At 36.8% G+C, this 65,859-nt stretch overlaps 1 protein-coding gene across 1 annotated transcript; it reads right to left on the bottom strand.

The window, feature by feature from the left end:
* Positions 1-42,458: 42,458 nt before the first annotated feature.
* Positions 42,459-52,218, bottom strand: LOC126751190 (actinia tenebrosa protease inhibitors). Its single transcript, XM_050461241.1, has 2 exons — positions 51,641-52,218; positions 42,459-42,944 (listed from the first exon to the last, which is right to left on the bottom strand). The coding sequence occupies exons 1-2, from the start codon at positions 51,732-51,734 to the stop codon at positions 42,760-42,762; spliced, it is 279 nt and encodes a 92-aa protein (XP_050317198.1). The 5' UTR covers positions 51,735-52,218; the 3' UTR covers positions 42,459-42,759.
* Positions 52,219-65,859: the final 13,641 nt, after the last annotated feature.

The following is a 65,859-nucleotide window of genomic DNA, read 5'->3' on the forward strand; positions in this document are numbered from 1 at the left end:
GTTAAAAATAGGTAAAAACCGGACTTTATAGCGCATATATAGGTCCATAAATAAGATGTTTAAGCCAAATAAAGCTCTTTTTTGAAATCTTATTTTTTTGCCTTAGTAAAATCGGAAAAAAGTTGTGGATATTGGGATCCCTGTCTAAGCTAGTGTTAGATTTGCTCATCATATCTAACATTTTTGTTCGTAAATTAATATACATATATATTTTTAATATGGCAACGCTATTCCACCTACCTATGGGCTCGATCATCAAAAAGCTTTTAAAAATTTCTCAATACCTTACTCGAATTCATATCTGCTTATGGTTTCTCTTTTAGCGCATATTTGCTCATCATATCATCGTTTTGCCCTTTTTTACAAAGTTGGCAATTCCCCTGGATCTCTTTGGCTGTAGATGATTAGCTGGTTGGGAATCCAGATTAGAACCCATTGGACTACAGTTTATGGTCAAAGTTGGAGAACACAACCTGAAAATCCACAAAACAGTCCTTGGTACGAGCAAGGTCTTCAGTTTTGTTGATCAATGGTCGAATCGTTTGAAACTTTTTGTGAATTCCGTTTTGAATCAAGGTAATTAATTTAATAGAAAATGTAATATTTTTAATTTTTATATCGTCCTCAAATTGTAACTGAACTTATGGCAGGACCAAGTATACTCTTCAAACAACAAATTTCCAAGAAATTTTCTAATTTTGTTTTCCAGGCTGATTAGGTGTCTTGTATTGCTCTGTTTGTAGTTGCTTGATCTGCCAAAAAAGTTATGTAAACCGCTTTCCGGTACATTCCTATACAGAGTTTATAATTATGATAATTCGAGTTGTGATTAAACTTAAGTTTATTAAAACTGAGCTTTTTGGGCTCGTTTACTTGGATTTGATTTTTTCTAAATTTTTAATGGAATGTGAAAAAGCAGGGTTACCTATTTTAAAAGAGTTTGGCTTTTTCAAATGTTTTCAGTCAAATATCCAAAAATGTTTTCAGTATTATAAAATTTATTAAATTCAAAATATGTTAGGATGGCAACGCTCCCAAAAAATATAGTCAGCTTTGTTTATTTACATTTCTGCAATTTTTAGTATTTTAAAAATATTTATTTAGTAGTAGAAAGTTTCCAAACAGTTGGCAACTCTGCTAAAAAAAATTTCTGCCTAAGTTTTCTTAAATTTGTGGAATTTTTTATATTTTTCAAATATCTTCAGTTAAATATCCATTTATTAAATGTGTTTTAGTGTTATAAAATTTATTAAATTTAAAAGATGTGAAGATGGCAACGCTCCAAAAAAATATTAGCAAATATGTTTATTTACATTTTTAGTATTTTAGTATTATACTACTATTTTATTTAGTACAAATTTTCAATCATGTGGCAACTCTTCTAAAAAATATTTTTAGCTATGTTTACATAAATTTCTGTAATTCTTGGTATTTTTAACAAATCCAGTTTAGTAGGTTAAAAGTTTGAAACATGTGGCAACTCTGTTAAAAAATATTTCAAGCTAGATTTCTTTAAATTTCTTCAATGTTAGATATTTTGTTCATATCAGCTTTATTAGGTTAAAAGTTTCAAATAGCTGGCAACTCTCCTTAAAAATATTTCTAGCTAAACGTTTTTTACATTTCAGCAATTTTAACTATTTCTGACATATCTAGTTTAGAAAATTAAAATGTTCAAACAGGTGGCAACTCTGCAAAAAATATTTTTGACTATGTTCTCATATATTTCTGTAATTCTTGGTATTTTTAACAAATCCATTTTAGTAGGTTAACATTTTCACAAGGGTGACAACTCTGTTAAAAAATATTTCTAGCTAGACTTTTTTTAAATTTTAGCAATTTTCACTATTTTTGACATATCTATTTTATTAAGTTAAAATTTTTAAACAACTAGCAACTCTGTTATATTATTTGTGATTTCTTCTTCTTCTTTAATTTGTCGTTTTTTTTTACATTTTTTACGACATTAAAAATGTTCCACACGTGGCAATCTTATTATAGACTCAGTCTTCAAATTCTATGCTGTTTTCTGAAACACTGATATTTCAAACTGGTATTTTCTTTTGAATCTAGTCTGAAGCATATTTTTAATGTGTAGTTCTTCCTCTCACAGTCAATATAATATATGCAATCTAAATAACAACAGCAACGATACACATTATTTTCCTGAGCAATTATTAATTTTACCGTAAGAACAAAAATTTTCGTACGCAAGAACATGGAATGCACTGTAAATCAAGTTCATTTCGTTCATTTCTTGTGCTCAGGCTCTTATTTCACCTTCGCTGACATTTAAATGCATTCCGCCTGCAATCCAACCGTCCGCTTTGAGACCCTTCTTCTACTTGTACTTCACGCAATGTTGCACTTTCTTCAGCCATTAAACTTGCTACTCCTTCGCCTGTCATGGTTTTTATTTATTTTGCTTTGATTTTGGTGATACTTGAATGTTTGTTATGAACAATATTTCATCATTTTCGATTGCTTTGTATTGGAAATTCCATAGATGTGTGCATTCGTGCTGAAATTGTTTAACAAATCGTGAAAAAGTAAAAGTGGCAATGCGAACAATGCGAAGAGTGCAACAAGAAAGCCATGAAGAACGAAAAATAATGGCAGGTGTACTAATATTCAAGAGTAAGATAGCAGTAGATAATGGGTATCGTATATCGATGAAAAAGTGAATTTAGAAAAGATGCGTCGGAGAGGATTTTGTTTTTCTAAAAAATAATTATTTAAAAGATAAATTTCGAAAAAGTTAAAAACTGTTAATTCTAGTAAATGTTTGAATGAAGGAACAGAAATTTATATAAATAACGGTTATTCATCTTATATACCATATACGTTTTTTCTCCGGTTGGCACTTAAGTTCGTCTAATCATACCAGCTTTCCCAAAAAAGCTTCGAAACTTCAAGATTATGGATAAAAAAACAAGCAACTGTGCTCTTTGTGAGTAAAAGTGACGTGGTAAAATAAAATATTTTCAAAAGCTTACTTCGTGCTGAAATTGTTTAATATCCAAGTATATATATACGCACATACCTAAATAATGTAGTCGAACCAAAGCCAAGCAAGGCTCATCCGAGGCTCATCTGAACAAAAGCTTAAACCAATACAACTGTGTATTTTGGTGAGTATTCAAAAAATGCATTTATGTATATGAACATATGCATTAGAGTGATTCAAAAAAAAAATTTTGTTTTTTTTTCGTTTCGTACTCGAAAAAATAGGTTCCTAGACACCTCTAAGAAAGCCTCTCCAAACATGAGTTTTTAATTGTAACGGGAAGGTTCTCCTACATACTGTTTTCTATTTTTTCTTATTATCAGATAGAAAAATTTATATCTCGCTTCCAACTACTTGAAGAAATATTTTGTTAATTAGGTTTTGTAGGAAATTGAATGCTCTACCAAAAAGGTCTATTATGATTTTTTTTGCAAACCCAAACGTTTAAAAGATATTAACAGTTAAAGTTTCATTATTTTTGGGAAATTTTTTTATTTCTTATGAATTTTATAACTCAATGAAAAAAACTATTAAGAATGATGAAACTCATAGTTTTGTAGGAAATTTACTGCTCTACAAAAATGGTCGTATATGATTTTTCGATAAAGTTAAGCGTTTACGAGATATTCATCGTCAAACATCAATGCATATTAAGGTGGATCAAAAAAAAAATATTTTTTTTCGTTTGATACTCTGAAAAATAGGTTCCTAGACATCTCTAAGAAAGCCTCCAAAAAAACCTTATTCATAATGATTTTTTTAATTGAGTTATAAAATTCATAACAAATAAAATTTTTTCCCAAAAATAATCAAACTTCAACCGTTAATATCTTTTAAACGGTTGGGTTTACGAAAAAATCATAGTTGACCTTTTTGTAGAGCATTCAAATTCCTACCAAATCTAAGGAACAAGATATTTCTTCAAGTAGTTGGAAGCGAGATATAAATTTTTCTATCTGATAATAAGAAAAAATAGAAAACAGTATGATTTTTTTTTTTTGAATCACTCTAATATGCATACATATGTATATACGTAAAATATATGCAAAGCACTTATCACAAATTATTTCAATTCGCAACCTAAAATGTGCTTTCCGCTGGTAAACAGATTTAAAGTGCTTCCCACAAACCCAGCGGTACTTTTTTTTATAACAACGGACAGGAATTTAGCCTAGTGCAAGAGCTAACGGTCGAGCGATATTTATGCCATGAAAACGACACATTACGTTTTCCACGAAGCTGGTAATATTTAGAGAAGTCGTCGGTGATCCTATAAAGTCTATATGTATATATAAAAGATCACTGTTACGGACTGAGACAGTCGGTCTGTCTGTACATATATTTGTCCATACGCGACATGGTCCCTTAGTTTTTTAGTTTGAAGGGCACAAGCCCTTTTCTCATCACTATGGCATGCACGTGCTACTTAAACTGATCGTTTTATATCAAGAAAAAGATAATTTTATCGAAACCGATAGTTAATAGATATATACGGCAATGGAATAAAAAAGAAACGCTAAAGTCCTGTAATTAGGTAAATAAAGGTCCTGTAATTAGGTTAACGCCTGAATGCAATTAATTCATTTTTCAAACTTAATCCGGATTGTTCGGATAGACTTTAGACCAGGCCTGTCCAACATACGGCCCCCGGGCCACCATCCGGCCCGCATAGGCCCTTCATCCGGCCCGCCATCTCTTATAGTCTTTGGGCATCCCAGTTGTATAGGCCTGAAACACGTGATGGATAAAGTAGTGCCGACAGTTAATTTTATACGCGCAAGAGGGCTTAACCACAGACAGTTCCAGGCTTTTCTGGCTGATGTCGGTTCAGATCACGAAGACATTTTATACATCGGTCGCGTTCGCTGGCTCAGCAGAGCAGCCACACTAAAACGATTATATTCTCTGCTGGACGACTTAATGATTTTTCTTGGCAACAAAGACCAAGAAATTACTTTCCTTACTGATGAGCAGTGGTTGGCTGATCTGGCTTTCCTCGTTGATATAACTAAATATCTTTCTGATCTTAACTTGAAACTGCAAGGGAAAGACCAACTATGCACACAGTTACACGAACACGTTCTAGCTTTCACAAAAAAGCTTTTGTTGTTGAAAAAGCAGCTGGAACAAAAGCAGTTGATTCATTGACCTTATCTACAAGAAAGCAAGATACCTTGGATTTTGACAAGTACGTGTTGATGTTACAAAGATTAAGGAACGAGTTTGACGACAGATTCGCAGACTTCAAATCACAAACTCCCTCCATGAAAGTGTTTCAAAATACATTTGATGTTGAAATTGAAGGCGCTGCGCTGAGTTTACAGCTGGAGTTAATAGAATTGCAAAGCAGCTCTCATCTAAAACAGCATATAATAATTGTCTTCCAAACTTAATTGAATTTTACAAAAAGTATATTACACCCAGTCAATACCCAAACCTTACTAAGCTGGCTATTCAACATATTTCTTTATTTGGTAGTACATATGTTTGCGAGCAGCTGTTTTCTCGCATGAAATTTAACAAATCAAAAACCAGATCATCTTTATTAGATAGCCATCTTAAAGGCATTTTATTATAAATAATAGCCTAAATATACTAAAACTGAAGGTCATTTTATTTTTTTTTTTTGGCCCGCTACGGTTATGGAAATGCTAAGCCTGGCCCTTCACAAAATTATGTTGGACGGGCCTGCTTTAGACTTTACACATTACATATCCCTTACATACTTTTATTAATCACTTAGCGGTTGTTATATATTTAATATATACATAGCTTAGCGACGGTAATTTATTTAATATTTACATACCTGTAAATAGTTAATTAGCATTCTGGACTTTATTTCATTTTCTTGAAGACGGTGTAGTGCATGTTCAGCAAATCGCTGCGTGCTTAATCGTTTAATCATTTATTGTTAAATTCTGTACAATATTTATATACCCAATGACACAGATAATCAAAATAGTTTACATTATGAAGAAAAACTTCGTTTTACACATTTTACTGCATTAATCTATCAAACCTATCAACGACATATGACATCCATAAGCCACGGCGTATGAGTAACCTAATATAGTTGGCATTCAGTCGCCGTTTGAGAGCACCGCAAAAGTGCAGTCATGACATTTTATTGTTATTGTAAAATGAAATTAAATATTTAGCAAATTTCTTTCTTATAATAGTTAACTGATAGAATCATTAAATATTATTAAAACTAATATTCTATATATATTTGCTTATTTGCCAAATTTCGTCCCACTAAGATCCTTTGCTTCTTTGAAAATCGCTTAAATTTTTTGTAGAATTCAGTTTCATATTCTTTATTATAACAAATGCTCATTTATCCCCTGTTGTTGTGCCTGCTGTCATCAGCGCAGCGCTTTGATATGTTTGTTGTGTTGGACCATGAAAATGGAAATTGCATTTGCTCATTAACGAAAATTGCATGCAGCGTAATGTATTCCATTTGGCCACATTAGCCATGGCGCGCATACAAAAGAATCTATTTACATATGGCGACATACATACACATACATAGATGCATGTTAGTAAACATGTATGTGAGTGTGAGCAAGATTGCAAGTCCGCCGAATTTCACGCGTCGAGCTGCCAATGGAATTTTTGATAACACCCGATATTCGGTGGGAGTACTCCGCTGCATATGCCAGTAAGCAAAAATGTTGGGATTCTGAGAGGAAAATTTCGGTTTCAATTTTTAGGTATGTGTTTCTGTTTTATGTGTTGATATTATTTCAGACACTAATTACTTTTGCACCTGCATTCTTGAGAAGTGGGTTCATTTGTAAAATATTAGTGTCTTAAGTTATTAAACACATTTGCTGCACATTTAACTTTTTTTCGGCTATTTAATCGGCTACTGAAAACAAAATTTGTCTATATTAAGGATTGAATGCACTGAGTTTTCGACATCTTTTCGATTATTTTCACTGCTGTTTCCTTCCTAACGCCATATTAATTATTTTAATAATTTTAATAGTTTTTATTGGGTCTTTTATAACCTTTACAGGGTATATTAAGTCGGAAGGAAGTTTGTAACATCTAGAAGTTAGCGATATATACAGAACTGACTGTCTGTTTTTCGCCTCAAGAAGCTGTTACTCAAGTTAACGTGTTTTATCCGCTCTGTTTTTTTGTCATTTATAGGAATACATATTGAGAAGTATTAGACAAAGTATAGCTCATCTAAAACTACAATATTTTGATTTTTTTAAAAGAAAAGTGCCGACTTCACGACCAAGAAAGAATTTTGATACCCTATTTTGATAAGAACCGCGACTCCTTTACATCGTCTGGAAAAATGGTGGAAGGTTGAAATCCCCAATAAAGTTATTCCACCAAAATATGAAAATAGGTGAAATCGGATGAGGACCTCGACCGGTCTCCATGTAACGGCTTTGTTAAAAGCTACTAAAAGTGTGATAAATCAATAACTAAATGCATCAGAGACATTACATTTTACATGCAGGATGGCACAGGACGTCCTTTTTAGGAGCCGGTGTCAAAACTGGACAATGTGCGTGGCAACGTCCACATTTAGGTGAGAGCCCATATTACTGGACCTGCTCTACGAATATCAACGAAATTCGTTATATAACATTTTCCTGACAATTCTATGTTCTTCTTCTTCTTTACTTGCGAAGACCCCGTTTACGCGGTTAAAGCCGTGTTTATAACAGTGCGCCAGTCATTTCTTCTTATAGACATTTGCTCCAATTCGAGATACCAAGTGCAGCCAGGTCCTTCGAGCTTACACACGTCAAGAACACTGGAGCCTTGTCGGCCATTTATCACAACATGATACTTCAGACAACTATATTTCGGCAACTGCGAAGTCGATCAGTCTTGGAGAGATTTCGCCATGGAGACTGAATTTTCCAACTGTTGTACTAAAGATGCCTGCTTTATCCACCCTGGCGTTAATATTTCTAAGTACACTTTTGACTTCGAGGCGGCGGCAGTTGTCATAAGCGCGCTCCAACTGCCCATCTTTGATCACATCGTCTTCTCTTCCGTCTGGTTATGTTGAAAAATTTTGCTCTGACGCGGATTGTGGCTAAACGCTCATTCAACGGAGTGAGTTCCAGGAATTCAGCAACTTCCCCATTTAGGGACCGGACATTTGCTGGGGTCGTCATCAAATTTGGGATCATTTATCCGACGCCTAAAATGGGTTGAATCGGTTATATACTTCTCTTAGCCCCCGTATACCTATTATAAAGATTATCGAACTTCCAGTTGGCTTTATATTGCATATATCTGCCAATAAGTGACCTATTCCAATGGATTGACACTTGGAACCCAATTTTTTGCTTTTAAATGTATCCAGCTGATTTTGAACGTTTCCAAATGGTTGCTGTGCGACTCTCAAATATTTTGCGAGCTGGTTTTGGGTTTGGCGGTTGAAAAACTCCACAAATATTATATCCATATATTCGACGAAATAAACTCTCAAATAAAATTTTTGCTACCTTGCGAAAAGAGCGCCATCTATTGTATAAAAATATATTAACTCGAATTTTTTCCAAGTGGTTGCTCAAAAAAATATTGGAAGTGATCCCGTGGCAATTCCAGTTATGCTAACAAATTATCTTGAATAAAAATGGTGGCAACGCCACTATAAAATAAATTTAGCTTTAATTCTATTAAACTTCCTCAACTTTTGGTACTTGTTAAGCCAGTACCCCACTTAAATGTTTACTATGCAGCCGTAGAGCCGAAGAATACATCGCGTATACATACACATGTGCATTTGCATATGAAGAAATTGTTTGTGCGCCTTTACACTAAGTCCGCCACGCTCAAAATGTAACACCAAGCGCGCCGTCGCTAATAAGCGTAAAGTGCTCGGGATTTAAATGCGTCGATTTTTGCTGCTGATGCCAGCAAGCACATGCACATCCACACACACAGCAAAGCAACCCGAACTGCGCGCAATAACGGTACGCGGCGAATTCGGTTGGTTTCACTGACGCTAAGTAGCAATGACGGTGGCTACTTTTGCGCTCAGCAGGCGTTTGAGCTTCGCACTTGCATACGTGTGGCCAGATATCAGCTATAATTATGGCACACGACAGTAGAAAGCACTTAAAATTGGTGGAAAACACACGCAAAAAAATCCGAAGAGCATCGAAATCAATGAACACGTTGCAGTAACAACATTTTATTGGTTTTGCAGGCGATTTACGTGCGCGCACTGATTTCGCGGAAGCGGAAACGTAATTATTGCGAAAAGTACCAAATTAAATACAAGTGCGAGCAGCTGGTCGAATATTTACGATATTTGGTGATTACTTACTTTCTCGGAAATTTTTTTGGTACCAATAAAAGACTCACTGAACAACGTTTACAAAACGTTCAACTTTACTACGAAAATCACGTTCTGTAGCTGTAGCTGAGAGTGTACACGAAGACCGTGGAGAGTCGCAGCAACTCGCTCTGACGTATGGCAGTTTGTGCAAAAACTGATGCCACGTTTTCGAACCAAATTTTGCTCAACGATGAAGCGCATTTTTGGCTTAATGGGTATTTAAACAAGCAAAATTGGCGCATAGAGCAACCTGAAGGGATTCAAGACCTGCCATTTTATTGAGAAAAAACAACGGTTTAGTGTAGTTTGTGGGCTGGTGGAATCATCGATCCATATTTCTTCAAAGTTAAGGACGGTGATAATGTAACCGTCAATCGTGACCGTTATCACGTCATCATAACTGTCTATTTGATGCCTTAGATTGAAGCTCGTGATTTCGGCCCCATTTGGATTCAACAAGACGGCGCTTCTTCCTTCATATCGCTTCAATCAATGGATTTATTGAGGAACACTTCGGTGAGCGCATAATTTCACGTTTTGGGCCGGTCAATTGGCCACCAAGATCATGTGATATCACATCGTTAGACTGTGTGGATATGTAAAGTCTAAGGTCTATGCAGATAATCCCACTTCGATTCAAGTCTTGGACCAAGACCTGGGTGTCATTCGCCAGTTACCATCCCAAATAGTTGGACGAGTCATCGAAAATTGGACTCAACTGATGGACCATCTGAGACGTAACCATGGCCAACACGTGAAAAAGATAGTTTTCAAAAAATAAATGCCAAAAAAAATATTCGAGTGCTAGAAAACATTCCACTTTGAATTGGAAGTTTCTGTATTTTTTCATTAAAAAAGTTGGGAACCTCGAAATGGATCAACCTTTAGAAATCAAAACCAAAGATTTGGATGCCTAGCATGTAACTACCATGATTGTATAATTATGGCCTGACCATGATTTTGAAGCAAATCGAGATGCAATAAGTCACATTATGGTAATGCGATGGCACTCGACGCTTCTTGAATGGTTTTAGTTCGTTGTCTTTTGGGTACAATATGTAATATACTATAATTGAAAAACACAACCGAAGGGTAAGAACATCAGTGCACTAAAATAAAACTATTCTTTGTTAGAAGTTTTTCATTCAAAGCATTTCTATCCAAATCAGTCCATAGTAAATGTGAGTCATACAGACCTAATAGTTGGAGAACACTGCAAAATTACTAAGCAGAGTAAATTATCTTTAGACTTTATTTTCGTAGTTTATAGATAGTTTTCTATGTTCTGGTTTTCAGCGCAGCAGGAATTATTTTTATATGTTTTAACTTTCAACATTTCTCTAACATTTCTGTAACAAGCAACTTGTTGAATTGGTCTACATATTGTTGCAGCGGTTGAAAGAATTACTAAACCACTGTCAGGAATGAACCAAGTTGAATCTAAGAACTGGTTTGAGAGAGAATGTGATTTCAGTTAAACGTTTAAAAATAGAAAAACCCTAATGATGACTTTTTTTTTTTATTATATATTTTATTTACAATCTATCTGAAAACAACCAGTAAATATAAGTGTCAAACAGGATTGATTGTTCTCCATTGAGACAAATCAATATATTTCTCAATAACATAATTAGCCAAAAATGTTCTTAAAACTATTTTCTTAAAAAATCTATTTGAAAGGTCCAAAATGTGAGCTCTTTTTCATGATAACTTTGGATGGATCTTTGTAGCTGTCAGTCTCACTCATTTATGAATATTTGAGTTTGTGAAAACTCTGTGTAAAGTGTAAGAGAGCTTAAAATTCAGATAATGTACCGTGTCACAAACCCGAAGTTCGGATAGCAATTACACCTCTGAGAGGTAGGCGCCAATGCATTGCCGACCGTGCTATTAAAATACGGCGGTGAGGAACTGATAAGGAGCATACATCAGTTAGTTTGTAGAATATCGTGCCAACTACCGTGGGACAGGCCTCCTTAATATCGCATAGAAGGTTCTATCGAGCGTACTGTGAAAGATCAAAGCCCACCGTCAACCAGTTGCTTTTATCGGTGTGGCTTTAGGTCTGGAAAATCAACAGCTGACCAGATATTACACCACCTCTTCGTCGATTATAAAGTTGCTATTACAGCTTTGTAAACTGACGTTGAGCAATACCAAGAGCTGAGGATCAGGTGGAACTCTCCGAGACATTTGATACGAAGCGAGGTCATAAGTTCGAAGTCGTGGATAATTTTGTCAGTATTAACACCAAGACCAACGTCAGCTTGGAAATCTAACACAGAAAAACAGATGCTACTTCAGACTGGGTAAGCTATTGAGAAGTAAAGTCCTCTCTCGATGAACCAAAGCCAAACTTTACAAGTCAGTCATTATCCTCGTCCTTTTATATGGTGCAGGGGCATGGACGATGACAACATCTGATGAGTAGGTGTTATGAGTTTCGAGAAAAAGGCTCTGCAAAAGATTTATGCTCCTTTGGTCGTTGGTCATGGCGAATATCGATTGTATGAGATATATGACGGCATTGACTTAATTCAGTGAATTAAAAGACAGAGCTAACACAAAAGTAAGTGCGATATGAGACAAAAAACAGTTTCGCAAAATATATGAGACACCCTAATACACAAAAATGTACCTGTTTATGCAACTTTATGAGCTTCTTGTTTTCGAATTTGATTTAGTTTGTTTGAATGTTCAGCTCCGCGTCTCAGCAGCATTTCATAATTGGCATTACAATTCCATTAAAACATTCAAGCAAATGTGAATTTACATTTCTATTTTGTTATCGTTGTTGTTTTTATGTGCATTACGTGTTTGTGAACCCTCGCCAGACCGCACACCGTAGTGTCACAGCCCACCGTCTACTTTATGTCGCTTTATGGCGCCGCTTATGCGCCTGCTTGGTCAAATTATACGCACTTGAGTTGCTACTTTTATGCCCCGTCTGAGTTGGGTCCCACCCGTCACATTCCCAGCGCTTCTTTTCGCCGCTGCAATGCACCTTCATTGTGCTGACGGACATGCGCCACCGCTGCACGGCTTGAAAAGTAATCACAAACGTGTCCATAAAACTCAATTTAAGCATTAAAATTAACTGCAAAGTCATAATAGAATTACTCACATCATTCAGGTCGCCGCCGAGTGGATACGACAAACATAAAGCTATTGTGTATATATTTGTAAACATCTTCACTTTGTATTTATGTTGCTCCGACAGCATCTTGAGTCTCATTTCCGCTCTTTTGTTTGCTCGTACATGTCCGGCGCTGGACGCTTTGTGTATTAAACAAGCGACGACAAGCGCGCGCGCTCACATTTTATTAGTCATATTGCCAACAAAGTCCTTGTGCAGCTTCCTTTTTAGGCTCACTCATACCTCAGCTCCATGGCAGGTCCCTCGATAGCGCCAGCCTATGTGCTTTGGCCGTCACTTGAGTGTCGCTTTTCAGTTTAGTTTTACTTCTTCTTCTTCTTGTTTTGCTTCCTCCATTCGGACTTTAATTTGTGCCTTCATCCCCCACCTGCCGGCCTTTTATAGTTCACCTACACTCACTTTTCACACGCCAGCAGCACATCTGGCTGGTCTCGTGTCTCGTTGAGTTCTTCAGCCCCTGGCTCCTGCAGTGCTTCAGTCTTTCAGTCGGTTGGTTGTTCATCGCCCGGTGGACAAGTGTAAACTGACAAATGACTACAAGTGTTCATTGTTGCGGCCGACGCTTGAGTTGCGGAGTGAAGTGTGTCACTTGTGCGAGTATAATGTACATATTTCCCTCTTGGGCGTCACTGATAGCAGCTCATTCGCTCATTCGCCTGCAGAAGCATAAATATACTTGTATTTCATCCGCTTAATACGGCGCGCGTAATGTGCTGTAAAATTTAATATGCAATAACTAAGTCAGTATTTACATAGATTCCATAACCGATTTTATGCATATTTATATATATTTTCTGTTATACTTGTTGTTGTGTTGTAAATTTTAACAACACTTGATTTAATTTCTAATAAATTAGTCACACAATGTAAAAAATCTGCTGCAGTTATAATTTAATACAAGGCTATGAAAAATGCCTCGAAGGATAAAAATTTATCGCTTAAAAAATGAGATACTTATGGGGATTACGAGGGCTCGGTAACGCTTAAAAGTTATTTTGCTGCATACACAGGAAATGTTTACTTTCAAACAAGCTATGCTTAGAGTAAAAATTTTAGACATTCGGACATAGGCTTTATAGATTAATGTACGTCCTTATCCCTCAACCAGAAAATATTCAAATATTGTAAAAATAACCTCAGTACATTCTTAGCTTAGTTTAAATTTTAATCAAAATATTCTTATTCTTTTCAAATACCATTCTGATTGTGAAGATAATTTTAGCTTAATTTAGAATTACGGAGACTACAAAGAAAATATCTCCGTTCATCGTTACCATCGATTCCCATCTGACGTGAAGTTCATGCAGATCTCTCATTTCATTCTCTCTCTCGCTAAAATTCACATCCAAATATTCGTTGTATGTTTCTTTCTATTTTAAGAATGATTGTTTTAACAGCTCACCTCGTGACTTTGTCCTGTATACCATGGGAGCCCATCTTCCTTGTTACCTTACAATTTCGTTCGATTTATAAGTTATATTCTTAAAGATTTTACAAACATGTAACTTTGAGAGATACTAAGATAGTAAATGTCCATATAATATATAGTGACATATTCCACTCTTTCACAGTTGTATAGGGGTGGTCTCTTAGAAATATACATACAATATGTAGTAGTGAAAACAGCTCTTCCTTAGTACTCTGTATAGATTTAAGGAACATACTTGTAATTACTAATCATAAATTGACAGAGAGGGTTCCAAGATGAAATATCGCCGTAGAAAATGGTTGGCTCTTGTCACTCTAAAAACAAGAATCGCGTTAAGATACTTGTAAGTTAAGTGAATAACAATTGAAATGAAGAATTACTATGCCAAATATGAGTTTGTTTACAGTAGCTACTTAAGTCGATACACCTCAGTAGTGTATTGCGATTTTGACAACTGATAAGAATATCGACAAATTTGTCTCAGATTTCGTATTTCTAACCAAATTTCGTGCGCGGAATCATTATGAATGTTGAGAAAGCCTTAAGGTGATTCAGTTTTATCAAAAATACATAACTATGAGTCAAATCATTGAAGAGATCGATTGATATCTTTAGCAGATGAAAATATTAAAAATGTTAAGGATATGATCCTGGAAAATCGTCAGGCAAGCGCTAGGGCGATGCAAAAGAGCTCGAGTCCATTCGAATGATTTAGGTGTATATTTTGGATATGAAACGCATTCGTGCTCGACTCGTCACGAAAAGTTCAATTTTTTAAAAAAGATTACGGTACTCTTTGTCTCTTTGGACATGCTGGATCATGCGTACTCTGATCCCACATTCATGGAGAGCATTATAACTGTAGATGAGACATGGGAAGGAGCTGAAGGCCATACCAAAAAGAGAAAAGTGTTTCGAAGACTGGAATAAGCGTTGCACAAGTGTAGTACATCTGAGGGGGATTACTTTGAAGACGACAAAATAAATATTGATGAATAATTAAATATTTTGCGTTTTATTTACAATTTCTGGGTTCTTTCACGTCACAATGTTTATTAGAAATGTGAGGTTTATAAAACAGAAACCTTCTTTGACTCTCCTAAAATTAAACTCTGCAAAGAGTAACAAGAAAAAGTACATTGAAAATCTCTTCAGCTTACCGGAAGGAAAGAATTTTCCATAAACCCGAGTTTATTGAAATTTTAGTATTTGTTGCAAACAAAACCAAAAACTTGCTTTACAAGACCTAAAAAATGATTTTCAACTAACTAAAGAATGAACTTAAAATTCCAATGAGAACTAGATTATTAATTTTTTCAGTATTGGGTTATAATACAGAGTTTATTTGTTATAGTCGGTATAACGAGTTAATCACCACTCACAAACTGGAATTCACTATGCCAAAACCATTTTTCAACTGTAGGTAAAATCTTTAAACTAAACTCAAAAACCCGCTTACCAAAAATTTGCTTTTCTTCATAAACTCAAAAGCTTAAACACGAGTTATTGGTACTTATCTCTTTGATTTACGATTTTTCGGCGAAATTGATAATAAAATCACGTTTGGAATTTGTCATTATATTAAAAAAGATACAAAAGAGGAATATTACAACATTATCTTCATTACTTTCGCATGGACATACTTCCATTCGCTTTCACAATACAGAGACTTATAAGAAATTAGTTTGGAAGCGTTCTCCCACAAAATTGGAGAACTCACTACACACTTATGTTTGCAAACAGTAACACTTGTCAAAACTTCTTTGCCTCTTTGCTCCCCCTGTGTCTCTTCACATGCATAAAAACCGACAAAGTGTACAGAATTTCCGACTAACTGTAGTGACAGGCACGCATGCAAGCAAATTTGAAGTCAAATATTTGAATGAAACTGAAGTTTTGCTGGAAGGAGCCTCGGGTGCAAACATGTGTATGTACGTTCGTGTGGGGGAGTGCACAACGCTGCCGGCTGTTGCTTTGCTGTACGCCATGTACAGTTATTTCGGTTGCATGCTGTTTTTAGCCAGAGGTCAGCACAGGACTAAGATCCTTGCGCTCTTTGCATTTCCTTAGCCGCACATTGGACTTTACATTTATAAACATTTGTGTGTTGGGTATGTGTGTGTGTTGTATGTTTATGTTTGTATGGTGTTGGCAGAAAGTGTTAAGTGTGGACATATGTTGCCACCTTTTACATGTTTTCTGTTGCACATATTTCGAAACTCAAGGGAGCTCTAATATAAATTGTTGATGCCGTAAGAATTTTAATATTGCTTTCTTCACTTGTTGCTTTTGGTTAGTTTGGAGTATTGAGGATTTATTGGCTTCACCGTATTACTTTGCTGGTGGAAAAAGATCAAGTGGATGTGATCTGAATATTTATTTTAAAGATATACAAGCTCACTGTAATCAGTTTGGAACTGATCAGAAAGTTGGAAATAAGTACACAGTTACAAAGATAGCGACATAATTTTTATCTTTTTGATACTTGTTCATGTACTTTAGCCGCGCCGGAGTACTTTATTTAATTCAAACTTCTCACTTACCGTACTCATCGATACAGGAGAAGCTGTAAGGTCGAGCAGAAGACCTTAAGTTGGAACTTTTGTTGTTAGTGTAGTAATGTTCTCATGGGAACGGTTTTAGTTTATAAAGGGTGATTAATTTGAGGTTCCATACTTTTTAAATGAAAAAAAAAAAAAAACACAGTAACTTCAAATTTAATGGGATATTCTTTTTATAATTCGAAAGAACATTCTTTGGCAATTAAGTTTTTGAAGATTATCTCTTTCAAATGTTGGCATCGGCTACATCTGAGATGTTCCATCCGTTGAGTGTAATTTTCGATGACTCGTTCGAGCATTTTTGCCCCGAGGCCTGAATCGAAGTGGGATTGTCCGCATAGACTCTAGACTTTACATATACCCACAGGAAAAAACGGTTTGATATCACACGATCTTGGTAGCCAATCGACCGGCTCAAAACGTGAAATTATCTGCTCACCGAAGCGTTTCTCAATAAATCAATTTATTAATGCGATGTGCGATGTGAAATCAAATGTCGCCTAGATCACGAGCTTCAATTAGACTTTAACTAGGCGGTTATCGAATCACAATAACGGTCGCCATTGACTGTTACGTTCTCACCGACATTATTTGAAGATTTATAACCGATTCCACCGGCACACAAACTACACCAAACCGTTTTTTTCTGGATGAAATGACACCTCTTGAATTTCTTCAGGTTTTTGTCAGAAATGTGGTCTATTTGGTCGTATTTATCCAATATAAACAATTCTGAAAAAAAATAACATGAACGTTTGACATGATTCACGTGTGATCTGTCAAAATAAGGCTGTTGGAAAAAGAAAAGAAAAAAAATTTCATTTGTCATTTTTGTGAGACACATCATAGTTTCTTTTTATTGGAAAGTAATACTTTTATGTTCCATTTTTCGAAATGTGACACAAATTTGAGTAACGTTGTTGAATACTTTAAACAGAGCTTTAATTTAAACTCACAACTTCTGTCAGCTTTTTAAAGTTCCCTAAGATCAGTAGCCATACACGATACAAAATATTGATTTAGTAGCCAAAGTACTATACAGCAATTATAGACAAGTCACTGCGGTTATACAGTTGTTTTTTTGCGAGACTGTCCTCCTAAACATCAATCCTTCTACGAAATTTCGAAAAGTTAGAAAGTCAGCAGGGCAAGTTAGCCTTTTTAGAAAGTTATTGCAAAGCTATAGAGAACAATACGAAGCAATCGATATACCGACTACTACTGCGATCAAATGGAGAGGTGAATTTATTTATTTAATTTCAATTTATACTTCGCGTACTTTTCGAATCGGGTTTTTCTGTAACTTGTTAGTACTGTTAGTGACATTTATGCTAAATTCCACGTCAAAATATTTATTAGTATTTGAAATACGCGTCGTTTTGTGAGGCTCTAAAAGTGAATTCTTCGATTTTTACTATTTCTGAATTTACCGAACAAATAATACACCATCTCATACTGCATTGGTTATTCGTGATCATTTCGCCACATTTTCAACTAATATCGTGCCGCATGCCGATTTACCTTCGTGTAACTTTTGGCTATTCAGCAAATTCACATGACCACTTCGAGGACACCATTTTGACTCAATTGAGGATATAATACCTGAATCGAAGAAGGCTCTGATGGCCATTACCACGGAGGATTTTTCCATGTGCTTTGATGACTGGAAAATTCGTTGGCATAAGTGTATTGCAGCGAGAGGGAATTACTTTGAAGTAGATGAAATGGACAAAATTCACCTTTCAATTTGATCATATTAGTATACCGACTCTCCATCTCTTTGATACAATTCTAGTAGTACGATTTGACCTTCACTTCAAAATAGACCTCAGCTTTTGACATCTACTGCTTCAATCAATGAGATTTTCTTCCTAGCGAGCATTCTTTTGAGATCAGAGAACAGGAAGTAGTGGTCAGATCTGGAGAATGCGGTGGATGCAAGGTAATTCAGGGCTCAATTAATGGATTTTTGCCATCGTTTCACTGACTTGTGATTTGCACGGTGAAGCAGCACTTTCATTTTCTACAAATGTGTTTTTTTTTGTAGATTTTGTCCTCCATATGATTCAATATCCGCTGTTGATGGTCCTTCATTTTTTAAGGTAGTCAATAAAAATTATTCCTTGGGCATACTAAAATATGGTACAGACGCTATAACCTTGCCAGTCGCCTGTTGCGTTAATTCTTACCCAAAACTTTGTGAATGATATGGTGCACACATTCAATTAATATCTTTAGAGTTCCTGCTATCTAAAACAATACGGCTATTCAAAAGTATTTTGTGGGCATTAATTTCGATGGTAACCATCTCTTTTGGTCACAGTTTTCGGCGCTCATTTCACCACATCTAAACTTAGCATAGCAATTACTGATGGTTAATTTAGCCAAGTTTTTGCTTCAACTGCATTTTTCTGTTCGAAAAGCAATAATTTATCAACACGCAAAATTCGTTTTGAATCCATTTTTCACAATAATATATATATACATATGCTGCACTCAAAATGATACAATTCACAAGCTAATGATGCGACAGTTGTCAATCTATACACGCGCCTTCTGAAGGTCAGGACTAACTAAAACTTATATGGATTTAATTGTAGTAGCGCTATCTGTCTGTCATGCTGGGGACTTTCCAATCGACTTGTTATTTAGCTTTAGTTAGCCCTGAAAAGGTTGTAAATTTGTTGCGAAGTTTGTAATACGCTGAAAGAACGACGTAGACCCTATAAAGCATATAAATCTTAAAGTTGAGGCCACTGACTCCGAATTACGGTAGTAAAGTTTAATAATTTTGACTCGTTGTTGGATCATATATCTTTCCATGATGAAACAGCAAACGAAAAGAGAAATGTCAAAAGAGCAGGAAAAATATGGCGTCGTCTTCCGTCCCCATCGGTCTACTTTTGTAGTATTCTTATTGAAAAATCCTTTATATAAGTGATCCATCTGTTCGCCTATCTGTGTATACGCGAACTAGTCCATAAAATTTTGAATTATCGATATGAATTGCGCACTTGCCCCTAGCTCTTCACACAGCTGCACATTTCTCAGAATCGCCGATATCGAACCACTATGGCATATAGCAACCATACAAGCGGATCAATCAAAATCAAGTCCTTGTTTGGAATATTTCTTCAATTGACAAGTTATCTTTACGAATTTTGGCACAAATTATCACATAAGGTAACTTAACAATCTCTGAAGATCTCGAGAAATTCTTCAGATCGACCCACTAAGGGATATATGTATGTAGCTGCCGTAGAGACCGAACATACTCATGTCCTTCTGAGGAAAACTTTTTTATTCGACAAGATATCGTCACGAAGTTTGTCCTTGTTTGGAATATTTCTTCAATTGACAAGTTAACTTTACGAATTTTGGCATAAATTATCATATCGGGTGATTTTTTCCTGATAACTTTAAAAAAAAACGAGAAAACTTTCTTTATTGAAAATTGGTTCATGACATTTACTTTTTTGAAGATAATTTCATTTAAATCGTCACTTAAGTCGGAAATCTCATTTCCTTTGGAAAAACTTTTTGTTTGGAATATTTCTTGTTTGAAATGTTTCTTCAATTGACAAGTTATCTTTTACGATTTCTTTGGCACATAGAATCACGAGCTGTGTGGCAATCTCTGTTGAAACCACATCTCAAAAAGTTTTCAGCATCGAACATAGCGATCGCCAACCGTAACGTTGCGTCCATACAGCATCTTTGAAAAATACGGTCCAATATTCCAAGAGTGCATCGGGATGCATGGGCAAGATCTTGAGAATATTTCTTCAATTGACAAGTTATCTTTCGAAACACAAATTATCACATAAGGTAACTTAACAATCTCTGAAGATCTCGAGAAATTCTTCAGATCGACACACTAAGGGATATAGCTGCCGTAGAGACCGAACATACTCATGTCCTTATGAGAAAAACTTTTTTATTCGACAAGATATCGTCACGAAGTTTGTCCTTGTTTGGAATATTTCTTCAATTGACAAGTTATCTTTACGAATTTTGGCACAAATTATCACATAAGGTAACTTAACAATCTCTGAAGATCTCGAGAAATTCTTCAGATCGACACACTAAGGGATATAGCTGCCGTAGAGACCGAACATACTCATGTCCTTATGAGAAAAACTTTTTTATTCGACAAGATATCGTTACGAAATTTCGCACTGATCATAACCTCAGATATAGCTACAAGCCCCAAAAATATTGTTGAAATCTGACCACTATAGAACTTAGCTGCCATACAAACTTCTCGATTTATGCCTTGAAAAATTCACCTGTGCAGGATATTATAGTTTCGCTGCAGTCGAAGTAAACGTATTTTCCTGTTTTAAGTTATTTATTTAGGGCCTTAAATTATTTATTTTCATTTTTAATGTGACATCGTTGTTTGGCTTCTTATTATTGTACCAAAAAAGTTAAAAGAGCTTGTCGCTTATTAAGCTGTAGGGATATGCATCAACATTCTTATCTTTCTTGCTTGTCCTTTTATTTATTCAAACTATGCAATGTAATTGCTGTCTATTGGATTTGTGGTTAACATACTCACTTCAATGCTTCCGCATCCAAATCGCTTTCTTCAAGTGCAAAAGCATGCAGTTAAAATATTTACTTTCCATACGCAATTGTTAAAATCCACACACAACTACATTAACCAGTTTAGAAAGCGCTGACACGCACACAAATGCATAAAAATAAAATATATAATTGCCAAACTCACACAAACACACACGCATACATTGAAGATTGCGCTGGCGAAAATTCACTTGTTGTGTTCATTAAAAAGCTTTTAGTGACTTAAAGTGAACATTTCACGTGCAACATAAATAAAATATATGCGCATACTCACTTAATATTGCATTACGCCAATCGAACGCTCTGATAAGAGCACTTTGTTGCGGCTGAAGGATAAGAAATGCACACACACTTATGCACGCATACTCATATATACATATGTATATAGCACTTTGCCAGCGATTGCCAAGGGCATGTGGGCGCAGAGATATTCGTACAGCATTGGTGGCACGCCACACCCGCTGTTAGCGGCCACAGCAAAAGCAATCGCATCACCAACAACAACAACTGCAGCGCCACCTTTAACACTATCTTCATACATTTCGGTGCGCATTCCTGTCATATCGCTGCCTGCCTCGACACCTTGACAACACACGTTGCGCATGCTGCTTGCCACATATTCACGCTGTCGAGCGTGCCCATCATTACATCGTTATCCTTATCAACGACTCATAAAAGTGCAAGACAAGCGCCAATACCAATTGATGCTGAGCGATGTGGGCGCTTGGTGAACACAAACAACAACAACAGCAGCAGCAAAAATTCAGTGCTGAATATGAGGCAAATGGTTGGGAAATATTGACAGAGAAATTCCTTGAACTACACAAGCGCACACAAACAGACGCACAGGTGCCACATATAAAGTGAAAGTGAGTGCTTTGCATGGGTGTGTGTGTGTGCGCTGCAAATACCATCAGCAGCCAACAACAAGTCGGAGGCGCTTCACGGCCGGCGCAAATGTGTTATTGGAATTTCACTGCGAGCGCTTATGTCTTGCCGAGTTCCTTTTTGGAAGTGAAAATTTATTGAAAAATTGACTTTTCCACAAGCAAAAAAAGCAACAAAAACGCAATAAAAATAATGAAAACAGGTAAGCAAGAGCAAAGTTCGGGTATAACCGAACATTATTTTACTCTTATAACTTGCAAGGATTAAGGCCGGGGAAGTACCTTCAGGTATATAAGGGTCTGAGCGAGTTTTCAACCAATTTTATTCATTCTCATCACAAACATTCACTTTATAAGAAAAGCACGTTCTCTCGATTTTATTAAGATCACTCATATATTGGCCGATATATGCGGTATAAAGTCAGCCAGAAGTTCGAAAATCTTTATTTTAGGTATATGAGGGCTCAAGGAGGATGATATTGATACAAGACTATCAGGAAAGGAAACTGTCTTAATTGAAATTATATATCTCACACATTTATCGATATTTTCGGCTAAAAGACGACTATAAGGACTAAGACCACATATTGAGTATCTATGGGCCTGAACAGGTATGGTTCGATTTACGAACAATTTTTATTCATAAAGTGGCACACCTCAAATGCAATATTCGTGCAAAGCTTTATGTTGATATATTCAGTAATTCTTGATTTGTGTGCTGAGATGTGAATGAACCAAAAGGAATTTAAAATTGTATTATGTTGAGGTCCAATTTCGCCTATTTTCACAATGTAAGATAAGAATGTCAGAGGAATGTTACGTACCAAATTTTGTTGAAATCGCTCAGACAGATCTCGAGTTATGTGATTTCACATAAAAGTGGTCATTGCCACGCCCGTCATCCAATTTTGAACCCGGTTCTACGAAAAGCCTCTGATTCACTCTCGGTGGTAAAATTCAATGCCTGTGGCATGTTTAGTTATTGACTTAACGCGCTTTTAGTAGTTTTTAACCATACCGTTATATGGGGAGTGAGCGGAATTATAATCCGATTTGATCCATTTTCACATTGTCGATAGGAGTTCTTATGATATTTGCGCTGAGCGAACTTGGTTGTTGTAGCTTAAGTCGTTTAGGAGATATGTGCATTAAACTTATAGAAGGCGGGGCCATGCCCACTTTTTCAAAAATGTTTGATCCCTGTGCCAAATCAGATTTTATGTTTTAATTTAGTGCTTAACTGTGATAGTTATTCGTTTTCCGTTAATGACATTTGTAAGCGTGACAGTGGTCTGATTACGTCCATCCACGAACTCGTACTTTCTTTTTGCCTGGGAACGTGCCTACCAAGTTTCATCAAGATATTTTAATTTTTACTCAAGTTATAGCTTGCACGGAAAGATGGATGGACCGAGGGACAGACAGTCACTCGAATTTCAACTCGCCTCGTCACCTTGATCATTTATATATACATAACCCTATATCTATCTCGCTTAGTTTTAGCTGTTACGTGCAACCGTTAGGTGAACAAAACTATTATACACTGTAGCAATATGTTGCAAGAGTATAAAAATTGCGTAAACACTGCGTAGACAGCTCGTCGATGATGAGCTTAAAAGCAATGCTGAATTTTTAAAAGACAAGCCACCAGTGTTTTGAGCTCCACGCTGAGTGACGTGCAAGAATGTGGAAAGCATTTCAGGCGCGCATTTACCTCTTTGCCAGCACATATTTACACAAACACATAAATATACTACATATATGTACATATATACTTATGTGTTGTAGATTTAAGTTCAGTACTGTATGTCTTCAGATGTGAATCACTTTCGCGGCACTGACAATAAGCGCAGTTCGCGGCGTGGAGTTTAACATGAACCAACAGGACATTATGTCATACGAGAACGGAAAGGTAAGCGGAAATGTGAAATACATAAATATATATACACATATAAACACCTGCATCAACACCACGCCTCCTGACTCGGACAAGCGAAATTGAATAAAAACATTTTGCTGTACTTTTATAAGATTTAAAAATAGAGAAAACTAGAAGTTCTAAAGCGATCTGGAACATTACTATATGCTGAGGCCTTCAGGTTTGAGAAAAATATATATCACACTTCGACTTAATCATGTTAATCATAGTTCCGAATGTTAATTTCGGTTGATTCGAAGCTATACGTTGAAAAAGTCTTCCGTGGAAGCCCTTGATTGCGATCGTCCAGTTTGTATGGCAGATATAGTTATATTATAGTGAACCGATCTCAACAGCTTCTTGAAACAGTGCGTCATTACCTTAGACAATAATCCTTGCCGATTTTTTCGAAGATGTCTCGTCAAATGAAAAAGTTTTCCGTACAAAAATTTGATTCCAATCGACTTACTACTGTGCCCAAAAAATAAGGTGACATTGTATTTATTTTGAAAATTCTTTATTTATTCTTCCAAATCAATTTCATCCTCTTCAAAGTAATCCCCTCCCGATGCAATGCACTTATTCCAACGGATTTTCCAATCTTCGAAACACTGGTTGTAGTCACTTTCCGGGATGGCCGTCAGTTCCGTCTTCGCTGCGGCTTGAATCTGCTCTATCGTATAAAAACGGTGTCCCCAGTGCGGTCTTTTGAGCTTGGTGAACAGCCAGAAGTCGCACGGCGCCAGATCAGGTGAATACGGTGCTTCCGGAACGATATGGGTTGAGTTTTTGGCGAAATGATCACGAATTACGGGGGCAGTATGGGATGGTGCATTATCGTGGTGTAAAAACCAAGAATTGTCTTTCCACAATTCCGGCCTTTTTAGGTGGATAGCGTTACGCAAACGACGCATAACGTTCAAATAATATTCTTTGTTGACTGTTTGACCGGTTGGAAGGAATTCATAATGCACAACACCACGATAATCGAAGAAAACAGTCAACATGACCTTGATTTTTGAGCGACTTTGGCGCTATCTTTTTGGTATCGGCTCTCTTTTGGCACGATATTCGCTCGATTGATCGGTTATTTCGGGGTCGTAAGCATAGATCCAAGTCTCATCGCCAGTTATAATGCGTTTCATGACACCCTGGTAGCCGGAAAGCATCATTTCACACACTTCAACGCGACGTCTTTTTTCCAAAAAATTCAATGTTTTCGGTACCAGTCGAGATTTGACGCGCTTGAGGCCCAAAACATCCTTCAAAATGGTATTGGCTGAGCCTTTCGATATGCCAACTTCATCAGCAAAGTCTCTAATTGTTAATCGACGGTTTTTCAACACCAAATCTTTGATTTGTTGAACGTGAGCTTCGTCGGTAGAGGTTGATGGTCGCTCTGGACGCTCTTCGTCTTCGACACGTTCACGGCCGGCTTGGAACTCACTATACCACTTGTAAACATTTTTTTTAGACATAGCCTCATCACCAAAGGCTTTCTGCATCATCCTCAATGTATCCGCAGCAGAAAATTGATTCCGTAAAAAAATTTAATGCCAATTCTTTTCTCAACAAATTTCGACATCGCAAAAAACGAAAAACTCACTTTTAGCAGCTCACAAAACGACACGTATCTCAAACACTAATGAATATTTTGACATGAAATTTGACATAAATGTGACTGACAGTACTAGCAACCTAAAAAAAAATAATTCTCCAAATCCTTTCGACACGCGCAGTTTAAATTCAAATGTCACCTTTTTCTTATTTTTTGGGCACAGTAGTATGTAGCAGCCATATGCGGTAGTGGTCCAATTAGGGCGGTTCCTACAAAGAACAGCTTCTTGTGGAGAAAAGATAGTGTGCAAAATTTCAGATCAATATCTCAAAGACGTAAGGACCAGTTCGCATATATACAAACGAGAAGACAGCAGAACATGGCCAAATTGACGCAGCTCGTCAGGCTGATCAGTTTAATATACATTGTGACAAAAAAGTATCCGTCATTTAAATTCCCCGGGTAAATGATATTCCCAAAAAATGTATTTTACTAAGTTGGTAGGACTGTCCTTAATTACTATGCCAAATATAAGCGCGATCTGTTAACCAGTTTGTTTACAACAGCTGCTTACGTCGCTACAACTCGGTGGTGCGTTGCGATTTTTACAATTGATTAAAATATCCTACAAAGAATTTGTCTCAAACTTTGTGTTTCTAAGCAAATTTCATATGCAGATTCGTTGCGAATATTGGAAAAGGCTTATGGTGATTCAGCTTAATCAAAAACATAAGCCTACGAGATATACAAAGCCTTCAAAGACGGTCGAGAGATCGTTGAAGACATACCTCGTATTGGACGACCTTCGACCTCTTTAACTGCAAAAAAGTTAAGGATATGTTGCTTGAAAATTGTCAGGAGAGCGTTAGAGAACCCAACATCTCTTGCATATTCATTCGAACGATTTCGGTAGATATTTTGGGTATGAAACGCGGTCTTGCTGAACTCGTCCCGATAAAGTAAAGCAAAATTCGTTGAAGGAGGTGAAAACCATCCCGAAAAGTGCTTATGAAAAGTGTTTCAATGACTGGAAAAATCGTTGGCATGAGTGTACAACATCTGGTGGGGATTGCTTTGAAGGCGACAAAATAAATATTGATGAATAATTAAACTGCTACTACAACTATGTGGCAAATTTAACAGATTCTACTCATTTTTTGAGCGTATTCATACAAGATGCGCTAGATGAATGTATTTTCGTTATTGCAAAATATTTACGTCGTTTGATACGCGAGTTGATCCATAAAAGATGTTGAGATCCTCTGTTATCTCTCTGATGCCAACACAATGGTTAGAAAAAAATTATGTCGATTTAATGTTTAGGCTAATAAGACTACTTCCAAAGACTGTTCGGGGGTTCTTTTGTATTCTTTCCAGTACTTTTACTATTGTCAGTAATCTACTACGTAAATCATGTACACTTAGAAACAAAAAAGAAATACCTCGTGATTTCACAGTTGTGCGGTGTTCCTCTAGTATACATAGCTTCAAACAACTCTTGAAGGATCTGGATGGTCTGGAGCAGCTTAAGGGAATTGTGCTCCCATCTGTCTCCGGTAGGACCAACTCGAACGAATTTTGGCTTATGAATAGATGATATTAAACGAGGAATTGCCTGATGAGTGTCTAGTTATTCCCTACTGCCATAACCTAGGTTAGGTTATGTTAGATCACACGTGGACTGCTAAATGTAGTTCTTTGTGATGTCATAGAAAAGAAGAACTCCTGTGTTCGAACTTTTAAATTAGCAAAACGCTTGGTAGTCAATAAAAATTCGCACAGGCGTTTAATTTCTATTCGGGATAGGCTAGACTTACTGAGGGCAAAGAGATCACTTGATCTCTTGCGATCGATCTTGTGTCAAAGGGCTTTTGCATGTATCGATGCTGGACCAGCCCTGGCAAAGGTCTCGCGAAACCCAGTCATCTAGTAATAAAACTCAAGAGGATGCGGGAGCAGGATGATTGCGTTCTAGGATGCCTTCCGTGCTACCCATCAGCTTTACAATTTCCTGTGATTACGCTTTAGCCTGGCACCCATACCAGTCTTATCACGGAGACACTCGATACTATTATAGCGAGGTTGGGCACTTCTATAATAAGTTCGCCGCATAACCTAACGTAGGAATAATTAATATTAGCTCTAGAGATGGCCCTAATTGCCGCTTGTTTGTACACTAGAAGGCTTATAGAGTTGCTGGTTAGAGCAGAAGACCTCTTATCGTTTTTTTTTATGTCAACAATTTGAACCTGAAATACAGATTTGAGTAATCTAGTTTGAAGATAGATTTTACAGTTGGAACTGTCGTTCACGGAACCCCTGGTTAATTTTTCTTTACTGAAATCATTATTTTGAATTCCTCATGTACTTCCTTTTCTCGGCCGCATTGCGGATTTAGTCCGAGTTCATTGATATGGTCGAGTATGTAACTTTCTTTACTTCAAAATAATTTCTAAAGAGAGCTTACCAACATATTTCAAAAATTATAAGTAAGAACTGAAATTTAATGATTTATATTTAACAATTAAAATTACAAGAAATTACGAAACTTAACCCATGCTCACCATCCATCACGTAAGTCAAAAGAAGGAAGTAATAATTCATTGATTACATTTTTTTCGTAAGTTCATGGAAATTGCAGCGCATATTTGCGGAATTTCACACTTAAATTTTTTCATATGGTCGCATGTGTGGCATGCATGGGCATTCGTGAACACACGTGTGCACGCGCATTCCCACGCAGGTAATATGCCACCTGCGGCGCAGATTTTCCCACAAAAAGAGGAGAAATTACTGAAAGCAATTCATTCAGGCGAGGCTTCATAAAAAGCGTAAAAAAGCACTTGTACTACGCTTAAAATCCGCCACACTTAGCACACAGCATACACATACACATATGAATACCTTTACATACACATATACATACGGTGAATATACCTAAGGCGCATTGTGCGGTTGAATTCTATGAAGATAAACTGGGCATTCAAACGCTGTGGCTTTGTGTTTACCTTAACCTTAACGTCAACAATAACAACAACTATAACGGTATATGCAACAAATCACGTCGTGAAGATACTCCTGAGCAACAGCGGCAACACCAACAACAATAACAGCGCTATGTAAACAAGCAGCGCAACTGAAATTACGAAGATTAGCAGCGCGTCGCCGTCAAAGCCTGTCAATGGCACTCGAAGCCTGCGACGCGCAAAGGAAATATAGATATAATAAAAATAAATTGATGAAAATGTATATGAATGCGACGGCGGCGGCGGCGGCGGCAGCCATCGGCTGAAAGGATGAACGGAAATAATGGGAAAATGTGCGAGCGTCGGAAAGAAAAATGTTGATGACACGCAAAAATACCGTTGAGAATGCGTGCAGCGAACACATACACATACATATAAATATAATATAATATATAAATATATATATATATATATATGCACATACTAACTTACTCATACATTCACATATGCATAGAAATTCACACGCATCAAACACTTCGCCAACTCGTTTTCAACTTATCCATTGTACAGGCATAAGCATGTGTGTGTGCTGTTCTTGTATATGGTTGCGTGTGTGCGAGTATTCCTCAGCATGCCTCCAGTGGCAAATTTGCTCCATGAATTGCCGGCTTCTAGCGGCAGGTGTTTCGGTGACTCAGGTTGACTGTTGCACGCCTTCACCGCTTACTCTTTTACCTTCGCCTCCACAGGCTTTGTGTATGTTTGGTATTATATGTGTGTATATATAAGCACCTGCTATGTGTGTGTATATTTGCGTTGAGCTAGTTGCCGCTGCTTGACAGCCAGATTATGATATGTTGCCATACTAATCATATTTCAAATGGATTTATGCCGTTTGCGGATTTACTAACACATTCTCATTTGTAATGAAATTTCATTCGTTTTGTTTGCGACTCAACTGTAGCTTCACTTTCGTTGCAATACTGTCGTATTTTTGGTTTTGTTTGTACTATTCAAGTCTTTAAGAAGTTTGGTGTTAATTCAGGAAAATTGTTATTGTGAAGGTGGAATTAAGTAGTGGCACGAATGTGAATTTGGTCATATGACGATCTTGCAATATCAGTTTGCTCACGGCATCAATAGTTTCCGGAAGAACATTTGATTTTAAACGATCTTCACGAAATTCGTCTTGAAGTGATCTACGATTTCGATTGAATGCACCACACCATCGACAAACGTTGGTACTTGATGGAGCTTCATCGCCGAAAATTGGATTAAGGCATCGATTCACTGTTGCTGAGTTAATCAACATAGAAAGTTGTAAGAGGGCGAAAATGTTCGTGGTTTAATTCCATTCTTTGGAAGAGATGAATATTTTAAACTACTGTAATGAGCATAAAAGGCACTCTTATGTCAAAAACTTCTGAGTATGCATACCAACAAAAATGTCCAAGTTGTGAGTTTCCAGATTGCAACGCTAGGGTTGTCAAAACCCTAAATATAAAGGCAACCTACGTAGAGTATACACAAGAAAACTTTAAAGACTGTTTTGGACAGCCAACTTTTCAAATAAGACAAATTTCAGAACAGAAAACATGCTGAGAAAAAGGCCAATGGACAGTATGTTCGGCAAGATCTTACATACTTAACAATCCATCTTCTTTAGAAAAATCCAAAAGCAAACATTTAACTTCGTTTATGTCGAAAGAGTTATTCATAATGCTTATACTCGATCCGTACGATTTATATTATTAAAGACCAAACAAAATTTCCTCAAAATTCTTCCCGATTAATGAAGGAAAATTGTCATATACAAATTGGTCGAAAATGTCTTTCCGTTTTTCTAATCAAACTTCAACTTATTTTTTTAATATTTATAATGAATTTTAATCAACCGAATATGTATCATTTTGTTCGAACATTTTTGCTATTCTTCCGCTAGAAACATTATTCCATGAGTGTAAAACTTTTCTGGTTTCTCGGCGAAAAACTGCGACAAGTAATTTTCACAGGCTTCTCTTGAAGCTAACTTTACTCCATTAAGGAAGTTCTGCATTTACCGAAGCAAATGTTAGTCCGATGGTGCAAGGTCACGGCTATATTGTGGATGCATCAAAACTTCCCAGCCAAGCTCTCCCAGCTTTTACTGAGTCATCAAAGATGTGTATGGTCTAGCGTTGTCCTGATAGAAGACTCTCTCTCTGTTGATCAGTTGTGGTCGTTTTTTTCGATTGCTTGCTTCAATCTCATCTGTTGTTGGCAGCAAAATATAGAATCAATCGTTCTACCCGGCTGGAGCAGCTCATACTGGATGATTCCTTTCCAATCCCACCAAACACTCAGCATAACCATTCGAGGCGTCAATCCTGGCTTTGCAACCATTTGTTGAGCTTCACTACGCTTGGACCATGATCTTTTTCGCACATTATTTTAGTATTTGATCCGCTTTTCGTCTCCTGTTACCATTCGCTTCAGAAATGGTTCGATTTCATTTCGTTTCAGCAAAGAATCGCAGATGTTAATTCGGTTCATTGAATATTTCACAGACAATTCATGTGGTACCCAAACATCGAGTTTCTTATTATAGCCAGCCTTTTTTAAGGGGTTCAAAACCGTCTGATGATGAATGTTAAGTTCCTTAGCGATGTCGTGGCTGCTTATGTGACGGTCCTGGTCAATATTTTCCATAATTTCATCGACTTTTTCAATGATAGGTCGGCCAGAGCGAGGTGTATCTTTCACATTGAAATTTCCAGAACGGAAGCGAGCGAACCATTGTTGTGCTACACGAACTGATACAGCATCGTCTCCGTAAACTTTTCAAATTTCAGTGGCTTGCGTGGAATTTTTCTCGTTTTTATACAAACATTTCAAATATAGCAAAAATAACAAGTTGTAACTTTTTTTCAACATGGTTATTTGAACTTTAAAATCTCACCTTTCCAACACCATATGGTATGACACAATGTGATTGATAGCACTGGAGATATATGTACGTCTTCAACTACATCTATTGACAAAATACGAAAGGATTTTTTCGACTACCTAATACACAAGTATGTTAGCTGCTAAAGCCTACACGCACTAATCCCTTTCTCAGAAAAACGAAACATATAATCGCAATACCTTCTATGTGCTACATGTTTTATTAGTTTCGACATTTAAAATTCAATATTTCATGCCAATTTTCGCATTTTTTCGCAAACATTTTCATTTTTACGAACTCAATATTGGCCAGTGCTATTGTTGTGCCTACATGTATGCATTTCGTGTAGCTGTGTTGTGTTGTGTTGACAGTTATGCGTGGGCGCCCGCGTGAATGACGTGAACTCGCCGCTCTTCATTTTTCATCGATTTGACAGTTGGCGAATTTCTCATTTAAATTTGGCAATCTCGCCTATTAGTCGATGACAAAATGCATTTGTTCCGATTGTTGGTGTTGTTGTTCATATATTTTCTATTTTATTAGCAGAGCAAAAAATAAAATAAAATATATACAGTTACTTCATTTAGGTGTGTTGTGTGCGAATTTCCGAACACAGCAGGATTTCCAAATTTTGTCATATTGCTTGTTGTGGTTATTAGAAAAAAAGAAACTGAAAATTTAATAAACACACGTCAGAGGAAACGTGCTCCAATGCTGATGAGTTTATAAACAAATTTTAAAGTTTGTATGTATTTATATACTTGTATAAATATATAAGAGTAAATGTATCACAAGCTTTGTAAAAGTTTCGAAATTAATTGAGAATTAAATTGGTTTGGAAAATTTCACAAAACATCGATCGCTCTGTGTAATCACGTATTTATGGCCAGTGGTGGCTATTACTGCCAGAGAGCTTAAATTTTGTGTGGTTAAATTTTTGTGTGGTTTTTTTTCCAGTTCTAGAGGGAAATTAAAAAAATTGGAATTGTGGTGAGTGAATACCACAAAAATTAAATGATTTCCATGAAATTCAAATGTCTTTTCGTGTAGTAAAATTTCGGTTTTAAAAACGAATTTGAGTTTTCGTATATTTACACGAGAAAATAACTGTGAAATTTTTGTCTAAAGTCAAAGCATATGATGGAATAAAATAGGTATTCCATGACTTAAACTTTTGTTATATACATATTAGTATTTTCCAGTGAAAGGCATTCATTTTAACTTAAATGAAAATCTGTCATAAAAATGAGAAAATAATTGCGGCAGTTTCAATCCCTTCCTCATTCAAATCGAAATTCTTACTTCTAAGCGAATTATATTGATTTTGAATTGGTAGAGAATCTCAAGAGTTTTATGTTAAAAAACTAACTGAAGTGTTCTTCTTCTTCTTTTTTCGACTACAACTGTGAGTCGATCTTGGCCGACAACACAAAACATCGTCAGGTACCACTAACCATTGTGAAGTCACGCCAGATGTACATCGCAAGTGCAGATAGGTCACTATGCACTTGGTCCTTCCGTGGGCTTTCTTTGTCCACTTACATGCGAACGACATGCCCTCACCAGCGCAATCGTTGAACTTTTATGCGCTTAACTATATCTATGTCGCTTTCTAGCTCATACAGTTCGTAGTACCATCTTTTTCGATATTCAAAGCTCACGCGGACGGCTCCAAAGATCTTGCGGAAAGCAGTTCTCTCGAATGCTGTAAGAACTCTCTCAATTCATCGTCATTGTTTCTGAGGCGAATAAAAGGACGGGAATAATGAAAGACTTATAGAGATTATTAGTAGAATTCATGCTGGTAATGAGATATACAAATTCAAATTTATAGCTGCCAACAGTGACGTAGTCACAAGGAATCTTTGTGTGTGGCAACCATCTACTTTGTCTTGCCTTCATTCACCAAACAACCAACCTCTTTTGTTAAGGCCTACGATGTCAATATCATCTTCGTACACCCGAAGCGTTGTACTTTTAGAGTAGACGGAGGTATGTACCATTATTTCCAGCATTATATTGAATCATCAGCGACCTTAAATCGACAAAAAGGTGATGGGTGTCGATCTGTTTGTCAAGGGTCTCACTGAAGTGTTACTTAATCTAATATTTTCTGGACGTTTACTCAAAGAATCTGCATAGTTTTACGAGTTTACCTATCAATTGATGAGTATAGACAGGAATTTTTTTCCGAAATACGACTTCTTTTAGTAGTGGCGTAGCTACAACTTCGGGCGCCCGGGGCCAAGGATGTTCTGCCGCCCCCCTTTATCTACCTACTTAAATATCTTCGATATTAAGTATATAAAATTTAGGAAGGCGCAAGGAATTTCCGGCCCCCCTTTACGGTTTTTAAATATCTTCAAGACATCTTATTAAAAAACCCATTTTCGCCCTATATATAAAATTTACAAAACAGCGAAGATCGTTTTGCCGCCCCCAAGACGTTGCGCCCGGGGCGACGGCCCCCTTCGCCTCCCCTAGCTACGCCACTGTCTTTTAGGGAGCTATGCATACTTTCCTTTAGCAGAGCTGCTATACAAAACTGCAGTGTGCTGGCGGTAATCTTAAAGCTAGTAGTCAGTGAGCGTATAACCTCACTATCAGCAACATTAAGCTAATATTAAACTTTTCTGGGTACATGGCCACAGCGACAGTTTACATGTCATGGCAATGATAAGTGTCGTAACTGGATACTGTCTCACTGGCACCCACGCGGCGAGACTAAAGATTTTGAAGGACGCAAATTATCAATGTTGGGGAGTAAGATAAGGTAGAAATATCTAGAAACTTTCTCTTCCACTGTTCAGTTTTCGCCAAACTAAGGTTAAACCATCTCGGTTGCCATACTTTTTACTGACCCGACGAATTATCTAGAATAGATATTAGGTGCTTCAAGGTACTTTGTCGATAAGCGACGATCTTTTTGATTCATAAATGGGTGTTCTGGGCATCGCAATGGATAGGCGCCTCTAGTTGTCCAGTGAGATTATTTGTGGCCTCGTGAAAAATTAGTAAACTGACCTTATTTAACTTATCTGTCACTCTGAAAATCTATCTTAGATTGTACATTAAAGAAGAGCGCTCACTTAGTGGTCAAAAACTTTCCAAAAATGGTTGCTTGAAGTGAACAACTTTTATGTATTATTGAGATTGGCTGAATAGCAGACTATACATGGGCCATGACTGAGTTTTCAGCTATCTTGACATTCGGCAGAATTATTAAACAGGTGATTATATACATATATGAACGAATTAAAAATGTTTTTTTTGTTTGTCTTCAGAAACAGAATATTCACTTTATCTAGATAAATCTACGATTGAGTTACGAGAAAATTAAAAAAAAAAGTTTTGAGTTTTTTAGGGTCATACAAAAATTCTGAAAAAGGTACTAGACCGATCCATCTTATTGTTGTTGTGGTGAAACAGTAATTTTCTTAAATTATTTGGTACAACATTTAAAATCTTTTCTTGGATATAACTAGCTTTTACGTTTACATTGACTCGATTTTGGAATACTTTCTGACCCAGCAGTGGAAGATCTTCTCAGCTCTTGGTACGAGTTATGAAGTGTTTTTCCTAAACATTTCACTTAACTGTTAATACAGAGTGTATATATATAATGAAACCACTAGATATATATAAGTTTCGCACATTTCGTCAATTTGTGACGTCTAAAGCAGAAAAGTCAAATTGTTTTCTCTTCAATTACTCCTTTGCTGGGCTCGCTGCTTTTGCCATTTGCATAACCACTCACCTGTCGATGAGCAAACACAGCAAGAATTTGAAAAATGCCAAAGAGGTTTTTGCCAAAACAATAAACAACAGCAACAACAACAACACAAAACTGAAGGATAAAAAATGGCAGAAAAATTGAGTTTCCAACTGAGCAGTTCATCAGAATTGACGGCCAACAGGCAGGCAGGCGCTGTGCAGCCGGTTGGCTTGGTGAATGCCAAATTTTGACGGGCCCATCGACGTAGACGAAAGCCTGTCAATGCACGCAAACACTCACATTCACAAACACACACTCAAAGGTAAATTTGCAAGAAGCTTTTGAGTGCGAGTTAGTCAATATTTGTGTGTGTGTGTTGTTGTTGTTGCCTGTTAGTTGCGTTTGTGCAGTCAAAAATCGTTTGTCGATCTGTGTTTAAACAAAACAAAGCAAACTTGACACGCAATTGACAGGACAGACATTAATTGCGCGCGGAAGAACCCAAACCCATAACAGCTAAAAATATCAGCAACAACAATCACAACAACAACAAGGCGATGAGCAAACAAAGTGCAAAGCATTCATCAGCGTTTTGTATGGCTTAGAGGCTGCGTCAGGCGGTCGATACTTTCATTGCTTTCAGAAGCGAACTCCGTCAGTTCATCAATTGTCAGCCGGTGAAGTGAGCGATTAGGCGGCTTCAGAGGCGCGTGTGTTGTATTCAATTAGCGAATTTTCAAATTAGACACATATGCCAAACATACATATACCAACATTAATATACAAAACTCATTGCTTTTGAAAATAATGACAAAAAAGTTATTAAAGCATATTTATTGGTTTGCTTTGTCTTCTAATTTCTCAACATTTAGATGGCTATTAAATAAACATTTCGGTAAAAGGTCTCAACTAATACAAAACTATATAAAAGAAGAAAAGACGTTAACTTCGGTTCTACGGAAGCTTGAATACCCTAAACTAATTAAAAAGTTTCCGCACAAGGACTTGATTTTGACCGTTCAGTTTATATGGCAGCCATATACTATAGGAAGCCAATCTAAGAACTTTATTCGAAGATCATAGCGTCGCCCTTTATAATGATCTATGCAAAATTTCGTGAAGATATTCTGTAAAATAAAAAAAATTTCCATACAAAAACTGGATTTTTCACGTTGAGTTTGTATGGCAGCTCTATGCAATAGACGTCTGATATCGGCGGTTCTGACAAATTCGTAGCTTCTTACGAAGAAAATGAGCGTGTGCAAAGTTTCTCATCGATATCTCTAAATCTGAGGGACTAGTTGGTGTATATACACACAGACTCATGGCGGTGATCATTTATAAGGTCTCCGATGTTTCCTACAGGTTTTTTAAAACTTTGTGGCAAACTTAGTATACCCTATTAAGGCTATAAGTATATAATTGACAATTCCAAAAAAAGGCAATGAATTTTTAAAATATTATTTTTATTTCTAAAATAACAAGCGTTGATTAGACAGGTTTAGTGTGTCGTGTCACATATATCCTCACCTTTTTCTATTTCCCTCTCGCTCACATTTCGGCACACGACTATCCAACTTCTTTGATTGGCACACTTATCTTTTATCTTGAGTGGTTTGTAGCTCGATTTACAAAGAGACTGTCGAAATCTTAGGCAATGTACGGGCTAGTAGTCATCAAACTACTAGCTTCTGTACTCGGTTTCACTTTTCAATAGTTAGCTTCTAAATATATCCAACAAATATTGAAGATTTATTTGTTAGTCAAAAAATTATATTCTGCTCTAGCTTGCAGCCAGTGAGCCACAATTTATTATGACTACCACCACAGCGTGCCCTGAACTTATCAAATTTACTTTTGCTGAATTTGAATTAATACCCTTAGAGATAATTTAATCGGAACTGACATTTGTTCATGCTAGAGTACTTAATCTCTCCAAAGCACTTCTACACGAGTATAAAACAAAGGTTAGCTTGTTTTGTTTTTTATTTTTATCAATTCTGTTTGCGAGCGTAACTTATAGGGATCAGTTCGGGTCAAACTTGATCAGAAAGAAGAAGTTGGAAGACTTTTGGTAAATTTTTGGATAATACAGTCATGTAATAGCCTTGACAGACGGCAGCGTTAATCCGGATTAACTGCGCACTTAATCAGATCCAAATTTGTAGGTGACAGACGGCAGCTATGCGAGTTTGAAACTCTCATAAACAGCTCATTGTCCTTTTTATAATATTTTCAATGAAAATTGATAGAAGATAAACATTACGGTTGTTAGCCGACCAATTTTTACCAAACCATTTTTTATTACAAAAACATATCAACACATTATTTTTAAAACTGCATCATAACATAGAGGTTTTATTGATATTATATTGAGAATTTGATAAACAGCTGTCAGGGTTGCTTGTATTTCATTCACAATAGATGAAAATTGGCCATTTTTAACAATGTTGCCAACGAAAATCTCACAAACTCCCTAAAATTTTGAGAGTTATTTTTGGATCCAGCAACGGAGTTAGCTGTGGTAACTCCTGAATTAATCCCGAAAAATGCAATTAATCTGGTTTAACGCTGCCGTCTGTCAATGCTATAACAGGTCAATTTTAAAGCCCCATAGTAAAACAAATTTTTAGAGTAAAAATTGTTTTGTTTTATTTAACATAGTTCCGTTCAACTTCGATACCACTTTTTTTCCATGCGGATTCCAAAATACAGTCGCCATAAACTTGCCAGCGGACTGTTACGTTTTTCCACTGTGTTCATTGTCCACTCGAATGACTGTCGATTGGACTTCGGAATGAAATGCTGGAGCCGTGTTCCATCCGTTGTCACATATCGATGCAAAAACTCGGGTTTATTACACTTGAACGTCTCGAAGCACTGTTCCGGATCATCAAATCGACGTTGTTTTTGGTCAAAAGTGAGCTCGCGCGGTACCCATTTTTCACAAAGCTTGCTCATATCCAAATAAAGGTGAAGTGTGTGAGTCTATAGAGTGCCTGCTAACTCAAACGACTTCACTCTATGGTCATTCTCAATTATTTTGTGGACGTTTTTTGATGTTTTCAAAGGTAACAAGCTCTTTTCGTCGTCTACTTTGTTCGCCGTCTTCGGTGCTCATTTCAACACGTTTAAACTTAGCATACCATTTCTGGATGGCTGGACAGGAAACTCATCATCAAGCCAAGATGTCGCTTCAACTGTATTTTTTCCCTTCAAAAAGCAATAGCTTTTATCAACACGCGAGACTCCTTTTTATCTATATCTATCACAATAACAAAAGTGGCTTCACTCAAAAATCATATGGACTCTATCTATGTTTTAGACCTCGGAAATAATTTTTTCCTAGGAAATAATTGCGGTATCTGCAACCATTTTCGGTACTCATTCAGCAACCATAGTGATTCGGGGAAGGGCGATTTCAAATTATCCAGAATTTCTCAATTATCTCACTGATTCTAGGAATACCAGCCTAGTGTGCTGCCAAAATTAAGTAAAATTTTACTGGCACGTGTTCTCATATACTATTTGCGCGTGTATGTTTATATGAGCATAACATTTTAAAATATTTCAGGCTAATCCATTACTTTGTAATCAAATACGGGGTATTACAGGGCAACCGCAGAGGCACGTGTGTCACGCACTTAGCTCGCATATACAATTTCAAATTTTTGATACATGCAAGTACTCGCCCATGTACGTATGTATGTATGTATGATCGGTATGTTTTGCTTAGTGGTACTTTTCCGTTACATAGTATGTGCACTCGAAAGTGTTTGTAGTTGGCCGCTTGTTTTTGAGTCAATTCGTTGGCGCGTGAATAAATAGAATGTGCGTGGGAGTCTCGGTGTTTGACTTTACTAAATGACTTTCACACATAAAATATTATTTGTCGATGTACTGAGGGTTAAATGATTTTCTCATTTGGGTGATGACTTGCAGCTTTTGATTTCGATCGGTCGGTAAATCGGCTATTTTCTAAGGCTTAAAGTTCATTACTTACTAGTTGTATAGTTGGCTAAAAGCTGTCGACAATATTGAAATAGAGCATTCTAATTAGTCTCAGTATGACCAGAACAATAGCTCAAGGAACTTAAAATCGTTGTTAGTAGAAAACCTTCTGTATTTTTCTTCTTCTTCTCGCGATTATAGTCAAGTTTACAACAGCGCGCAAGTCGTTCTTCCTTTTCGCTACTTAGCGCCAATTGGAGATCGCAAGTGTAGGCAAGTCTTATTTCACCAACGAAGTGGAGGTTTTCCCCTTCTTCTGCTTCGTCCGGCGGTTATCAAATCGAGAAGTTGGGGTGTCTTCATCGATACGGACATGACATGACCTAGACAGCTTAGCCGTTGTCTTTTTATTCGCTGAATTATGTCAATGTCGTCATAAATTTCGCACAGTTCATCGTTCATTCTACTGCTATATTCACCGTTGCGCAAAGGACCATAAATCGTTCGCAGAACTTTTCCCTCGGAAACTCGTAACGCCTACCCATCAGATGTTGTCGTCCATGCCTCTGCACCATATAGAAGGGCGGGAATGATGAGGGACTTGTAGAGTTTCGCCTTTGTTCGTCGAGTGAGGACTTTACGTCTCAATTACCTACTCAGTTCGAAGCAGCATCTGTTGGCAAGAGTTATTCTGCGTTGGATTTCCACCTTCTCGTTCACTACCAGACCCATTTGCTTCGGTTCTTTGTCCAATCTGGAGAAAGCAGAACTAATTGAGCGGTTGTTAATGCGAATGATAACGGGGTATGTGAAAGGTTGTCAATGTTGTGCGAGGACGCCTTGCAGGCAGAACGGGATAAGTTGGCAGTTCCAACTTTTCTTTTGAATTGATTGACAGTTTGACTTTAAGGACGGATGGAGGGAGTCGACAAAGGTTCCTATGGTCACACTGTAAATGCCATTGAGAGATTTACGAATTTCCGTCAAAGGTCTGAACGGCTAAGTATTTGATTTGGTCAATGTAAAGCAGAAAACAAATTTTATGATGTTCCTAAGAGTTGGTTGGGTTAAAATCTGCTAACAACTCGAACGGTTATTGTGCGGAATATGATTGGAGAAGTGTTCCTGGAAACACGCAGGTATCACTCTGTACATATTTTTTCAGAAAAGCACAGAAGGTTAGAATGTCACAGAAAACTAATCACTAGTCTTTCTGAAGTACATAAAGTGAAATTATTCAACAAAGAAGTTCTATTAAATTTTGTGTGCTTAATTAAATTTCTGGTGTTGAAACGTTCAAAATGTTGGACGGTGACAAGTTTTTTTGACTGATACAAGTTATTCAAAGAGGGTCAAGAACGCGTTGACAACGAACCACGTCCAGGACGGCCATCAACATCAACTAATGATCAACACTTCAATGAAATGAAGGAATAAGTACTTGAGAATCGACGCTAAACAGCCAGAGATCTTACTGACATCGTTGGAATATCAGATGGATTAGTGAAAAACCATGTTGAAAGATCATTTGGGCCTAAGAAAAGTGAAAGCACAATTGCTTCTAAAATCACTAATTTTTTTTCGAAACGACTGTAAGACAATGTTTTCCGACTACTAGGATTTCATGAAACGTATTATTACTGGCGATGAGTCTTGGATCTATGCTTTCGATCAGAAAAAAGACGATCAATCGGCCCAATATCATACTAAAGTTGAGCCGAAAAAACCATGTTGTAACAGGTAAAAAATTAAGGTTATGTTGAAAGTTTTCTTCGATTAACGACGTGCTTTGCACTCCGAATTCCTTCCGACCAGCCAAACTGTCAACAAGGAATACTAATTGAGTGTTATGCGTTGTTTACGCGATGCTATTCGTAAAAAAGGCCGGAATAATGGACCCACAACTCTTGGTTTTTGCACCACGATAACGCACCAATATCGTGCCACAACCAGCATGTTCGCTTGATTTAGCTCCTTGTGACTTCTATAAACTCAAACGACCGCTCCGGAAAACCGTTTTGAGACAATTGAAGACATTGAACGTGAATCGCTAGGAGCAACGAATTCTATTCCGGAAATTGACTTTAACAACTGTTTCGAAGATTGGAAGAGGGATGACTTTGAGAGGAACGACATAGAGTTTGAAGAATTAATTAGGAATTTTGAAATTATGAACAAAGTCTTACTAATTTTTGCTCATAGTGGTAAAACTCGCTTAATCGTTTTTGAGATGGCAGAAAAACAAGAATTTGTTCGAAAGCTTTTCATGTTTCCTACACTCGACCCCTTCTAGCAACTGGCCAGATTTTTTTCAGTTATCATCACCATAGATTTCTTTCGACTGTTTCGTGTTGCTTGAACATAGTTTTGATTTTACAGGACGTTTTTCGATGGTTTTTTGAAGGACCGACTTTTATTCACTTTTTGATCAAGCCTATAGGTTTGATGTACCGCATACTAAGTGTAAACAATAACATAGAAAAGCCAAAATTTATTTTTACTTGATTGTGAATTATTTCAACCTGATTTCGTCAATTTTGTTCATGATTTTGACAACAAATGATGTAAATGAAACCCATTCGAACCAGAAATATGTCAAATTTTCCAAGTAATAAGTGATAAATAAGTATGCTAAAACTGTATGAATCAGACAAAAGTATCAATTAGTAATTAATATTATCATCTTGACGCGTTGACGTCAAAGGTATGTCGCCAAAACACCTGGAGCTCATGCCAGCATTTTTTCGCCCTTTCTCCCATCACCTTTTCAAATAGCACAAAAGACACCTTCACATTTTCTATACCCTCACACAAACCCGTTCATCCCGCTATGTTCCTTGTGCTTAACACAAATCATTACCGTTATTTGATACCGCACACTGATAGCGTGTGACAATATTCTTCCCCAAAGTGACAGTAAAGAGCCAAAAATGTCAACCGCATCGAGATTTCGCACATTAAAGCTGCGTCATCCGCAACAAGAAAGGAGACGGAGATGGAGACGCGGGTGAAGACAGCAGAAAGCGCTTGCATATAAATAGCGAGAAAGTGACAGATCACTGTGACAATTTTAAAATGTTTGCCACACACACGCACTCACATACATTGTATACATAGTTTTGTGTGGCACTGTGGAGCCGTTTTGGGTAATCGGTAGGAAAAGTGTCGCCGATCGATTTGCGGGTGAAAAATGATAGACAACAAAGTATAAAAATGTAGTTGGCATTCAGCGACAGGTGCTTGGAGGGCGCTAAGGTGGGTCAAGGCGAAGCGATTGTTGATTTTAGATGGATGTCACTAATGAGCGGTCACATGTGGTTGGTGTACACGATTTTGAATTTTTATTTTATATTTTGTGTTTAATTTTTTACTTAAATTGTGTGTTCAAAACTTTCAACATTGTAGCTTAGCAACAACAAAACAAAAGCAGCCATCAATATTTTGCCAACAACAAAAAGTAGAAGCAGTCCATTAAATGCTCACACTACATTTATTTCGAAAATATAGATATTTTTTACGAATACATACGCACACTAAATATTCAATACAATACAATTACATAACTACATATTTATAAAATCTTAAATGGTAGTACTATATATTATATATCGTTTAACCGCTATGTTACTAGTAAAATGTTAAATAAGTTCCGAGGCTCTTCGGCACTGCGGTCTTCTTTCAGTATCTAAATTTTCTGCTCTTCACACACTGCAAAAAGCAGCAAATGCTGCCTTAACGTTTTCAACGCCTTCGTTTTCAGGCACAGCCTTGCTTATCCCAGGCAGCGCCGTTCGCAGGCCTCCTTCGTGCAGAAGCGGTTCCGATTGCCGTAGCAGCCCTTGTAATTGAATTTTTTGCAAGCGCCTTTGTCGAAGAACCAGCGCGTCTGTGTGGAGGTGTGTTGATTCTTATTGCAGAAGTAGCCCTCATTCTGACCCATATAACAGTTCACTTGATCTGCGAAGAAGAGTGGAGAATAAAGTTAATTAATAATTACCAATTAAAATGTTTATTTGGCAAACGCAATGAATTCCTTATTTGGCATTATTTTGCGAGGTGTGTGTGTGTAAGTGTGCGCACTTTAGCTTTTGTTAATTGGACGCAGTTGGCGCCTTTTTTGCTATCATCGTGTAATTGTTTGATTTATGTTCGACGGAAATGCTGAGTCTGTTAACTTGTGATTTTGAGTGGACTTCGAAGAAATGAAGTGCTTTGTGTTTACATATTTACATACTGTTGTAATTTTAATTTGGGCGAGGGAAGAAAGGAGAGAGAATGGCAAATAAGGCGTTTGTTAAAAGAAGATAAATTGATTTCTTAGCAGTTAAACATTGTTTGGGGGGAATTGTGTTGAGTTCAAAAAGTTTGGAGTAATAAAACAAGTTTTAGAAAATTTTGGATTAAGTTACACTACGAAGTCAGAAAAATGCAGAATTACAGAAAACTTAAAAATTTTGGTTCTAATGATTAATTTATATTTCTTCTTGCTTATCTTTAATTCCACTCGCTTTCCCATCATGTTATACATCTGTAGATAATAGTTCAATTGAAAAGCCCCCGGCCTGACACTAAAATGGTGCTAATAGAATAGTTAACAGCAACCTTTAATGGACGCGCGTAAAACCGGCTGCCAGATTATTATACCATTTTCAGTGAAGCAATATTTGTTATAATGAAAAAAAAAACATAAAATGGAATTTCCCGAGCTGAAAAAATATTGCTTTTTGAAGAAAAAAAATACAGTTGACACAAACTTGGCGTGGCGATGAGTTTACGAACACTACCCCAGAAAAATCAACAATCAGCCTTGGTGTGCTTAGTTTAGACAAGGTGGTATGAGCACCGAAGACGGCGAACGCTTTGGACGCCCAAAAGTAATTTTTACAGAAGAAAATATCCAAAAAGTCCACAAACTTATTTCGGATGACCGAAAAGTGAAGTTGTTCTAGATAGCTGGCATTATAAAGTTATCAACTGAATGTGTACAAGTACATCATATCATTTGGGTATGAGTAAGCTCTGTGTAAAGTGGGTGGCGCGCGAGCTCACTTTTCACCAAAAACAATGACGATTTGATGATTTGATTGGGAGCAGTGTATGCAGATGTTCAGGCGAAATAAGCACGAGTTCTTATGACGATGAATGAACGTGACTACAGCATTTCACTCCAATGATCAATCGATAATCAACCGAGTGGACTGCACAGGATGAAGCCGCTCCAAAGCGTGGAAAACGCAACTGGCGGCTGGCAAGGTTATAGCGTATATATTTTGGGAAGCGCATGGAGTAATTTTTATTGATTACTTTGGAAAAGGAAGAACCATCAACGCCGATTATTACATAGCGTTATTGGTTCACTTGGATAACGAAATCTCCGAAAAATGGCCGTATTTGAAGAAATTGAAATTTTCACCAAGACACTGCACCTTGAAATAATCCCGTCAAAATAATGGCAGAAAACCATGAATTGGGCTACGAGTCGTTTCCGTATCCACCATATTTTTTAGATTTGGCCCTCACCGACTATTTCCTGTTTTCAGATACCAATGAAATAACTTTTTAAACCGGAAACTTTTCACTTGATTTAATATAAAGATTTTCGAACTTCTGGTTGACTTTATGTGTACCGGAATTTTATTCAACATACAAGATATATTAAAGGAATTTAGTGAGCGTGTCTTTTTAATAAGATTGTGTCGTTGTGCATAAAATATAAAAAATCGGATCAGCACTAGCGCCATACGTATACTACTATGTGAAATTAATCCACAAATCACTCCAAATTTCATTTATACTACTATGATCAAATTGAAATGTGAGTTTTATCCATTTCATCTCCTTCAAAGTAATCCTCTCCCGCTTCAATACACTTATGCCAACGAATTTTCAAGTCATCAAAGCACTTGGAAAAATCCTCCGTTATTTATATCCTCGATTGATCATGTGAATTTGCTGAATAGCACGATATTAGTTGAAAATGTGGCGAAATGATCACAAATAACCAATGGGCTTGGCCCCGCTCTCTAATATGTTTAATATGTATATCTCCTAAGCCACCCAAGCTACAAAAACTAAGTTTACCTACTGCAAATATTATACGAACTCCTACCGACAGTGTGAAAACGGTTAAAATCGGATAATAAACCCCGTGTAACGGTACTGGCAATAAATCAATAACTAAATACCCCAGAGAAATTAAAATTTACCGCCAAGATGGTATGACAGGCCATGGACTATGGACGTGGCACCGCTCACTTTTCGGTGAAAACCGATATCTCCTGATCTGAATGAACGGTTTCGACAAAATTTGATACGTATCATTTTTATGTAACAATATGCAAATGGGCGAAATCGGACTACAACCACGCCTACTTCCCATATACAGCATTATTAAATTTCATTTGATTCTTTATCTTTCCAGTACACAAATCAAGAAACGTTTAATATAACGGAAGAAACTTTGCATTTAGTGTATGCCACCATATGAAAAAAAAATTGTTCAAATCCAATCATTATCTAGGTACCGTATATTAGGACCCCAAACCTATATTTGACTTTTGAACGAAAATATTGGTCAATGTGTGAGATACGTAACTCATATTCATAGATAATCCTTCTCTATCAATAATTTGTCTGTATGTTAAAAATGGCTTTAATCGGGCCAATACTCTTAGCCCCTATATACCTAATATAAAGATTTTCGAACTTTCGATGACTTTGTACCGCATATAGCGGCCAATATGTGAGTTATTTCAATAAAAATGAGACAGCGTATTTTACTCTAGACAGTGTATCATTGTGCCTAAAATAGATCAAATTGGGCGAAAACTTGACCTAGCCCCCATATAACTAATATCAGGATTTTCGAACATTCGGCTTTCGAACATATGATTGGTTTTTTAGAATGTGGCATATTAAGGTAGTAGTCTGGTAACTTGGGTTCAAAAAATCGAAATTTTTTTTACTTAATTTGAAAGCACAATGTCTTGAGAATATACTGTGAAAATTTCAGACAGAAATTCGAAATATTTCCGAAGTTATAACTAGTTTCCTAGAGCGCCTCGGAGTCCTCTCTCTCGGAGTTGTTAAACTTTAAACGCGTTTTTCTCAAAGCATTGTTTTTCTGGTCAGTCCGGGTTCTAACTTTTTTTCTACTGGACCGTTTGCTTTCAAATTTTAACAGGCTGTTCTAGTTATTTATAGTTCTCGTCGGTACTAACGATAATTCTTTTCACCCCTAACCTTTTATTTTACAACCCTTTATTTGCTAAAATAAAAGGACTTTTTTTTCAAAGTACGCCATTTTGTTATTTACCGTTGAAACTTAACTTCAGTAGTTGCGACCAGAATTACATTTCTATAGATTAAGAATAATCAAGAATATTTGATTTCAGATAACATCAAGAGCCAAAATCACCTGGGCCACCCACGTGCATTTTTTTGGAGGTTCTAACTTCGAGTGACAATAATAATAGTAATAAAGTATTAAATTTTTTCAAATAAGATTTTTTTTATATTTTCAATATGTAAGAAAAAACACTCTAAATATTCAAGATAATGCATTCTTATTTTCCTATAAAAAACAACCCTGCAAAGAAGTCACAAAAATAGGCATAAGTTACCAGACTACTACCTTAATAGTATTTGGTATTGAGAAAAATACATAAAATCGGGTCAATACGATCCCAACTTTCATAAACTGCATATATACTTGCAATGGTTTTCCTTTTTCTAACAAACATAATGCCGAATATGTCGATCAGTGTATGAGAATATATAGAGATATATATGTAACTCTCTTAGATTCTGATCCTCTGTTAGACGTTTTACACCTTTCGCTATTTCCCTGGCTTTGATTCTACCAAGTTGCAAGAGTATGAAATGTTCGCTTATAGCTGAGAACATTTTCATGCCTCTGAGATTTTTAAATTGCGAGTGTATAAATTGTTTGGTTATACCCTACTTGTTTAGGTTATGACAGTTATACAAGAAAATTAGTATATTAGATAATTTTTTTTATTTATTTAGGTGGCTTTAGGTTATAATTTTTACTTTATTCATAGACTTGCGCCAATGTAAAATAAATATTGTGGCCTATGGAAAACATATAAAAATATGTATTTACGGAGCTGTGAAAATATATTCAGGCCCATAAAAATTTCTTTTGCCGAACTTGCCAAAAACTCTTTACAGTTCAAATATTTATGGCACAGTCAATAAAAATATGTGTAAGTGGTCACAAACTAACCACAAAGCAGAAAATTATAGTTTATTTAAATGTCTATTATTTAATTATTTACAAAATATTTCGAAAAAAAATTATTATACAAATTTACAGTGCTTTGATATGTACACACATGGGAGCCATTAAATTAAATACTAAAATAAATAAGTTAATAAAATATAAAAGTTATAAGTATAACAATTAAATAAAAATTTTCGAAAATAATTTCAAAATATTTCAAATTACACAACAAATTTTACACGCTTGTAACAAAACCATTTTGGAACCACAAATAAAGCTGTTAAAATTTGTAAGCTATTTTCGCTTTTGTTATTTTCTGCTTTTCAACTGAATGCACAATTTCGCTCATTTGAGGCAAATAAAAAAATTTCATCACTTTCTAATTATGTACTTGACACAGTTTCTGACAGTTTTCAATATATGCGCAAATTTTCGAATTTTTCCATCTAATAGGAGCTGAGTAAATGCAAGCGGGGGAAAAAACAAACAAACAAAACTAAAAACAAAAAAACAAAGCAGATAATGAATATATAAATAAATATAAAAAAGATATTTCTAAAATTATGAAAAACTGCCAAAGATGCATTTAAGCAGAAAGACAAAACCGCACAGATATTAGTGTATATTCTAAAATACCCTATAGAGACACATATGTGTGAGTGTTTAGCTGACAGCATTTTGCTGGTGAGAGATCAATGCGCTTAGTCAGGATCGAAATTAACATGAAATCGCACTAGTTACGGAAGTGGAATTTCCTGATTAGATTAGCGACAGTTGACGAATGCCTGCATTATATAATTAAGTATTTCTTCTGTAGAAAATAATTACTTTTTAGGAATAGATAATTATAGTAAGAATATTTTTGAACTCTTGAAGCAAATGAATTATAAGGTGTACATACATATGTATTTTTGTAATGTAGCTAATTCATTTTTGAACAATATACCGCTCCACTGCGAGATCACCATAGGAAATCATTCAATCAAGAGTACTTAAAAAGCTTATTGCACAGATCACATGCACGACATACATATGTCAAGTTTAACTTATGAAATCAATTAAATACTCAAAATAGACATCTTTTGACTGGTGTGTCAGACAGTAATTGCAAACAGAACAACTCCTCAACAAATTCCATTTAAATAAACAGTTCGTCGCAGACCGATTGTAACTATAAAGAGGAACGCTGTACCAGAGTACTTAAAAAGTTTATCGAAGAAATAACAAGTTTGATAAATATTCAAGCTATCTTACGAAATCATTTAAATAATCACAATAGACGCCTTTTAACTGATGTTTCGGACAGTTAATGACAGCAGTGCAACTCATCAGTGAATTCTTTTTTAACACAAAGCACAAGAGGTTTCTTACAAGAGCTGATATTGATATATATATATATATACTTTTTATTAGTCCTATTTGTTTTATGAATGGTTTATTTTGAATGGTTCAGAATTTATAAATTGTAACTTTTGTTTTTATTGTTTTACAAGGTCAAATCAGCTTTGCTCATGATGCTGATTATTTACATATGTACATACATCTTTATATATAAAAATTACGTGTCACGTTGTTTGTCCGATTTTAATAAAATTTAGAACACTGTGTCCAGTTCGACCCTACTTAGAAGATAGGATAACAAAAAAATTAATTAAAATATCATTGACCGAGCTTTATTAAAATATTCACGAAATTTGGCATGGCTCATTATATATATATATAATATATTTCTCGGTAAATGAAAGAATTTTCCATACAAGGAATTGATTCCGATCGTTCAGTTTGTATGACAGCTTTACGCTTTAGTGGACTGTTGTCAGCCGTTCCGACTAATGAGCAGCTTCTCTATATATCTTATAAACTGAGTGACTCTACAGAGAGACAGACAAACGGCCAGACGTACAAGGCCAAATCAGCTTTGCTATGATGCTGATTATTTACATATGTACATACATCTTTATATATAAAAATTACGTGTCACGTTGTTTGTCCGATTTTAATAAAATTTAGAACACTGTGTCCAGTTCGACCCAACTTAGAAGATAGGATAACAAAAACAATCCATAATTAAAAGATACAGTGAAAGCTCTATTAAATCGACGCTCTATTAAGCGGACATCTCTATTAACTGAACAGAAAGGCTGTCTTAAATTTGTAATTTTTTCCAATGATTTATTTTTATTTATTTATAAAATTATTAACTTATTTGTAAGAACTTATGCAAAATTAAACCTCAAGTACAAACCCTGTATTGAATAGTTTATTATATAAATAATAGTATAGAATATATACCACAGCAACGCGTAACCGAATCCAATAGTATACAATATATAATTTTATAGCGTTTCCAATATTTCCGTCTGGACTTTGTGACAAACTTAAAATATCCTCTATAAGGTATAAAAATGTTGATACCGGTTACTTTTATGCTATAGAACCCTTCACAAATCAAACAGTTTCCTTAAGAGAACTTCATTTTGATCGGCCAGTTTGTATATCAGCTATGTGCTTAAGAAATCTGAAACATTTTGTTTCCAGAATGCCGAATTTCGGAATGATATTTTGTCAAGTAAAAGACAGGAAAACCCTTCAGCAGTAATAGATTTAAAAAGCTTGGACGATTTGGAATTGAAACGGTTACAGCTACATTCCTTTTGTGAGATTTGATAGCCGTGATAAAACAAAAATGTTAGAATATTAGTAACGAAAAGAGACATTTACTTTTACAACCACAGTACTTAAGAAAGCAAAGTGAGTAACTACGCTAAGTTTGAGCATTTTTAGTGGGAAGAATCATGAGAAATTCAAAATTTGTTTTTAAGGTCTATAAAATACAGCTATTGAGTACCAAAATTGCTGTTCAAACTTCAAACAAGTCATTGTTTGATCTGGTTATTAGGAATTCGATAGATTAACATAACATAAAAGGAGATATGGATTTAAGATATTAGTTAGAAAGTCCAGAGTCAGTTACTCTGTAATCAAGACACAGAGGTATTAACAAACTCGTATAAAATTAATTAAACATAAATATTTGCTTGGTTTTGAATAACTAGCATTGGTTGGTTGAAATGGGGCGCATCAGTTTGCGGTCTGGCCGCACATAGGCCATCATTAGACGTGGTGTACTCAATAACTAACCTTTAACTAATATTGTATGTGTTCAAAATACAATTGCTGCTGCCTACTAAAGGACTGGGCTCCTATAAATGGAATAATTATAGTAATTATATGTTGTTTAAAATTCCATCTCTTCTTTCCTGCAGTTCTAAGTCTAATGCCGACTTGTCCAAAAAAGTCGGGCCTAGGAAGTCTAAAGAGACTGATACTTATGCTCGAAAATTCCGCAAAAAAATTAGATTTACTGTACATAATAAAAACTATCTATTCAAACGCTTGCGGTTTTCCAAACCATCATTAAGTTCCAGATTTTCATTTCGAGATTAGTTTCTCCTTTTCTCCTACTGGTGTGATGCGCTATTGCAATCGGTATTGTTTTTATACAATCAATAAAATCTCAGACATTGGATTAGTAGCATTTCACAAAAGTTTCTTTTTTTATTCTAGAAAAATTAATAAAACAATCAAATCGCCGTTTCACAACAGGAGTTGATTGATCAATTAACCGGCTTTTCCTGAGTTCTCGCGCTAATTTAGATGGATTTACTGTACAAAATAATAATCTTATTTTATTACATTAATTTTTAATCGATTTTAAATCAAGTTGAAACTGGGTTGGAACTCTGCTGGTTGTTGTCCAGGCTGTAAATTTGGTTGCGTGCATTGATAAACTAGCAATCAGCTGATTAGTTTTAATTGTAAAAAAAACAAAATGAAGAATATCAGCAAGCAGCCGGCGGTGCGTAAGACAAAAGCTTTTTTTTCAAATTTAAGCTTAAACTACTAAATTAATTTTGCTGTGCGAAAAGGCTATAATTTCTGTTTAAAGCACTAGTTGTATTTATACAAAAGGAACTCTGAAGCTTAGGCTTTGCAGAGTTTGTCGATTTCACAGATATCCATGCTACAAAGTGTAAAAATTTCACGTCAGTTAACTTAAAACACGGAACGTCAATTCCTAGCTTTCCTATTTTAGCTTGCTACGAGCTGTTCGAAAATGCTGATAAATCCAATAGTGCTTTCTCAATTGTCTCTGTAACTGATTTCTAAGACTAGATATAGTCTGAAGATCCCATTCTTGATAACAAAGTTTTCTAAGAAGCTTACATTCCTCTACTGCACTTCCTGCCTTTATATCAACAGGCTCCCACTATCAGTAACTACACTATCTGACAGACACACACACCCGATTAAGCTGAATGCCATTCGATTTTTGAGTGACACAGAAATAAGGAAAGCATGTCGCCGTCGACATTTTGTCAATTTAATTTCGCGATCATTTGCTTACTCAATTCCTTGCAATGCGCATTGTGTTCCGCCTGCGTCATGATGACCAATGCCAACGCCACGCATATGACAAATGCTAATGCCGGTGAACGCATGTTTCGGTGTCGTCGCTACTCTTGTTCTCGCTCTAGCTTTTACTGACGTTTTGTTTGTTTTTGTTGGATGTTCCAAAATGCCAGCTGTCAGCAATGAGTAATGATGTGGCCGCACGCTGTGAACGCCGTTCGGTGGCGACGGCGTAGGGTGTGCAAACAACAACAATAGCGCGCAATTAAATAAACAATTGCGACCGACAAGGCTCCGCGCCGAGAATGCGACTAACGAGTGTGCGAGCTGATGACCGGTTGACAACAACGACAACTACAACAGAATTTTGGCAAAAACACGCGCGAATCACTGAACGGCGGATTTTAAGTTTTCTACTTTTCGAATTGGTGAATTGTTCCGTTAGCTTGCTTTAAAATTCGAAATATCTGTAGGTGACCTTATTATAATATCTTGGCATTAAGCGATTAGCTGCTTCTGGTTAGTTAAAACGCTATGAACCGCAAATTCCGCCCGACAACTGAGGCGTCCAAGCGGCTGTGTCCCGCTTTTATACGAACGCTCCGCGGCTGGCGAATTTTTGTTGTTGTGTTGTTGTTCTTTTGGCATTTGCTTTTGTTGTACACATATGGTGCAAAGTGGACGTGTGTGGCACACATGCTGACACACACGCTTTTCAGTACTCGCGCAAGTAATAGGGAAAAGTGGCATTTTTCGTCAAGTGAATTTTCGAAAATTTCAAAATTATGAAATTCACCGTATGTTTTTGAAGCGTGTTGTGCTGAGAGTGCCAATGGAAATTTGTTGTCGTATTGGAAATATGAGTGAGTGTTGTGAAGGGCCGAAAAATAGTTTGCAGTGTTGCATTCGGAACTATTTGTGAGCTTTAAGGAATATTTTAAAGATTTTACTTATTTTAATATTTTTGCAGTTCGTTTCCATGCATAAGGTGCTCACCGCCAATACTAGAAGAAGAAGTTTGGCTTAATATGTATTTCGAAAATTCGTAGAATCTTATTTTTATTGGAAAACACAATCTCTTTTGGTAGCAAGAAGCAAGAAACTTTTAACTCGAAGAGCGTCTTAACAATATATGTAGGTAGGCAGCTTAGAGTGCTGTCACTATGGACTCAATTAGCACCGGATGCGCCATTTTGATGCGCTATCGTAGGACCTTATAATCTTGCTTTTCGGTTTCGTCGTTACGATCAAAACATTTCTTGCTCTCAATAAAACTACTTATATCCGTTATGCTTTTTGTTGATAACCATTCAAGTTTTGGTGCCAGATGGGTTCCGAGTATTATGTGTTGAGTTTGTGATAGAGCTGAACATTCACAGTGAAAGTGGAAAACCATTTCCGTGTTCCCATCTAGTTAGCAGTTCCGGCAAATATTGTTATAAGAGAAGCCCATTTTTACCTCATGCTTTCCAATAGTTTAGTGCCGCATAATTGCAAGTTTTATTAGTATTTCTGGATCTAATTAAAAGGCAATTGGCACTATTTCTGTAAAATTTGGGCCATATCTGCTTTGTTATCTTGCACCTTGTAACTAAGCTCCATCGGCTCTGAGCTATTAGTATAAAATACACACAAATCTTTCTTTTTATCATTCCCAGCGGTTGTGATACTGACATCTCTTCGGATTCCTTTAAAAACTTTGCTAACTCGTCTGCCTTTCGTTGCCAAAACTATTGACCGGGAACCCAAATTATGGAGAATAGGTGATAACTTGTCTGTGAGCTTATAACCTTCTTGCAATTGTTGACTATGCTCTTATTAATCTGGACCGACAACGCCGTCCGGTTATCCGCGAATATGGTTGTTTTCTGTATCCTCCCGAAGTTATTCAATAGAACTCCAAAAGCCTTCTTTTTACCTATTACTTCCGCTTGGAAGATGCTGTCTGATTGGAGCGTGGATAGAAAGAGAGATTATTGGCGCCCCATTTTTTACGGATACTTTCTAATGTTTCATATTATAGAACCATGTCTGAAGCTAACTTGATTAGTTGATAGTTGAAGACTCACTAGAATGTCTGGCCAACTAAACATCATTCAAGAACTCGGCGGATTTGGTTCTTGAAAATTTTCATCGCAGCTAGGGAGGATTGGAAGTTGTCCCGTAAACCGGCTGATTCGCAGAGATTGACTTTACCAGGACCAGCCAGAACAGGCATTATCCTGCAATTAGAATCCGGAAAAGAGGAATTCAGAAACCATATAATGACTATTGTAGAAGCTGTCAGGAGGTAGAAGAAGAAGATACTACAAGACATCATTATGCAAATAACTTCTTTTTTATAACAACAAAGCTTTATATAGTAACAGAAACGCAACTATCGGGGGAGTGTCTCTTAATATTGCAACGATAAAAAATTTTGGACTGCTGCACCTCAACAGAAGCAGGCAGAAGGTTCACTGAGGTTATATTAGGGAGAGAGGATTTTATTCTTGATGGTTATTTTTAGGTTATATCGGGTGATTTTTTAAGAGCTTGATAACTTTTTAAAAAAAAAAAACGCATAAAATTTGCAAAATCTCATCGGTTCTTTATTTGAAACGTTAGATTGGTTCATGACATTTACTTTTTGAAGATAATTTCATTTAAATGTTGACCGCGGCTGCGTCTTAGGTGGTCCATTCGGAAAGTCCAATTTTGGGCAACTTTTTCGAGCATTTCGGCCGGAATAGCCCGAATTTCTTCGGAAATGTTGTCTTCCAAAGCTGGAATAGTTGCTGGCTTATTTCTGTAGACTTTAGACTTGACGTAGCCCCACAAAAAATAGTCTAAAGGCGTTAAATCGCATGATCTTGGTGGCCAACTTACGGGTCCATTTCTTGAGATGAATTGTTCTCCGAAGTTTTCGGTCAAAATGGCCATAGAATCGCGAGCTGTGTGGCATGTAGCGCCATCTTGTTGAAACCACATGTCAACCAAGTTCAGTTCTTCCATTTTTGGCAACAAAAAGTTTGTTAGCATCAAACGATAGCGATCGCCATTCACCGTAACGTTGCGTCCAACAGCATCTTTGCAAAAATACGTTCCAATGATTCCACCAGCGTACAAACCACACCAAACAGTGCATTTTTCGGGATGCATGGGCAGTTGGCCACCAAGATCATGCGATTTAACGCCTTTAGACTATTTTTTGTGGGGCTACGTCAAGTCTAAAGTCTACAGAAATAAGCCAGCAACTATTCCAGCTTTGGAAGACAACATTTCCGAAGAAATTCGGGCTATTCCGGCCGAAATGCTCGAAAAAGTTGCCCAAAATTGGACTTTCCGAATGGACCACCTAAGACGCAGCCGCGGTCAACATTTAAATGAAATTATCTTCAAAAAGTAAATGTCATGAACCAATCTAACGTTTCAAATAAAGAACCGATGAGATTTTGCAAATTTTATGCGTTTTTTTTTAAAAAAAAGTTATCAAGCTCTTAAAAAATCACCCGATATTAGGCCTGGGTCCGTCGCCAGACACCCTTTTTATCCAACTACCTTCACCATCCCCAGCATGATTTGTATTTTGTCAATTCCGTTTCACGAATGTCAGTAAAGTGTAGGTAGGATCAAATCGGTAGGAGCTCGCACCAAAAACAGAATTCCTTTGGTCTGTACGCTACCCAAACGACTTTGAAGTGATTACGTGGTATGCCCAGTGGTGGTTTTGTTCCAAAATTTGCCATGTTCCGCTAACATAACGTACATCAAGCAACCTTTGACAGAGCTGAATGGCTCTATGCAAATGAAGTTCCATGACTGCAAAATTAAGACAAACTCTGGAGTGAATCTGTTGATGCAATCAATCTTCTTTACTGGCGCTTTGGTATAAATAGGAAAAGGTTGTTAACAACATGATCTCAAGTATTATTTTAGTTTCAATGTATCTTCTGTGTGGTGAGTGCCAGAACAGAATTATACTTCTGCGTCAGTTTCACACCTTAACTCATAAGTAAACGCTTAGATTTCTTCGCTGGTAACACCGATAATAGTATGAGCAGCCTCTGGAAGAGCAACAGGCGGGTGGAAAATTTCAAATCGATATTTCAAAAGCTGAGGGACTAGTTCGCGTATTTGAAGTCAGACAGACGGAGACACGTAATTGTAAATCAACTCAGCTCGTCACGCTTATTATTTATATATATGTATACTTTATAGCGCCTCCCAAGTTTCCTTTTGGTCGTTGCAAATTTTGTGGCAAACGACCTGTCTGTTCAAGCTAAAAAATTTGATATGGCTGCCGCAAAAAAGTTCATCTCAAAAACCTCACTCTTTTCGCTAAATCTGATATTGATTTATTTTATCGTTCCGTTGCAAATTTGAGCTTAATATCCACATAATCTATCTTATTCCCTAAAACACAACCACAAGGTCATTTATAAAGATAAAACTTGCAGTCGCCATGGACTGCTTAACCAATGCCACCATTCCAGCAACATGCCCCAAGAGCTGAGAGTTTAAATACCGAAAGTCAGAAAGAAATTAAAATAGCACCCAAACATTGTAATAAATTGATTTTAAATGAAGATTGATATTGTGGCACATAGTAGGAAAAAGTATAATTAAATTAACAAAGTTGAAAACAAGCACCTAGAGAACGGAACAGACAAGTAGGCCGTGCCGGCGCCGGAGGGCAGCAATAACAGACAATGAGCGGACTGTGAATGGACGAGCTTGAGTGGCGGCCAGTGAAGCCTAAAGTCGATAAGAAATACACACAAATACACAAGGCAACAACAACAAGCACCCATTGGCAGCACAACCACATCTGAAGACACAATATGTCTGCGCCTCGTGCAATGGGATGGAAGATCGAAAGGCAAATTGTTGAAAAAATTGTTGACCAACTTTATTTCCAATTTAATCAAACTCAAATAAAACCAATTAAATTGTCTGGATGAACTTGAATGGAGATCTTCATTCTTTTGTGTTTCTTGTTATTGGTATTTTTCATGTGCTTTCTCATGCACGGACTTAAGTTGTTGTGTGTGGCACATAAAAGCTTTGTGCATGTGCAAGCGGAAACGCCTAGATGTCGCCACAAATTTCACAAATTTTCTGAACTAATTTCCTGGAATTTTAATTTCTACTAAAAATAATGCTTGGGATTATCTGTCGTAGGCATGGCATCAGCGTATTTTCTATGAAATACTTTGTACCACCAAATATAAGGACGTATGTAGACTCAGTACTAAAGATGCTGATGTAGAATAGACCGGGGTAGGCGTGGGTACCAGCGTAGTGGAAATGAGTTTCTGGAGAATGTCATTCAAAATTAGTGGGGGTGTAAATTTAAAAAATGTATGAGGCTTATACAAAGTTTAAATAATTTAGTCAAAGTGCTGCAACAGATGAAAAAGTTGGGGGAAAAACCGAAAGCCTGAATAATTCTGCCGCTGAGTGTTCAGTCAGTATGACGTGTTCAGTTCTCTTTACAGATATTTGAAGAGGGTTTCTGACCCCAAATTGTGGTCTTTTAACGAGATATCCGAGCGAATGCTGTGTAACAATCCAACTCTGACAAAGTAAATGATTACAGTTTCATTCTTAGGAATCTGCCAACGTACAGTAGGGTGAGCCAAAAAAAAAAAAAAAACAATTCCGAATCAAAATTAACCTCTTAATGGGGAAAAAGGAAATACTGTCATTATTATACCCTGAACAGGGTATATTAAGTTTGTCACGAAGTTTGTAACACCCAGAAGGAAGCGTCGGAGACCCTATAAAGTATATATTTAAATGATCAGTATGTTGCGCTGAGTCGATTTAGCCATGTCGGTCTGTCTATCTGTCTGTCCGTCTGTCTGTCTGTCTGTCTGTCTGTCTGTCTGTATATATACGAACTAGTCCCTCAGTTTTTAAGATATCGTTTTGAAATTTTGCAAACGTTATTTTCTCTTCAAGAAGCTACTCATTTGTCGGAACTGCCGATATCAGACCACTATAACATATAGCTGCCATACAAACTGAACGATCGGAATCAAGGGCTTGTATGGAAAACTTTCACATTTAACGATATATCTTCACGGAATTATCAGATCGGTTCACTATAGCATATACTTGATTTCATACAACCCCGACCACTGTGCGACAGTGTGAAAATTGATGAAATTAGTGATATCTTCGCTATCTCTCCATATAACAGTACTGTTAGAAACGACTTAAAGCGTGATAAATCAATAAGTAAAAACGCTAGAAACTTTACGTTTCACATCCAAAATGGTATGAGGAGGCTTTATGTGAGCCGATACGAAAATTGGACAACGGGCGTGACACCGCGCACGTTTTAGTGAAATCACATACTCGGAAAGCGACCGACCGATTTCGACTACATTTAGTACGCGACATTCTTGTCATAATCCTATGTCACAATGGGAAAATGGGCGAAATCGGACTAAAACCACGCCTACTTCCCATATAGCTCAATTACAAATTCCACTTGATTCTTTCAGTTTGCAGTACATAAATTGAGAATCAATTAATATAAAACGGATAATTCCTTTAAAATATTTAACGAAAACACGACAAAATTCAACCAAAACTTTTAAAGTCCCCAGGTCCCGAATATGTGGACCCGAGTACCTATAGTTTGCTTATTACCGAAAATATCGGTTAATTTGTCACATTAATAATTGAAATTCAGAGAGAATCCTTCAGTGATAGTAGTTAGTCTAGGTGCTACAAATAAATTGAATGGGGTCAATACTTTCTGTAGCCCCGTATACCTAATATAAATATATTCCGTGTGTCTTTATACCGCATATATCGATCAACATGTGAGCTATCATAATAAAACTGAAAGAGGAGAGAGCGTGTTTTACTTATAACAGTGCACCTTTGTGAAATAACTGAATAAAATCGGGTGAAAACTCGCCTAGACCCCCTATAACTAACAAGTTTATGTACCTGTAGGTATTTCCCTGGCTTTAACTCAAGTTGCAAGAGTAACAAATGTTACGCTTAAAGAAGGTCGAAGGTCGACTACTATCAGAAGAAGGTCGCTGGATATGCGAAACTGATATCGAATCCAGAAGCTATGGTAATGTAAATATTTGTATGTAGGTCCACTTTCAACACGGTATATTAAGCTTTTTATGAAGTTTGTAACACCTAGAAGGAAATCTAAAAGATCGTATAAATTCTTCTTCTTAATTGGCGTAGACACCGCTTACGCGATTATAGCAACAGCGCGCCAGTCGTTTCTTCTTTTCGCTACGTGGCGCCAATTGGATATTCCAAGCGAAGCCAGGTCCTTCTCCATTTGGTCCTTCTAACGGAGTGGAGCTCTTCCTCTTCCTCTGCTTCTCCCGGCGGGTACTGCGTCGAATACTTTCGGAGCTGGAGTGTTTTCGTCCATCCGGACAACATGACCTAGCCAGCCGCTGTCTTTTAATTCGCTGAACTATGTCAATGTCGTCGTATATCTCGTACAGCTCATCGTTCCATCGAATTCGATATTCGCCGTGGCCAATACGCAAAGGACCATAAATCTTTCGCAGAACTTTTCTCTCGAAAACTCGTAACGTCGACTCATCGGTTGCTGTCATCGTCCAAGCCTCTGCACCATACAGCAGGACGGGAATTATGAGCGACTTATAGAGTTTGGCTTTTGTTCGTCGAGAGAGGACTTTAATTTTCAATTGCCTACTCAGTCCGAAGTAGCACCTATTGGCAAGAGCAATCCTGCGTTGGATTTCCAGGCTGACATTGTTGGTGGTGTCAATACTGGTTCCTAAATACCCGAAATTATCTACAACTTCAAAGTTATGATTGTTAACAGTGACGTGAGTGCCAAGTCGCGAGTGCGACGACTGTTTGTTTGATGACAGGAGATATTTCGTTTTGCCCTCGTCCACTGCCAGACCCATTTTCTGTGCTTCCTTGTCCAGCCTAGAGAAAGCAGAACTAACGGCGCGGGTGTTGAGGCCGATGATATCAATATCATCGGCATACGCCAGCAGATATACACCCTTATAAAATATTGTACCTGCTCGATTAAGTTCTGCAGCTCGAACTATTTTCTCCAGAAGCAGGTTGAAGAAGTCGCACGATATGGAGTCGCCTTGTCTAAAACCTCGTTTGGTATCGAACGGCTCGGATAGGTCCTTCCCGATCCTGACGGAGCTTTTCGTGTTGCTCAACGTCAGTTTACACAGCCGTATAAGTTTTGCGGGGATACCAAATTCAGACATCGCGGCATATAGGCAGCTCCTTTTCGTGCTGTCGAAAGCAGCTTTGAAATCGACGAAGAGGTGGTGTGTGTCGATTCTCCTTTCGCGGGTCTTTTCCAAGATTTGGCGCATGGTGAATATCCAGGTCTAAAGCCACACTGATAAGGTCCAACCAATTTTTTGAGGGTGGGCTTTAATCTTTCACACAATACGCTCGATAGAACCTTATATGCGATGTTGAGGAGGGTTATCCCACGGTAGTTGGCGCAGATTGTGCGCTCTTCTTTTTTATGATTCAAGTTATCGATTTGGTATTTGGCATACCTTTTTTTCCTTGCTCCTTTACCGCGCCCATATTGGACTTATAGCATCTTTGGCATATAAACTGATTGGTAAAAAACAAGTTCTTGTAAGAAAACTTTTTTAATTACTGACAAAATATCTTCACGAGATTTGGCACAAATATTGTACAAGACAAATTATATAATTTTCCGAATAAATTATTCAGATTGGGCCATTATAGCTTATAGTTGCCAAACAAACTAACTTATTTTTAAAGATTTTCATAAAAGGTTGTTTTCCTTACTAACAAACCTTTACTCGACTTGAAAATCGTGGTTGAGATCTTTTCTAGAAAGAACTACCAAAACGTTTGCCGTTCGATACAAGCCATTGGCCCGTTGCGTTTTCAGATATATTTATATGTATAGTGGCTAAAAGACATGCCCCTCGAAAGAGTATTATTGCTTTGATGCAGCCAAAGTTCACGTGGTTTATTTTTTTTGTATCTGGCATTTGTTTCTGTTTAACTCCCTTCTAAAAGATAGACCAAGACTTCTTACACACTGACCAATCGACCTTACAAACAAGTGACCAACAACGGGCGGACAAATGCAACTTGTACCAGCAGAATCCACTTGTGGGCAGACCGGATGACAAGTGCGGACTTGCATATATACACACACACTCACAGGAATATGTATGTATCTATACATATTTACATACATGACTAGGTATGTTTTAGAATGTGCGAGGGTGCAGTTGAAAGCGCTTAAGCAAGCAGAAAGTTGTAAACAAAGGCGACGCCAACAGAATCAACTGCAACAACAGCAGCAACAAAGAAAGAATGAAAGTGACCTTTTTTAGAACAATATTGCTAGAATGAAAGTGCAGACTTTGCTTTGGTTCTACACATTTGAGAACATATGCATATGTGTAAGTACATATGTGTGAGTGTGTGCTCAAAGCATTATTCCTAGATACAGAGGAGGATATAGGAATATACATATAAATTTATATGGATTTAGATATAATAATAATAGTATAAATGCGTGTATTGTTGACTTGCAAGTGAAGTGAAGGACGCATGTTGCCGAAGCGAATGCAAACACAAAGCACAAAACAAAAACGGAACAAACAATGAAATGGATGCTGATTCAAACAAACCAGCCAACACAACTCTGGGGCTAGCAGTCAGCAGCGTTTGGTTAATGCAACGCGCTTTTCACGCTGCCTAAGTGCTTGCCTGCTAGCTTTTACTGCTCGTCTATTTTAGGTGAACCATCACACACACACACGTGCACATGCACACACATAGGTGGCTTATCAGCGCTGTTGCTGACTATAAATACTCACATATCACATGCATTACTATATATACTTTCACACATATAAATATGAACGTGGAAATTCGCACTCGCATAGCCAATGGCAATTTAATACCAATATGCGTATGTACATATGTATGTGTGTTTGTCATTAGAATTTCGCTTTCGGTCACGTTTTCGGACTTTCGGAAATCGCGCGTGCAGCTTTTGAGCCGAAGAGCGCCAATGCTTGCTTGCGCTCACTCTCACGCACGTCGCTTTGACGCTCAAAAGCTTGCCGCTTTGTGGATGCTATTCACCAGAAGAATTTCCCTACTGTTGCTCATCGGGTGTAGAATGAATGGTCTAGCGTTCAGTCGAGCAGTCGCTTGTGGCAGCAACAGTATGTCTCACGCTCGTATGTACTCATAGTAAACGTGTTATCACATACGTATATACCGTTATGAATATGCATCAGCTGTGCCAGTTTTTTTTTATCGATATGCTCTTGTATTTATCTCGTTTATTGATGGGCACATGTATGAGCGTGGTACATTTAGTATATGCTGCTAACCTTGGAGGATTTTGGGTATAAAATACACTGAATATAAATATGTTTGATAAATTCGAAGAGCTTTCACAAGTATTACACCAAAATGGCATGTGATATTTGTGATTTTATTTAGTTTTATTTAATTAATGATATATATAATATTTTTTAAATAGTTTTCTAGTTCGTTTTTGTGGTGTTATAACTTATAGCGATAATTTGGCAGTGGCTCAGCTGACTTGAAAGCTTAAATTTTATACGCATCATTAAAAAGTTCTATTGTTCTTTAAAGTAAATTTTGTATTATCTTCGAGAAAACTCTCTTTGATAGAACACTTAGTTTGTCAACAATGCCCTGAAGTTTATAGAACCTTTTTACAGACCTGGAGACATAATGTCATGAGTTACTTCAATGTATACCTTATCACGATTCCGTTCTATACATGGCGCTCTCTAGAGATCATATTTGAGTTTCTGGTACAGAAAACAATTTAAAAATATTTGATCTTGTTTCAAAACTGACGACATATTTAGTGCTAAAACCTTAGATTGAAAGGTTTGAGTTGATTTCCCGAATATTTTGAGAGCTACTGACATCTCTTTTATACTATGGTAAAAGCGTGTTTGACTCCATTTTGTTACAGAGGTTAATACGGGTGTGCAAGAGGGAATTATAATCTTTATGTCGGGACCTAAAAATACTTCGAAATGAAATGTTTCTCAAAACGTATGATCAAACCTTTAACAATGTGTGGTAATTAAAGGAAAAAGAACGGTTACTTTGGAACTTGCTCACAGCCGTAGGCAAAATTTCAGTTTTTGATACAATTTTCAACCAATTTGGCACATATAGAAATTAAATAAAATATATAATTGTTTTAATAAAAAATCAAGCCTTAAAATAAAACATAAAAAAAATTTAATAAAATTGCCACAACTTCGTAAATTTAACTGCTACTGGGAGAAATAATAGTAAGAGTTTTTAATTTTAATTTTGCGCGAAAACACATTCGTTGAAATATTCCTCTTCTAGGTTTGTATGTTTGTCAATGACATCTGTAGATAAGCTTGTCCTTCTGAAGTACATAAATTACATTCGGCAATTTTTACGATGAGTGAAAGCATTAAAGTCATTATTTCACAGACTTTTCGACTACCAGGATGCCATTAAATGTATTACTACTGGCGATGAGTCATGGATCTATGCTTATATATCGTGGTCGCCGTTGCCGTAAAACCACGTCATAGCAGGTCAAAAATCAAGATTATGTTGACAGTTTTCTACGATTTTCCAGTTGTGATGCACTCTGAATTCCTTCCGACCGGAAAGCTATTCGCAAAAAGGGGCCGGAATTATGGGTCGACAACTCTTGGTAAATTTTTCGCTAAATTTTCAACCAATATTGTGGCGCAACCACTGTGTTCGCCTGATCTAGCTCCGTGTGACTTCTGGCTATTCAGCAGACTCAAACGATGGAAGCCGTTTTGAGTGAATCGAAGGCATTAAACACGAATCGCTACGCCGATTGAAGTCTATTCCGGAATTTGACTTTAACAACTGTTTCGAGCATTGTAATTACTTTGAGGTGGACGACGTAGATTTTGAAAAATAAATCAACAATTTTAGAATTAATAGTAAAGTCTTGCTATTTTTTGCTCAGAGTAGTATTGTACAATGGAGAAAAAGCTATGTTAAGCAATTTTAATTACAGCAATGCCGAAACATGATTTCTAAATACAGAAATTATGGACAGAGCTTAAAGTAGATCGTTTACGAAAAACACACCACAAAAACGAAGTTATGCTGTCAACTTATGGTAACCACAAAGACGACTTTTCCATTATGCAAACACTTTGGTAGCTAATGCTGTGTTTTTCTAAAATTTCGCTTGAATACTCTAATAATATATTATAACAAGTCTAGTAAAAAATTAGAAGTATTCTGGTAATTAAAGTTTCCTAAGAGTTGCCTACTTTTCGGCGCGCAATTCAATAATTTTTTGATAATATTTACGGAACCAATATGCAACAGACAGTAAACAATATGAGGGAAATACTTAGAAAATCTATAGTTCTGTTCGTGCGTTAATAGTTTTGATATTAAACTCAAATACAAAAGTTTTCCACGTATTGCCTACTTTTCGGAGCAAAGTTAAAATTTTGTTCGCAGAGCTTTGCCACCGAAGATATAGAATAAAGTCAGCAATAGAAAAGCTGAGGTACCAACTGATAGATCAAAATTAAGTTCTTGTATGGAAAGATTTATATGACAAGGTATATTCACGAAATTGGCCACAACTTATTGTTATTGTTGGACAGTTACATTTTCAAATTTAGCTGTGCATATATTTGCTAAAGGAGTACATAAGCGTATTATAGCTTCGATGCGGCAGTAGTTAGCATATTTTTTTAGTTTTTTTAACAACATTTCGCCGCACTTCGTGCCACTGTGCACAAATTACCTCGCTCGCTGGGAAATCAGCTTGTGGAACGCATACGTCATGGCATACCCAATGAATAGAATGTTGTGTCGCATACAGACTTCCTCTGCAGTTTGTGGAACGTAAATTGCCACATGTAAAAAAAGCAAAGAAATTCGGAAAAAAATTATCCCTTCGTGCCTGGAGCCGAATCAACGCATACAACCGTGTGTATGAAAGTATATATGTGTGTGTGTCGCATTCGTACAATTCCTACCGCCATTTGGTTCATTTCAGTTGAGTTCAGTGCAGTTCAACTCGGTTCAGCACAATTCGATACAGCGATACACAGCGGCAATTCGCCCGAGTTGCGAGTTGAGTTCAGTTAAGATGTGCAATTCAAATGGTGCGAACGTCTGTTGGCGGTTGCTTCGCGTTACGCGTCAAACAAACTGAAATCTCAACTGAGCTGTAAGATTAACAAGTGCTTCAACACACACACACACGCATATATATATATATAAAAATATATGTAGAAAAAGTGTGTGCGAATTAACACACATACATGTGCGGCGCATTTGTGAGAGCACACACATACATATATACGTTTGTATGTATGTAATGGCAGCATTTTTAACTTAAATAACGGCAGCGCGTTGCCAAGCGCTAAAGTGTCTAATAAATCAGCGTGTGGCAGATAAACAAATGAATATTGTTGCATATTGCTTTGTGGCATTAAAGCGTGAAGTCGTGCACGCGCTAAATAATACCGTTAAACGCGCGACGCCAATAATAAATAATACGGAAATTCATTAAAAGCTGCGGCGCTGCAATAAGTGTGCGCGTATGGCAGGCATAAATATTGAAAACGCCTTGCTGTTGCACTCATAAAGCTACTGCCTTACACATACAAAGATAGCAGTGCTGCAAGCGGCCTAAGACTACCGTTAGTATAGCGCTTGCCGCATCAAGTGCGCTTTTCGCATTTATTCTAACTCTTGTTGTTGTTGTGGCAGCTCCCAATTGGCAAAATGATGCTGAAAATGATGATAATGATGCTGCTGGTCATCTTTGTGGTGGTGCTGTAGTGGCCGCAAGCATAGCGCGTGTGTTGCATGGTTGCGCGCGTACCGTTTTGTGTGTGTCGTGATCGCGCGCTTCCGTCCATAAACGCTCCGCTGCTGTCAGCGCGTTCTTGTGTGGAAATTTATCGTTTCGTCCGCATTCGCAAATTGCTTCGCCGCGTTTTTATGTGAAAATTGAAAAATTTCTGAAATTTCGAAATTGCAATATCACGTGTATTTGTTGTGGCCAAAACGCAAAAGCATAAAAAATACGCGCAGCATACCAAAAATTGTAACACCTAAGCAAATAGATTGCGGCGCGCACGCTGTGCATGGCAATGCGAACACGAAGAAAAAAGTGCGAGCGAATACCAAAAATAC

The sequence above is a fragment of the Bactrocera neohumeralis genome, chromosome 2 (genome assembly GCF_024586455.1).
Source record: "Bactrocera neohumeralis isolate Rockhampton chromosome 2, APGP_CSIRO_Bneo_wtdbg2-racon-allhic-juicebox.fasta_v2, whole genome shotgun sequence".
NCBI lineage: Eukaryota > Metazoa > Arthropoda > Insecta > Diptera > Tephritidae > Bactrocera > Bactrocera neohumeralis.

Excerpts from the sequence above, each read along its gene's own strand:
- LOC126751190 (XM_050461241.1), bottom strand. The coding sequence starts at position 51,734 with ATGCGTTCACCGGCATTAGCATTTGTCATATGCGTGGCGTTGGCATTG. Across the intron at positions 42,945-51,640 it reads TGCGCATTGCAAGGAATTGA|ATCAAGTGAACTGTTATATG; the intron begins GTAAGCAAATGA and ends TCTTCTTCGCAG.